At 33.9% G+C, this 70,679-nt stretch overlaps 7 protein-coding genes and 2 long non-coding RNA genes across 15 annotated transcripts in view; 3 read left to right on the top strand and 6 right to left on the bottom strand.

The window, feature by feature from the left end:
* LOC130990342 (DENN domain and WD repeat-containing protein SCD1) overlaps positions 1-5,480 on the top strand; it is a 19,380-nt gene extending 13,900 nt beyond the window's left edge. Inside the window, 10 exon segments of the mRNA XM_057914563.1 lie at positions 892-1,144; positions 1,228-1,427; positions 1,820-1,884; positions 2,114-2,237; positions 2,946-3,127; positions 3,261-3,332; positions 3,407-3,567; positions 3,654-3,695; positions 4,408-4,621; positions 5,257-5,480. Of these exon segments, the coding sequence (XP_057770546.1) occupies positions 892-1,144; positions 1,228-1,427; positions 1,820-1,884; positions 2,114-2,237; positions 2,946-3,127; positions 3,261-3,332; positions 3,407-3,567; positions 3,654-3,695; positions 4,408-4,621; positions 5,257-5,347 (1,404 nt within the window). The 3' untranslated portion in view covers positions 5,348-5,480.
* A 10,181-nt stretch (positions 5,481-15,661) lies between these two features.
* On the bottom strand, positions 15,662-18,359 carry LOC130990341 (organelle RRM domain-containing protein 2, mitochondrial-like). The gene is made up of 4 exons (XM_057914562.1): positions 17,940-18,359; positions 17,588-17,738; positions 16,236-16,304; positions 15,662-16,130 (listed from the first exon to the last, which is right to left on the bottom strand). The coding sequence occupies exons 1-4, from the start codon at positions 18,000-18,002 to the stop codon at positions 15,883-15,885; spliced, it is 531 nt and encodes a 176-aa protein (XP_057770545.1). The 5' UTR covers positions 18,003-18,359; the 3' UTR covers positions 15,662-15,882.
* A 4,712-nt stretch (positions 18,360-23,071) lies between these two features.
* Positions 23,072-26,181, top strand: LOC130990609 (protein FAR1-RELATED SEQUENCE 5-like). The gene is made up of 3 exons (XM_057914833.1): positions 23,072-23,084; positions 23,601-24,396; positions 25,158-26,181. Exons 1-3 carry the CDS (start codon positions 23,072-23,074, stop codon positions 26,179-26,181), a joined length of 1,833 nt encoding a protein of 610 aa, XP_057770816.1.
* Positions 26,182-27,043: 862 nt separating this feature from the next.
* On the bottom strand, positions 27,044-28,365 carry LOC130990340 (uncharacterized). Its single transcript, XM_057914560.1, has 4 exons — positions 28,106-28,365; positions 27,885-28,007; positions 27,653-27,796; positions 27,044-27,560 (listed from the first exon to the last, which is right to left on the bottom strand). Exons 1-4 carry the CDS (start codon positions 28,274-28,276, stop codon positions 27,381-27,383), a joined length of 618 nt encoding a protein of 205 aa, XP_057770543.1. The 5' UTR covers positions 28,277-28,365; the 3' UTR covers positions 27,044-27,380.
* Positions 28,366-28,468: 103 nt separating this feature from the next.
* On the bottom strand, positions 28,469-33,452 carry LOC130990339 (uncharacterized). 4 transcript variants are annotated; one of them, XM_057914557.1, is made up of 11 exons: positions 33,205-33,452; positions 32,474-32,554; positions 32,297-32,368; positions 32,143-32,202; positions 30,798-31,612; positions 30,082-30,684; positions 29,908-30,007; positions 29,708-29,752; positions 29,338-29,403; positions 28,991-29,256; positions 28,469-28,540 (listed from the first exon to the last, which is right to left on the bottom strand). In XM_057914557.1, exons 1-7 carry the CDS (start codon positions 33,236-33,238, stop codon positions 29,990-29,992), a joined length of 1,683 nt encoding a protein of 560 aa, XP_057770540.1. In that variant the 5' UTR covers positions 33,239-33,452; the 3' UTR covers positions 28,469-28,540; positions 28,991-29,256; positions 29,338-29,403; positions 29,708-29,752; positions 29,908-29,989. The 4 variants fall into 4 exon arrangements, with proteins under 4 accessions (XP_057770540.1, XP_057770539.1, XP_057770541.1 ...); XM_057914556.1 differs by lacking the exon at positions 28,469-28,540 and having other exon boundaries at positions 28,685-29,256; XM_057914558.1 differs by lacking the exons at positions 28,469-28,540; positions 32,143-32,202 and having other exon boundaries at positions 28,687-29,256; positions 33,205-33,450.
* Positions 33,453-36,601: 3,149 nt separating this feature from the next.
* LOC130990338 (uncharacterized) lies at positions 36,602-37,632 on the top strand. 2 transcript variants are annotated; one of them, XR_009090937.1, is made up of 2 exons: positions 36,602-37,153; positions 37,278-37,632. It is a non-coding gene; the product is annotated as an uncharacterized LOC130990338 (long non-coding RNA). The 2 variants fall into 2 exon arrangements; XR_009090936.1 differs by having other exon boundaries at positions 37,091-37,159.
* Positions 37,633-41,048: 3,416 nt separating this feature from the next.
* Positions 41,049-46,275, bottom strand: LOC130990337 (aspartyl protease APCB1). The gene is made up of 9 exons (XM_057914555.1): positions 45,549-46,275; positions 44,365-44,482; positions 43,256-43,485; positions 42,938-43,177; positions 42,546-42,699; positions 42,357-42,442; positions 41,810-41,924; positions 41,656-41,728; positions 41,049-41,416 (listed from the first exon to the last, which is right to left on the bottom strand). The coding sequence occupies exons 1-9, from the start codon at positions 46,139-46,141 to the stop codon at positions 41,301-41,303; spliced, it is 1,725 nt and encodes a 574-aa protein (XP_057770538.1). The 5' UTR covers positions 46,142-46,275; the 3' UTR covers positions 41,049-41,300.
* Positions 46,276-49,226: 2,951 nt separating this feature from the next.
* On the bottom strand, positions 49,227-62,813 carry LOC130990335 (serine/threonine-protein phosphatase 2A 65 kDa regulatory subunit A beta isoform-like). 3 transcript variants are annotated; one of them, XM_057914553.1, is made up of 14 exons: positions 62,660-62,813; positions 61,814-62,244; positions 60,617-60,863; positions 59,385-59,497; positions 58,725-58,804; positions 58,458-58,599; positions 58,141-58,221; positions 57,518-57,622; positions 55,366-55,548; positions 54,173-54,265; positions 53,707-53,846; positions 53,563-53,629; positions 52,434-52,581; positions 49,227-49,827 (listed from the first exon to the last, which is right to left on the bottom strand). In XM_057914553.1, exons 2-13 carry the CDS (start codon positions 62,204-62,206, stop codon positions 52,462-52,464), a joined length of 1,764 nt encoding a protein of 587 aa, XP_057770536.1. In that variant the 5' UTR covers positions 62,207-62,244; positions 62,660-62,813; the 3' UTR covers positions 49,227-49,827; positions 52,434-52,461. The 3 variants fall into 3 exon arrangements, with proteins under 3 accessions (XP_057770536.1, XP_057770535.1, XP_057770534.1); XM_057914552.1 differs by lacking the exon at positions 49,227-49,827 and adding an exon at positions 50,074-50,326; XM_057914551.1 differs by lacking the exon at positions 49,227-49,827 and having other exon boundaries at positions 52,343-52,581.
* LOC130990336 (uncharacterized) lies at positions 54,658-55,329 on the bottom strand. Its single transcript, XR_009090935.1, has 2 exons — positions 54,892-55,329; positions 54,658-54,791 (listed from the first exon to the last, which is right to left on the bottom strand). It is a non-coding gene; the product is annotated as an uncharacterized LOC130990336 (long non-coding RNA).
* Positions 62,814-70,679: the final 7,866 nt, after the last annotated feature.

Raw genomic sequence — 70,679 nt, 5'->3', positions numbered from 1 at the left:
CTCATTCTCTAGTTTTGTGATAGAAGTAAAGGGAAACACAAATACCAAACCAAGAGGAATTATAAGATAATCAAATGATAAACTACATCAGAAGAGGAACTCTCTCTGTTCAAACGGCAAACAACACCGCTGAGTTTCCAGCCAAAAAATCCCCGACCCTTCTCTCTGAAGGAGAAATACTTCTTTTATTTCCTAGCTTGACCTTCCAAGGAAAGCCAAGAGTAACTTCCAAGAGAAGCTTAAGGATAAAAAGGTTTGCTAAGCCCACACAGGAACTAGCAGCCCAAACTTAAACTGGACTAAAACATAATATGCTAACAACTTAGGAAATATTAAGCAAAGCGGCTAGACACTCGCTTTCGACCTTCTACGATAAACTTTATCCGCAACATTTTGCAGTGTTGAGTCTTCTCGAACATTCTTATGATTCATGTATCTTCAACTCTTTTGTCATTTTCCCTGTTTTTGGTCTGTAGAATGCCATCTCTGGCATTGGATACCAGCCCTAATGAGAACCACATCCACCACATTCTTGCAGAACGACGCCTTGGTCTATACTTTTGGCATGAGTGATACCAGAATGCCTTGGTCTGAGCATTTTAATACTAATAAATAAATTTTGCTAATACATCTTTGATCATATTGCTGGTTCAATAGTCGAATATATGTGTGCTCATTAGACGTTTAATATCAGGGTACTTTGTGGAAACTCCTATGTTTGAGTCCTGATTACTGAAGTCATATCCTTGTCTTCATAGTTGATGAACTTGCTTATCAAGTGCAAGTGGTTTTGATGTGCTCCTGGATCTGTTTTTATATTGCTCCCTTAATATTGCTCTACCTTGTAAATTTTGTTATGTTACATCTGCTATTTCGCATATGCTGTATCAGATTAAGATACGGGGATTCCTGTCACATATTCGACAAATTTGCATTGGATATTGGGGAATCTATGCTGGAAAAACTCAATCAGTATCCTCATTTGGTTTGCCTTCTCCACGTCCACAAGATGCTGGAGACAGCACTGAGCAATCATCAGAGGCATCTGGTGATGGAAGGAGCTGGGTTCAGAGCATGTTTAGCAGAGAGAAGGCCAGTTCTTTTAGTCGTGTCCGTAAGTGGACATCTGATGGTGGAAATTCAGGTACATTTCTCTTCTGTAGAATGTAGCAACTTATCCTAATCTTGTTTCTGTTCCGGGATCATGATGATTTTTTGTTAATTCAGCTACAAATGAGAATGGATCTCTTTACAAGCAAGATGTGCCTGCAGCAGGGCAGAAGAAGGTGCAGACCAGCTTGCGCATGCTAAGAGGTCACAGTGGTGCAGTCACTGCTCTACATTGTGTGACCAAAAGAGAAGTCTGGGACCTAGTTGGTGACCGTGAAGATGCTGGGTTCTTTATCAGTGGAAGCACAGACTGCACAGTAAGATAAAAATATTGTAGTTCAAAGTTTCTTCATTATTTTGGTGACAGCATGACTACACTACTCTTGTTTCCTTTACATGCATAATAATGTTTCATCTTTGAAAGCCAAAAGTTCTACTGACCACCACTTACCTATGTAAAGATTATATTTTTGAAAAAATTTAGAATTACAAATGCATGATTCAAACATTTTTCGGCAGGACCCTTGATTGGGATGCTCAAAGTTGTCTCATGTCATACCCCTTTTATGACTATTGCAATCCGTACTTCAAGCCACTCTGACGATGCCCAAATGCTAAAATATATAAACCTTTCTTACAGTTCAAAATTTCCCATGACCATGAAATTCCAAGTGTCTTGAAAGTGATCTAATATTTATGAAAAATGCAGGTAAAGATATGGGATCCTAGTCTTCGTGGTTCTGAGCTCAGGGCAACGTTGAAGGGACACACTAGGTATCTGCAGGACATGTCTTGTCATCTCTTCCCCTCTCTATCCTATGTTTCCTGTGTTTGTGATCTCTTTATGTGGTCATATGGGCTGGAATTATCGATATTCATATGCATCCAGAACATTCTTGTGGAGGTCATCTTACACTATGTAGGAAATTATGTGGTTGGATCTCTGTTACTAAAACATCTGAAAGCTTACGAGTTCATTCATACCTTGTTTCTATATCTACAGAACTGTCCGAGCCATAAGCTCTGATAGAGGGAAGGTGGTATCTGGTTCAGATGACCAATCTGTGTTTGTGTGGGATAAACAGACCACTCAGCTTTTAGAAGAGCTGAAGGGCCATGATTCACAGGTTTGTCTGGAGCATTAATGTTATGCTGCCTGATATATACTTGTTTCTGTATTTTGGTGTGTGTGTATACACACACACACACACACACACCAAAATACATATATACATATATAGGGTGTGGTTCTATTGAGAATTTTATTTTTCGTGAGAAATGAAAATAATGATCCAATCAATAAATTCTACGAATAAACCAATATAACTGATGAACAGATGTATCTATTTAATATGGTCAAAGTCTCGCCACCTCCAGGATTCGAACCCAGACCAAAGCATTCTAAATGAAACCTTTCTCTCTCTTTCTGTCTCTCTCTCTCTATATATATATATGTATAGATATATGTATGGTTATGGTTTTCGATCTACTTGGAAGTATCCAAAATATTAGTAAATGCTTACTTTATAGTTACTGAATTGCTGTTAATACGAAGGAAAATCTATGCTTAAAATAAGCGGACTACTGTAGCAGCTTTTAATTGAGATAAACCTTTAGTCCTGAGTTTTGTACAAGAAAGTAGAAGTTTTCACAATTTTGGAGATTCCTTCGTCATATATGTTCTCTTTTGCTGTACGAATTTCATTTAAGTATTTTCTTCTCCTCTTGAGTTTCTTGCTGTTAATTCATATCCGCATGTCTATTGGATTTATATGCATATTAATTCATTGCTATATTATCAAAATCATTGTCACTCTCATCATGCTTCTTTTCAGGTCAGCATTGTAAAGATGCTATCTGGTGAGCGTGTCCTCACAGCTGCACATGATGGCACTGTGAAGATGTGGGATGTAAGGACAGATACCTGTGTTGCAACGGTAGGCCGTTTTTCAAGTGCAGTTCTCTGCATGGAATATGATGACTCCAGCGGGATCTTGGCTGCTGGAGGCAGAGATGGGTAAACCCCTTAAACTTGTCTAGATTTTTGTTATATATGTAAGAAAATGATATATGTGCTGACCTCTGCCAATAGTTGGTAGTTTTCTCATTTCTTAGTCTTCTAGCCTGATTTTTCGCACATTCACATTAAGGGTTGCAAACATTTGGGACATTAGGGCTGGAAGACAGATGCACAAGCTGTTAGGTCATTCAAAATGGATTAGGTGAGTTTATTGGCCTTCGAGACATAATGGTACATCTAATTCTGGTGATTAAATATTCCATAATTATTGCACAGGTCTATAAGAATGGTTGGAGAAACTGTAATTACAGGTAGTGATGATTGGACTGCCCGAGTGTGGTCTGTGTCTCAAGGAACATGTGAAGCTGTTCTTGCTTGCCATGATGGTCCAGTTCTCTGTGTGGAATACTCTATAACTGATAAAGGGATTATTACAGGTTAAGATGAAGTTTATTTTGGCTTGAGCATGAATATGTGAGAAATTACAGTACTAATTATTTTTGTTCAACTTTCGTTTATTCAGGATCAAATGATGGACTTATTCGGTTTTGGGAAACAGATGATGGTAAGAGCTGTGATTTTAGTTTTATGGACACATATATGGAAAAGCATCGTATGTCAGAACTCATAACAGACATTTGATGCTTTCTCATTCCAAGCTTTCTAACAGTGTAGAGATATTTACCACCAGCTGATACTTAGTTTGCAGTTGTTTGGAAATTTAAAATGCAGTTTTGAACTCTCAATTCTAAGATCTGTTTGTTCTGAATTTGGTCTCCAATTTTCTCAAATCTTCATCTTATTTTCTGCACATAATTTGACATGTACTCAAATTATATGGAGTTCTTTTATTTTATACTATTTTATAGCGTCTAAATACACCAACTTTGAGGGTAATTTGGTTTTGCATATGAACTTTGAAAGGAGTCAAAAAATAAATGAACTTTAATGTTGTTGTAATTTTGCCACAAATTCAATTTTCGCTCAATTAAAGCTGACGTAGCAAGTCAAAATGTCGACGTCTACTCATCGGATACGTCTTTTAGCCGGCAAGTTTCAATTGGAACTTCCAACATGAAATGGTTGGTTGCTGCAGTCTTAATTAATGAATGGACGCTCAACTCAAAACTATTCACGAGTTCCTCCTGCTGTTTTTACTGAGTGACTGGAAAATATTTCTTATAGTAACATAAACTATTAACCCAATGTAACTATCCTTGCTGTTTCTGAATTGTTTCATTAAAATCCATGTGCGACTAATACTTTTTATTTTATAGGTGGCATAAGATGTGTCAAGAATGTTACTGTTCATAGTTCTCCCATACTATCTATCAATGCGGGTGAGCACTGGTTAGGGATAGGAGCAGCTGATAATTCGATGTCCCTTTTCCATCGACCTCAAGAGAGACTTAGTGGACTGACAAATTCAGGTTCAAAGATGTCTGGATGGCAACTCTACAGGACTCCACAAAAATCAGTTGCTATGGTTAGGTTTCTCCTCCCTACTTATGCTTAGTACCTTTATTAGTGTATCATGTGAAGTCATTGAGATCTTACTTCACTCCAATAATTTGATTAACATTCTTATGGTTATGCTATAAGTTACCAGACTCTAAATTGCATCTGTTGGAATTCATTAATTTGCTTGATAAAAACTAAAACTAATGATAAGCTATTCTGTAAGATCAGATTTTTCTGAAGAGATAATCGGTATTTATTTGGTTCTCCAATATTTGTGACTTCATCCTGGATTATATGCTCTTCTCTCTTGAGAAGTTATTTATCTACTGGAAATCTGTTGATATTAGAAAATGTATTCAATTTATAATTCCTCCATCTCTCTCTTGACAAAAGTCGGTGACGAGTAATTTTTGTGGTTGATGGCGTCCCACAATTAGTTGCTCATAGTGACATAATGTGTTGATCTTTCATATTTATATGTTTCTATATGAAATCTCAGTTTCAGGTCATTGCATTTGGACTACTGGATTTCCATTTAGTTAGTGAGACCTAAAATATTGCAATTTTCACGCGATAATTTGTTGCAGTGGTTATCTAACTGAAAATCGCAGACAATAATCCTGACTAGGTTAGTTCCTTATTTGTTCTTGGTGGTTACAGGTTAGATGTGTGGCTTCTGATCTTGAGAGGAAGAGAATCTGTAGCGGCGGACGTAACGGGATGCTTCGGTTGTGGGATGCAACTATTAACATCTGACTTTGTCTTTATTGTTATTATTATTGATTTTGTTTTGTTTGGTTTGTATTGCTTGTATCGATAGAACTCGTGACAGAGTATTTACACAGTATTTTGAAACAGTGCCATAGTGTTGCTTCTTTTAATGCTTTAAGCCGCTGTTCACAATCTTACTATAATAGTATTAAACATTAGATTTAGATCTGTGAAGACTGTACTTGTCATCTCATAAGAAACTCATTTGAAGGGGATGAAGGTTACGAAGCCAACTCATGAGTTTAGTACATTACTTTTCCCTCTCATACACTTCTGAGAATTGTTTCGGGACCAACACAGTTATATATATATATATATATATATATATATATATAATATATATATAGGGTCAAGTTAAACAGAGAATTATTGTATATTTCATTTTGAACAGATCAACATAACTAACGAACAGACGTATTTAGTAAAAAAAGAGAAAAACTCGCCACCAGCAGGATTCGAACCCGGGGCAAATTGCTGTTCATGCGGTACATTGATTTGTTCGTAAAAATTGTAAATCTGTTCGTTTTTATTTCACGAATTCTCTATTCTCTAAATATTTAGCATTCTCTGTTTAACTTTTCTATATATATATATATATATATATATATATATATATATATATATATACTATCCACTGATAAACAAGTTTAAATTTATTTGAACATGCATGATATAATCAACCGATACATAGAGCCAAAACATATTTTGGTACTAATAGATAGAGTTAGGCATGTGAAATTGTCACCTATCCAAACACAATCTCGTACACACAAAAAGTAAGTACATGCGCAGATACAATATCACAAAATCTACTAAAACAATAAAGAATAGCCAAGAATGATTATTCAGTTCGGTGATCAAACATTTATGTATGAGGGGTCTTACCCAAGGTAAATGATCCACTATATTTTAAAACAAAGAACTTACACAATAAGTGTTCGTTTGGTTCAAGTAGAGGAATGGGAAGGGAATGAAATCAAATAAATGAGTGGAATGGTAACAATAATCATTACTTTTATTGAGTGTTTGGTTTAACAATGAAAATGAATCATTAGTAAGGGATTTCCTTTCTTTTGTTTCCCTTCTATTTTGAGGGGTAAGAAATTGGATGTTTGGGTTACCCTCAAATAAGGTTAATGATTATCTCATTATTCAAACCAAACAACAAGTAATGGATTCAATTACTTGATTCTCTTTCCAACCTCTAAAAACACTCAACCAAACGTGGGCTAAGACTAAATCTTACTTAGCATATATATCTTCCCAAAATCTCATCAACAATGGACAATTGAGAGTAAGACAACAACTTACTCCATAGGTGTGAACACAACACATTTACCATCTAAACCATACGAAAATATCTTCCACCAACAGTTCGATGAAACCAACAATGAACAAGAAAGCACAATTCCAACCAATCGCTTAAGAACAGTATGAGAAAAGCGACTAACTAGATCACACACTCACACACTGTATAATCTGGAAATAAGCGCGAAAATATTCTCTCCAATATCAGTAGAATAACAATGAAAGCAACAACAGCAAATCATCTTCTTTATAGCTCTTAAATAATCAAACCCTAGCAAGAGTTCTAACTTGATCAATAAAGAAAGAGTCTATATGTAAAACTTATCCAATAATGCACCAAAAGATCAAGATATTTGAATCTATGCATATCCATAAGATAACTCTTGAAATAACAGCTAAAAATTCACAATGATAATTATCATATTGTTCCAGACATGAACAAGTACAGTGATAGTTATTGTACTAGCTTCAGGAAGTACATTTGCTGGTACTTTCGGAATGTCTACATAATGGCAATATAGTTGAGTATTATTCTATACTCTTAAATACATGGATTACCAATTAATGCTTTTATGATTGCATGCAACAATTAAAACTCATTTAAAAAATGTTTCAATTGCTTGCAATTAGAGATAAGACGTTGATGCAAATGGTGCTTCCAAGTTTCAACTTCGGTTATATTTTCTTTCACAGTCCAATCGAGGAGTGGGTGAAATCTACAAAACCTCATATTTGTTTTCAACCAAAATCTCATTCTTTTCTCAACCTCGTTCTTGTGAGTAAAGAATTTCACCCACTCAACCTACAAATTTGCAGGATATAACCTAGAGGATAAATTAGGATGGGCCTCCTAATTAGCTTAATTTTATCATGTTCGATCTATAAACACAGATTAAGTCAATCGATAATTAGGTCCACAACTTAAGTTTTTGATGTTCGGTCTGGTAACATGACTCAACTCCATCATCAATAATTAGGTCTAAAAGAAAAAAGGTCCACTAAAAAGTTATTGCTACACTGTCAAAAACTCATACTTAAGAGTGATGTGTGTGATTGCACTTGGTAAGGTTGTCATTAAAGGTCTCATTTTAAGCCATTTTTTTTATTATTTCACAAACCTTGTTTGTCCATTCACATTTGAAAAAGAGGTGCTCATGCATATCATGGTTACCATTTATAAAGGTGAGTGACGAGAATACTAATTCAATCCTCTCAACACCCAACTAAAAAATAACTTATATTTAATCAATTTGCAGTTATTGTCCAATTCATACACGAAAACCTTTATGAGCTCTTATGAGACCCACCATATATATCACGTCATTATCTAATCTATCGAGAATATTGATTCAAATGGTGATGGTTTGATAAATTAAAGTTATAAACATTCATATATTTATGTGTGATTATATTCAAATTGAAAAACTAGCATCCATAACAACAAATGTTTTTATTCTTTTATCTAGTTAGTGTAAAAAGAATAATCTCATTTGTCCAGTATAACCCAAAGTGTATTAGTATAATCTTGTAGTCAAGATAGACAAATATCGATTTATAATACAACCATACCGATGGTTTGTACAAAATCCGCTAGGTTATGATCAATTACTTATACTTTACGGTAAATAGATAATTTGATGATTTGTGCGACACCATACACCATATTATTATTATCTAGAGGCAAAGAATATAATATTAATTTTGCTTTTAATGAAAGATAATACCTTGTTACAACTATAAAGATACTCTTATCACAATACCCTTTAAGTATTTTTTTTAACAAATTCCACTCGAATTCATGTTGTCGACCACTGTTAAATGGTCGTCGTCGCCATCCATTCATCCATGTCACAACTACCAACCATCACAGCCAAATTAATCCTAAGCATGCGAAATTCGAAGATGCCGCGTTGATGCAAATGATGCACATTGAACAATTTCCCCATCATCTGTGTTGCATTTTCCCCATCATCCATGTCATATCTAAGTAAGAAAAACTCCATATAGTGTGCGTGAGTTGGTCTAACGGTAGATGGTTAATGCCCAAGACTTGAGATCCTTAATTCGAGTTCACCGTGGTGCGATTTTTAAAATTTCTTTATTTACTTGTGTAATTTATCAAAAAAAAAAAAAAAACTCCATGTGTTTATATTTTAAGGTTCATAATTCTTCGTTCTTGATTCTTGTTGTCTTTGGAATTTTATTTCATAACTTATGAATTCAATATAGTGATTGAACCACTTCTTATGACCACGATTTTGGTTACCTTGATACTAAAAAACATACTACTACAAATTCATATATTCATATAGTTATATTATTTTTTCACATATATTAACAAAAGTAAATATACAGTTATATGGCAAGTTTTGAACAAGCAACGATAAATTTTGGCCACTCATTTGAAAAATACAAAATCTGGCCATAATTTACGCGTTCTGCCCAAGCTACCCTTTTACCCATCGGTCACACCTATTTGTGTTGCATGAATGGAACTAGTGACCATATTAGTATCAATAGTGTCATATACTTGTTTTGATACACTACACGAATGGTACTGATATTAGTGTTAATAATGTCATATACTTGTGTTGATACATTGCCCCATCAGTCATGTGGCCATTTTGAACACTTTCCCGTACGGGTTAGATTCTCCGTTTAGGGTTTAGATTCCTCATTTAGAGTTTAAATTCTCCATTCAAGATTTACATTTTCCATTTAGGATTTAGATTTCTCATTTAGGGTTTAATAATCGAATGATACTTTTGGCACTAATATTACTATTTGTGCCAAAGGTACCAATTTATTTGGTTTTTTTTTTTTACTATTTGTGCCAAAAGTTTCGATTTACTTGTTTTTTTTTTTTTTTTTGCTTTCTGTTTGTACTTTTGGCACTAATATTGTCATTTGTACCAAAGTACCAATTTATTTGTTTTTTTTTTCTTTTTTTTTTTCTGTTGGTACTTTTGGCACTAATAGTGCCAAGTGTACCTAACCCGCGCTAACCAGAATTTGGTCCGTCTTAATTGCGGGCAAAACAATCCTAAAACATAAAAAATTACCAAAATTTGTGTTTTTAGATGGATGACCAAATATTGAGTTTCATTGCTTAATATGGTTATCTCAAAAATTGACTCTTAAGAAAATATAATTAATAATCTCTCCATTCAGAAAAGAACTTCCTAATTTTCTGAGCGTCCACAAAAGAACTTCCTACTTATTTTTGGATTATATCCCATCACTTACTTTTCATTTTTTCACCACTCTCAATACTAATTACAACACATTTTCATCACTCTCAATAATGTCAATAATTTTTTCTCCACTCTTAGTACAATTAATAACTTTAAAAAAAAAAAAAAAAAATAGCTACGCGAAAACTCATGAACTTTGGGTGGATTTCCAAACTTTCCATGAACTTTTGTTTTATTAAATATTCCCTGAATTTAATAGTCTGAACAATTTTTCCATGATTTTGAGGAAGCCCCAAATTGAGTGCTGTACATGGCACCATTTAAGTTATCTGAAAGTGACATGGCTTCGCCAGCGATGATAAGAAACGACGCCGTTTAAAGGTACGTAATACTACATTGTTTTGATCCCTTTCTTTTTTTAATAACCGATTTAGGTATAGATTTGGGCAAATTACCAAATCTCACAAATAGTTTGTCGATTAGGGTTTGAACTAGTGGTGAAATGAACTTCTCGGCATCTTCATCTTCAAACATATCTTCCATGGCTAGCTACATCCTTTTAATTCCCTGAATGTACATGCGGAATTCGTGTGGAGATGAAAACGTCAAGAACGCACCTCAATCCTGAGCGACGATTCTTGAGATGCTCCAACAAAGAGGTGATTGTAATGTTATTTTCTTTCGAATTTACTTCTGTTTTTTAGTTTTCCTTAAAGAAACAACCTTTTTGTTGCAGAAACAATGTTCGTTCTTTGAGTGGACAGTTTCAGAATTTCTTCAATTGTTGGATTGGGATTCTTGTGTACGGCCTTGGATGGGTAGCTCTTCTCCTCTTGGGATTTGTTGCACTGAACTCTCAGTTGCAACATATGAGTTGTCTATTTCTTCTCCAATGTAATGTCCTATTCTTTTACTTGCCTATAATGATTTAAAGAAAATCCACTTAAAATTGAATAATTGATGGAAATAACATAACAAACTTAAGTAGTATTGGGGTTTACCTTTTGTCTCTCCATTGCAATATCCTTGCCCCTGCCCCTACCTCTGCCACTGCCCTTGGGCCTGCCCCTTCCTCTTGATGCAACCTCTGTGGGGTCTCTGGTCTCTATAGGGTCTGTGGGGTCTATGGGCTCTCTAGGTTCAGGGAGTGGGTATTTTCTTGGTCTTCCAGGCTTTCTCTTCTCACCATCAGGCTTTTCTACTTCATCATTCTTACATCCTCTTGAATTATGCACAACCTGTAGACACCTTTGGCATGTCATCATTGTACCTGTCTTTCTCAGCCTCTGTGGATTTTTGGGGTCCTTCTCATCCTTGTCTCTTCTTCTCTTCTTCTTTCGTCTGCCGGACATGATCGATCCTCACCTGTGGAGGCTCAATTGGATATCCAGGAGCCTTTGGCCATAGCCTCTCACCATTGATTGGCTCAAGTGGGAATGAGTAGGCCTTCAAATAAGATTTTGTGCTCAAGTACTTATGCACATATGTGGCTGGATCCTCCTTCATGAAATGAATAGCAGAAACAACATGGATACAAGGTATACCCGTGATTTCCCAAGCCCTACAATTGCATGTCCTCTTGTTCAACCTAAAGTATACTCTCTAGATTGCTCGCAAGAGAACGAGGTCAATCGTAGAGTGACAAGTTGACCCAAGTCGTATTCCACGAGAAAGACTTAGCAGGGCTAATTATCTATGTGTTAAACACGTAAAAACAATAACACCTAAACATTCTAACCAATTTTCAAGTGGTCAAGTAGTGTATCAAAAACAACGACAAATAAATTCAAGATAATAAAATAATTAGAAATTCAAGGATTAAAGATTCTAGGGCGACATATCATCTTCTTGGGAAATCAATAAACAAGTGAAGATCATGCACAATTCATAAACTCACAAAATTCTCCTAACGTAGGTGTTCAAACCATAGTTTTCACATTCAAGCATGAGTCTACGCTAATTAAATCACATAAATTCATCAATTATTAGACTACACGTTTCCGATTAAGTCTAATTCCGATTCAACCACGGTCAAGCAACGAGTTCTTCTCTCGATCTCACACGTTGCAAACACAATCAAGCAGTGATCAATTGCTAAATCGAATATCAAACAATTGAATCGGATAAAGTGCATCGATACATCACAAGCAAATCAGTTAAACCCAATTGAATCTTCAACCCTAGATTATGGAAATTAGTTCATCATGCTGTAAAAATAAAAGAAAAGCAAAAGTAATCCATACAATGAAAGCAAAGATGAAAATTAAAGAAATTCTTGCTAAATAAAAGTGTAATCCGTTCCAAAAGCGTAGAGAAATCAAAATAAATGGAAAACTAAGGTTCTAGTAATGTTTGTGCTTCATCAAAGTGAAAGATAGAACTTAGAATGAAAGAGAGGTGGTTTTCTAACTCCTAAAGACTTCTATTCAAATCAAATTTTCGTCAATAACCGCTCCAGTCAGCCGCGGCTCACCCGTCATTCTGCCCTTAACATCTTCCTTAGTCAACAGCGGTTCACTGGTTAGTCGCGGCTCACTCCAATTTCTCCTTAATTCTATAGTTTAACTCTTTTCACCAAATTTCTTTCTTTCCAAGTGTCGAGTACCTAAATCATTAAAAACACAATAATAAGCTCAACTCGACAATTCAAAATGGAAATCACCCCAAATATACACACTTTCACAAGAGATCTAGAGCTAAAATGACTCGAAAAACGACTCAGAATACCACAAAACACCTCTCATGAAGAGAAACAATAAACCTATCATCTTTGTTAGAGATCTCAAATTTACCTCCTAGACCAGGGTGAGAAGTACAATACCCAAATTCGTCACTGCAAATGAAAAAAAAAATAGAAATTCAATGCAATGGACAATGAAATTCATAGATTCACACGCATGAAAACTTCATATTTCAGTCCCCTAGAGACTCAATTTTTCAGTGAGTTGGGCGGGAAAAACTATGGGAAGTGAGATACTTGTCCCCCATTTCGCAAAGTCTCGTCTAATCTCGTCGTCAATATCTCCTCGTACGTCTTCTTTGCAATATCTCGTCGTCTACCTAGGTTAATTTCTCACCAAACAATTGCAATCAAGCGAGAATGGTGAAATGTAATTTAGGGCTGTGAAATTTGTTTAGGATTAAATCTGATTTAACCCTAACAATCAAACGATGTCGTTTGATGCGTAATTGAGTCAAAACTACGTTTTTTAATAGGGTTAATTGCCCATAAAATACTGAACTTTCGTCCAATTCTGATTTTACACACAAACTTTGAACTATAGCGTGATAATTATTAAACTTTAGATTTTATCTAATTTTGCTACTAATCCAAATTCTGGTCAAATATCAGGCTAATATGGCGTGCCAATATTTGACCTGACTGACGTCTCTATTGTTTATTTCTTATTAATAAAAAAAGAACACAAAGCAAATAACTCAAATTGTCAATAATTTAATATATCAAATCAAATAATAGTACTTTTTTAATTCTCAAGTTTAAATCATTTTTTTCTAATTCACTATTACACAACAAATTTCTCCAATATATAAAATAGAAGCCATTCAAATAGTATAAATATATATAGTTTATAAAAAAAATTAATCTTTAGATAATGAAATTCAATAAACTTTATTACTTAGCTAAATAAATTTTTATATATTAAGTATTGATAATTAAAATATTCTTTGGCTGACACACCTAAACGATTATTGATCAAGAATATTGCAAGACAAAGAAATCAACAATATTATAGTTAGTGAAAATAAAAATAGAAAATCATAAAATAAAATAAAAAACATAACAAAAAAGAAACAACATAACATCAAAAGACAAAGAAAATAGAAGGACTAATTAAGGATTAAAATAAATTAGAGGGATCGAACATGCGACATCTTAAATTTTGCTCTAATCATTCACCACTTTGTCCAATAGTAGCATTTGTAATATAATTTGAACACAATTACTCTTATAACATAAAATAACAATTATTAGAAGACATTAAAGTTGAAATAAAAATTATAAATATAAACAAATGACTAATATCATATATTGGCTACATGTTTTGGCTATTTATTAAATTAGAAAAATAAATAAATTACTATAATTGTGGATGAATTGTTGGAGCTTTTGTTGTGTGTGAGATGAAATTGTGAATAAATTATGTTATCGTGTACTGAAGAATCAGGTTTTGTGTAAACTTCGTGCACTTGATAATAATGGATAATAACAGGTTTTGTGTACTACTTCTTGTTCTCATTTACAGGTTTCGTGTACTATACATGTACTGAAGAACCAGGTTTTGTGTACAACTTCGTGCACTTATAACAATTACATGTTTTGTGTACTACTTCGTGTTCTCATTTACATGTTTCATGTACTGTATCGTGTATTGAAGAACATGTTCAAGTGTGCACGGTATCGTACACGACTATGATCTTTTGTACACGGTACTAGACACAAAATCAAATAACATACTTTTAAATGATTCGGCATCGATATCGATGTTAACTGTAGTAGCCCCACCGTATTTATACTATTGTTAATTATATAATTAAGTTCATATATTAGATTTTGCTATAGATATTCATTAAATAGAGGATTTTAGCAAGTATAATGAAAACAAATATAATATAATTTTGAGCATTTTTATTTTATTTTATAAAAAGTATTCAGTTTTTCGATTTTTTCATTTTTTTTTCGGATTAATTTGATTTTTCGGTTTGGTTCGGTTCGGTTTTAATTTTAAAAATTTGGTTAATTCAGTTCGATTTATTCGGTTAATTCGGTTTGGTTCGATTTTTTTTCAAATCTGAATATAAGTTTGGTTTTAGCAAAAAAAAAAAAACCAAATAACCGAATGCATACCCCTACCTTCGTGTACTCAAGAACATTCGACCTAAGAATTTCTTGTCCTACTGTAACTACAATCTAAATGTAGTTCCAACTGAAAAATGTTAAAATATACACTATAGTAACAATAAATCAATAAAAAAACTATGTTTATCGTATTAAAATAATATCGTGTACGATTTCGTGTATTACTTTGTGTACTAAAAAACTATGATATATACATCATCCACCTCCAAATATTAAAGCATGCAATATATTAACAAATAAACAACTAGAAAACTACGTTTGAGGCATAAACGTGCATTCGTGTACATATTTGTGTATCATTCCGTGTACTCAAGAACATGCCTTTTTTTTTTCAATTTTGTTTAGGTGCCTTAACTGAAATGAAATGAAGCTGAATCATCCATAATCAATTATATATTCACACTCTACCTCTCCATATATCATTTCAAAATTTCTCTCTCTAAAATATAATTTTTTGAATTTTCAAATTACTAATGAGGATGTATGGCTTTTGATTATAGTTAGTAAGTTTGTACTTAGTAATGGCTTATGATAAATGATTATAGTTAATGTAGCAGTACATTTTAAGGAATAAAGAATTTATTGCTATAAATGATTAAAGAAAAAAAATCAATAAAAATAGAATAAACTTGTAAAATTAACAAAATAATAATAATAATTAAATGCATGCATGTCAGCCAAAATTCAAGTAGGTGGACATGTCTTTAAGGGTTGTAGTCATTGTTTTTTTGTTTTTTTTTAACAACACATTACTTTATGTCACTATCAATGGGCAAAATAGTATTTTCATTGCAAAATGGCTAGTTTTGATATGTTTTTATACTTGTGGCTTTTTTGAAATGTATATTTATATTTTAGGCTACTCATATATATTAACACAAAAAATAACTAAAGAGAAGGGGGAACTGGACAAATATCTAGAAACAATGTAACAAACTAGCCTGTGACTTTTTCATCATGCCATTGCCAGATGCAGATATAAATATATCTCCAGCTATTGCATATTGTACTAGTATACAATTCACTTCGACTGGCCACAGATTCTGCAGTCCAAATGTCTCAATAAATAGTCCAGTTTCTCCAAAAGCTATTATATTTCAGTCAATTACAAAATATCTTCCAAAGAATTTGGATAGAAGTCAATAGCCACTCCATCCAACCGTCCTGTTTGTAGTGTAACCGGTTTCAGTAGATTGCATGTCTCGCCGAGGAGGAGGGGGTTGTTGAGGAGCTTCCCTTGGTTTGGCCGGGTCGACAAAAATTACCCAACCATCAAGGAACTTGGCATTCATTCCCTCCCTTGCCTTCTCAGCTTCTTCCACAGTATCATAAGTTACAAAACCGAACCCCCTTGATTTCCCAGAGCCTCTGTCAATGATAATTTTTGCTGCAAGATTAACACAAGAATTTGAAAGACTAAATCAACAGGATAGAAGATTAATTTATATCCAAGACACGCAGTGTGCCTAAGAATAAGGTGTGAGCTGTTTACCCTCACGAAGATTTCCAAAAGGTGCAAATGCCTTGTATAGGTTATCATCACTTGTCGTTCTTGAAAGACCTGTTTCATGAGAATTAAAGAACCGAAGGTCAATGTAAACATAATCTTCAGAGACAAACTGTTGAAACCAAGACCTTCTTTTTCTGAAAAACCTCATGTGTCAAGTATGTTAGTATTCAAAATATGTTCTTCAAAGGTGAATCATTAGTAGTAGGCGATAACAAGAACATTAAATGTCTCAACTATGACATTCAAAGTACTTCATTCAAGCTATATGATTTAGGGATTCTAAAAGCTACTTGTGTTAAACTCTAAAAAGAAAACAATAGGTCCTAGTCCTTCATGCAATACTCACATCCCAAAAGGCGTGAGAGCAAATTCTGACCAGTAAATTTGAGTTCTATTTATACAACATTTTTGGGTTATATCTACTGACAAGGTCATGGTAAGATTACTTCTGGGATCCATCGAGATAAAACTGTTTCAATTTAGTCATTTTAAAAAAAGATTGATCTAAAACATTTTCTTTCAACATCCCATTCTTTCACACATTCCAAAATTAAAAAATACTACTCCCTACGTCCCATTACAAATGTCTCATTCTTTTTTGGCAACATATTCTCTCTATACCTAATATTTAAATAATTTCCATCAATCCACTTTATCTACTTATTACACATTTCTTAATCTCCGTGTCCAAAAATAATGGGACATTTATAATAGGACGGAAGGAGCATAAGTTTTGCTCTCACATTCATATGAGAGATACAACAACAATGGACTTATAGTTGGGGGTTATGTCATATCATAACGAGTGAGATATGCCATGTTGGTTAAATTAAATGCACCAATACAGCAGTGTTGGACATGAAGAAGTCGATAGTAACACATATATGTACATTTCACTTAGTTTCAGGAAGCCTCACAGAGGGAATTATGTATCTTTATAGATCAAACATAAAAGCGCTTGTGCATCCATATAAGTACATAAAATATATCTACTATTCACTTTAACATTTGAAGGTCTCCAATTATCAGTATTCAAATATCTTCATCCATTTGAAGATCTCCAATTATCAGTATTCAAATATCTTCATTCACTATGTGATCGGCGATTGCAATCACATTTCCAGTATTTGCATATAATTTGTGATATGGCAAAAATTAGGAAGGATAACACTCGGCAAGGTTATAACATACTTCGATTCAAATACACAAATCCATTGCCATTGACATTAGACGAAGATTTGACACGAATTGAGAAACAAAATAGAATCAAACGAAACAGCAGTGATAGAACTGAAAAACGCGTATTACAATTAAAAGAAAATGAAGAGGCATACCGCTGATGAAGAGCTTAGGAGAGGTGAGCGTCGGAAGCGTGGAACTGAAGCGAATCGAACAGAACTGCGAGTGTATATTGAGCGACGGCGTGGATGATCCGTTAAAAATGCGATGGAAAGCTGAAGCGAAGGCCATAAGGTTTTGAATTTCTTAGAAATGGGAAACCGTGTACAAGGTTAGAGTGGGAAGAGATATTAAACCCTAGCAAAACCCCTGTTCTGTTGAGCTGGTTCAGTAAGAATGAGAATTGAGGAATTAAAAAGAGTATTCTAGACACCACCGATTCAATAGGCGCGCGACCGTCGATTCGAAAGTAGCTCAATCAGCTCAAGAAGGAGAGGATCTAAGCACCAGCTCAATCTGATCTAGAGGGTTCAGAATCCATCGATTCGAAAGTAGAAAATCGATTCGCATGTAGAGAAACAAAAAAGTATCAACATATGAAATATAATAGGTATTTCTATGGATTGTGGGAGATGGGAAGGCTGACTGGTGGCTTGTCGCTGCCACTTCGCTGGGAGTCGAGATCGAAAGAGAGAGAGCCGACGGTTGAGGCGGCTTATCGTCGTCTCTCCGGCGAGCTTCCGCGGCGGCGGATTTCTGAGGGAGAAGAGGCGGATTCTCGGTGAAAACTGAGAGAGAGGCAGCAGTCGCGGAGTCGAGGGAGGTGAGGCCGAAGGCTGCCTTCCCCAGAGGAGAGGCCGGCGGCGTCTGTTGTGTGTGTCTGTGTGTGTCGCGAGAATAGAGAGAGAGACTTCCGGTTGTGTGTGTGTGCGTGTGATCTGTGAAGAAGAAGGGTTAGGGCTCCTGGGTTTGGGCCTGGGAGTTGGGCCGGGTCTTAATTAGATTGGGCTGCGATTTTTTTAAAAAGCTTAGGCCATTTCCAAATCTTAGCTGGGCCCTTATTTATTTAAAACTTTGGGCTGATTTTATTTATTTTAACATGGACTCAATTTTAATTAATAGTTCGGCCTTCAGTTATTTAAATTTTGGGCTGCCTTCTATTAATTTCTTTGGGCTATACTAATTTAATTAATTTGACTATCATTAGTTTGATTAATTATTTTAAAGAATAATTTGCGTAATAATAATACATTATTATTATGTGCATATGTTAAGTGTAATTACTTATTATATGATTAAGCTTGAAATAAATTTTGCATATGCATTTTTGCAAATAAAAGTACTCATGATTTAAATTGGTTTTCATTAAATCCAATTACCCAAGAAAATCGAGTAAGGATATTGTTGGTATCCTTAGCTCAACAATTTAGTTTTCAATTATTTATCTATTAAATTTTGAAAACTCGGCGTGATGAATCATAGTAGTTAAGTGCACCCACTAAGACTTTAAGTTAGCTTCACGAAACCTATTAAGAATAGAATTTTTGTAGGCTTTGAGGACCAAGGGGATTAGCGCTGCTTTCTCAAGATGAGTGTATGTGATTATGATCTTCAGGCTTTGCCTAACCAGGTGGGCTTACTTTCCAAATGTATAAAGTATGATTGAGTTATTAAGCTCTAAATGTTTCAATGAAATGCAAATTATTTATTCAATAAAATGCAAATTGTTTATCCAATAAAATGTTTATGTGCACTCTGCTCTGTTTAAGGCTCGCCACAACGAATCAATTGAGGTTCTCTTATGGCCTAACACGTTATTTGAGAATTGTGTACACTCGTTAGCTGACCTGGTGGGTTGATCTCCATCGGGCACTAACTAAGAGGCGTTATAAGGGTGCTTGCTGGATGTGTTCCGAAGCATGTAATGTAAGGCCTGCCTGGGTAGCGTCCCGAGGTCAATTCAACTTGCCTGAGTTACGTCCTCAGGGCAAGTGCAATGGGAGAAATGGATCCATCGGTGGCTAAAAAGTCCGGGATCACAGCGAGTAATGGAAAGGGAGTGTGACATGTGCGCACAAATGAAAGAAATTATTTTAACATGCTTAGAAGTTCTTTCAATTTAAAACCTTCTAAGTCATGTCAAATATGATTGGATAAACTGCTCTTACGAAAATATGAAATGTTTATGAAAATGCTTGCCCACTGAGTACATTAGTACTTAGCCCAAAAATACTTTCAAATGTTTTCAGGTTGGCTGGCTGGTGCTGACGGGACTGAGCTGAGGCTATAGTTCAATTTCTATATAGACTTCCGCTGTAGTAATAACTCTTATACACCTTTTGTTTTCTCAACTTAAGATGACTTCATGTCAAGCTTCAATTTAAAATTTCTAGTTTTATGTTAATGAACGTCGGTTATCAGAAATATGAAACAAAACTAGTGATCCAAAGGGGCCTAGCCCGACTCGTTATCTTATTATTCGGGTTTTAACAAGGTTGTTCCTTGTTTATTTCTATGAATTAATTGCACCTTGATTATATTTCTTCATTCAAGAATTAGGGTGTGACACGAAGATTTGACACGAATTGAGAAACAAAATAGAATCAAACGAAACAGCAGTGATAGAACTGAAAAACGCGTATTACAATTAAAAGAAAATGAAGAGGCATACCGCTGATGAAGAGCTTAGGAGAGGTGAGCGTCGGAAGCGTGGAACTGAAGCGAATCGAACAGAACTGCGAGCGTATATTGAGCGACGGCGTGAATGATCCGTTAAAAATGCGACGAAAAGCTGAAGCGAAGGCCATAAGGTTAGGGCCGTATAAAATAAATAGTATAACATATAAAGCCACAAGTATAAAACTATAACAAAAATAGCCAATTTGACATGAAAAGACAATTGTATCCTCTATGGGGCCCTCCTCTCTCTCTTCTCTTTTATTCTCTTCTCTTCTCTTCTCTCTCTCTCTCTCTCTCTCTCTCTCTCTCTATATATATATATATATATATATATATATATATATATATATAGGGTTAGCTTCTATAGAAAAGCCCCCTTAGAGTAAGAAGTAAGAAGTATTTTAATTCATTGATTTAATCACAATTAACGGTTCAGATCTCGTTCGAATAATAATTTTTGTAATTAATAACATCCATCTAAATTAGTTTTTTATGCGAAAAGGTTATAGTCGTCCATTCGATTTCTACCAAAATATAGAATTGTAATCAAATCCCAGGATTTTCTCACTTTCCTTGTAGATGATGATTGGAAGCGATTTCTATGAACTGAAATTACATATTTTTGCAATCATTTTTGCTTGTTCACATTTGTTTCATCCTCCGAACTTGTACAAAATAAAAATTAGGGCGACATCTTGCAGAAGGTGAGGCTGCATCTGAACTTGTTCGAGAAGGTAACTATATTGGTTCGTACTTTATGGGGTTCTTGATTTATCCTATTTGTGTGTTTCTTTCTAGTTTTCTGTTCGGAACTATTCAGTGTTCATGTGATTCCATATTGTTTATGTATAGTTCGTGCTTTTTTGTTTTTTAATTTTTTTTTATGGATTTCTTAATTTTTTTTTGGATTTATTATGTGTAGTTCCTGGGTTTGTTCGAGAAATAAAAACTGGGGTTTTTCATTTTTTTTAACATTTTATTGGGTTATTCATTTTTTTTCATGGATTGTTAAGAAAGTTCAATGTATTTTAATTTCTATGTTCGTTTTATGATCGAACGTAAGAAAATAAATAGGTACCCAACTTGCGTAGTCTGTATTTTAGAATCGAACACTTTTTATTATGTGTTTCTCCACAATTTAAACTTGCATTCCTGCGAACTTATGGTCCTTTTTTATGAACATTTTATTATTTTTTTGTGACTTTGTGGTTCCTGATATTGGTCCACCATGTTCAATAGTTGTTGTGTTTTGTAGTGTTTTCGTCTCTCCTTGGATTCTGACTTTTTTTCGTCCAACTATAAAACAATATTGTTTGGACTTTTTTAGTTGTTTTGTGTGGTTCCAGAATGTGTGTAATTATTTATAACCCTAGATGCAAAATATAAGGATAAACTTTTAATATTATCTTAATGATGGTGTGTTGATGTGTTGAATTTAATTCATTTTAATTCATAAAATTACTGAATTGGCTGCAGATTTTATCTATAATGTTCATCGGAAATATATAACACGTTCATCTCAGATTGATTGTTGTGTTCATCTAATATAATTTGATATCGAAATTGAAGCAAGTATGAATAATTGTATTATTTTGTTTTAGGTTTGGTTATTGGTTAGGAGATTCGATGAGCCACAACAGTACAAGCCCTTTGGTGCATAGTGCAAGGTGATCTGAAGATTGGGAGTGTTAGAGAGATGAATGTGAAGTGCATATTTGTTATTTAGAATTTGTATTGCACTTATTAATGTAATTTAGTGAACACTATACTTTTTTTATGAATAAATACTAAGAGAATGTTGCACAGTTTTGTGTGTGTGTGTGTGTGTGTATTTTGTTGTAGTATGATAGCTAGAATAGCAAAGGTGATGAATATGAAAAGAAAATTGGTAGATCTATTGTGTTGTATCATTCTAAATATTCTAAGTTGTAGATTCATCAAATTGTGAAATTAAGTTCAACGTAAATATATAATATGTTCATTAATTAAGTTCGTTAAATAGTGTGATATAGTTCAATAAAAATCAGATAACATTCATTATATAATTTTGAAGAACGTGTTAAAAAATATAACGAACAAAGTGAGTTGTTCGTTACTTTGTGATACAAACATTTCTGACGAACATATTAAAAAATATAACAAACAATGGAGTTGTTCGTTACTTTATGATACACGTTCAATAAATCAAATAACGTTCATTATATAATTTTGTGAAGAATTCAATTTAGGAGAAGAAGAAACGTAAAGTTAATAATATAAAAAACGTATTTTCAATAAAATCTTCCTAAAATATTTTGATTTGGTTAAGAATAATAATGATAGTTTAATCAAAAAGAAAATTTGCGTGAATAAATCTTGAAAAAGGATTATAAAATCTTAATCTACCAAAAATAGTTCAATCAATATATACATATATATAGGAGCTACGGTTATATCAAAATTGGAGATTACAAAAATGTCCTTTTTAATAGAATGGACGTATGGTATAAGATTAGATGATGGCCGTTTGATTTTGTTAAATAAAGGGTTAGGATTGCTTCTCACTTCTCAAAATATTTAGGCTTCTCAATAGAACTTCTCCATATATATATAGATATATATATATAGGGGAGGGCTATAATAAAAACAGCTTTAAGTGTATAAAATATGGATGAATCTGGTCCACTAGATATTGATTGATCTAATGGCTTGAAATTAGCCTAATTTAATCTATCAATATTCACGCCAATATAGTTAAAGGTTAAGTATGTAATTGCACAATTTATTCTATAATTATTCACGCCTAATGACCGTATCAAATATTTTTTTTTCACATCAAATCTTTATTTCCAACTATCAAATCTTTATTCACGCCATTTATTTAACACACGAGATGGGCATAAATCTTAATTCATTATCAAACGTAAAACACAGAGACGCCAAAATTCTGGGTTCATCAGTCTATTTCTTCAAACTAAGTCATGGATAACCCAGGTATGTATGTTCTTTATTATTTCTCTCTTTTACGAATTTTCTGTGATTATGTCTTGTGTATGAAACATAACTTGTTACGAATTGTTTATGGGTTATGTTGGGTAGTATTTAGTACGATTTTTGTTTGTGTTTGTTACGAATTATTGTTTGTCGTAGTATATTATATATGAAGTATGAGTATGAAGAATTTGTTACGAATTTTATTGTTTGTTTTCGATTGTATTTCAATATTCTGGTTTGGTTATTCTATTTTTGTGTTAATATGCTAAAATGGTTCATAATATACCTTGAGTTGTTTGGCAGTTCGTAACGCTATTTTTAAGCAATTCTATTGTTCGGCAATTCTTATCCCGTAAATGTGTATAATTCTTATCGCACGATCTTTTTAATTATGTTATGCATTTTTATACTACGAATTTGGTACGAATTTGATTAGTTACGTTACCCGTTAGTGTATCATAACAGGTTACCTCATTAGTAGTATTTTGATATCGTTTTGATCAACTATTATTTCAGATTCAGAGCAAGAAGGCGAAATAGAATGTGACGCCAAATCATACCTTCCTGTTTGCGATTCCAGAAAGAAGCCTTACATGGGTCAACAATTCACGTCTGTAAATGACGCATATCAGTTTTATAAAAAATATGGATCTGCGTCGGGATTTGGAACTCGGTTGGGCTCAGCCAAAAAAGGGAAACATGGTCAAATATTGTATAGATATTTTATCTGTACAAGGGAGGGCTATAAACCGGAGTCCCAAAAAGATGTAACTGAATCAAGCACACGAAAAACCAAGAGGCGACGGAAGCCGTCTACCAGAAACAGTTGTAAGGCTACTATTAAGGTCAACTTACGAGACGAAGACGGTAAATACGTTGTAACTCGGTTTGACGAATCACACAACCATGAGCTTGTAAGTGAGGAATGTCGTCCTTTTATGAAGCAAAATCGTAAAATTGATCAGTCACACCAAATGATTATGTTGAGGTGTGCCAAGGCTAACATTGGATCGATGAGGGCATTCCGTATTTTTAAAGAGTTGGTTGGAGGTTATGATGATGTTGGTTGTACGAGCAAGGACTTTAAAAACTTATCATACGACATTAATTCTCATGCCGATGGGTTTGATGCACAGCTACTTCTCGATAGGTTCATCAGCAAACGTGATTGTGACGATGGTTTCAAGTGCGAATACTTGACCGATGAGTTTGATAAGGTGAAGAGTTTATTTTGGTGTGACTCTATTGGCGTGCAAAACTACTCCGTGTTTGGTGATGCTGTATCATTTGATGCTACATACTCAACAAACAGGTATGTTAAACTCATAATTCAAATAATTATTGTTTTTGGGGAGGACTTTTGGCAAAATATGATAGTGAACAAAAACGTAGTGTTACGAATTATATTTTTTTTTGTTAAGAATTATAATCAAGTTTTATTTAAAATAAAGTGATTTAGAGTTCTACGATTTTTTTTGTGTTTTTGTACATAATAAATTCAGTGATACGTTTTTTTTAGTGACAATTGATATGATATATTATAAGAACCACCGGTGTTACGAATTATGGTTTGTGTGTTACGAATTATATTATTAGCGAGAAATGGAATGATAGATTTTAAGAATTAAAATTATAGTTGTTAGTTGTGAGGACCTATGGCAATTATGTAGTCATCCTAAAATAGAATGAGTATATATTAACAGTACGATATGAATTTTTCAATATACATTCCATGAGGAGATTTATAACTATAATTTATATACTGTATACATGTATGACATGATATTCACCCCTTTTACTGGCAAGGACAACCACGGTGGATGTGTTACGTTTGCAGCTGGTTTACTAAATAAGGAGGATGTGAGTGCATATTCTTGGATACTTCAACAATTTGTTGAGTGCATGGGACACGCCCCCAGAATGTTGATAACCGATCAAGACCCAGCTCTGAAAATTGCAATCGAAAACGTTATGCCCAACACACGACACAGATTTTGTATGTGGCATATAATGATGAAATCTGTGAGCTCAAAAGCTGCCAATATCATTGCTGGAGAATGCTGATTTGACTAGCAAGATTCACGACGTGGTGTGGTCAGATTTTGAGAAAAAGTGGGCCGAAGTCTTAGATGAGTATGAGTTGGAAGATCACACGTGGTTTCAAGATATGTTCTCGAAGCGTACATATTGGATACCAGCATATTTCCGCGAACTAAGCATGAGTGGTTTGTTTAGAACCACATCGTTGTCGGAAAGTGAGAATAGCTTTTTTCGCAAATATTTTAATCATACTTCAAACCTGGCAGCTTTCTACATCCACTTTGAAAGTGCAATGGACGCCCAACGACAAACTTTCAAACAATTGTGTATGGTTGATCAGACGACAGTGCCGCAGTTGAAGACAAACTCTCCATTGGAACGGCACACCGCCGTTATCTACACTAGGAATAAATTCCTAGAAGTTCAGATTGAGATTATGGAGGGTGTTAACCGTTGCTGCATAAAGACTATGGACACTGACGATGAAGAGCATAGGTACGCTATAGATGATAGATCAAATGGTGTATTTCATGTTGTTCATATTATGTCTGAAGACACCATTACATGTTCCTGTAAGCATTTCGTCAAGTCGGGCCTTCCGTGCAGGCACATGTTCGCTGTAATGCGTAACATGGGGCTGAAAGCCATCCCATCCAAGTACATTGTCCATAAATGGCTTAAGGTTGCTAGTGCAGGCGTTTTATCGTGTCTGAACACGAAATCACGCAATAAGTCATTATTGGCTGAGGCATTCCGATGTATTGGTATTGCTGATGGGAATGATGCTTTAACTGATTCCCTCTTTGAACAATTAAGACTTTGGGCAGACACCCATTCTAAGGATGTACCTGAGCCATCGACAGCAGCCGGGAAGGAAAGAATGTTTGAAATATTCTATGGGTCCAAGCTCCCCACTGTAGTTAATGTTCATCCACCCGACGCTGTTAGAACAAAGGGCAGTGGTAAGAGGTTGAAGTCAAGATTTGAGGTAGAGGCTGAGAAAGCAAAGAAACCCAAAAGAATGTGCAAGAAGTGTGGTCGCCAGTGCTCGACATGATTCGCGCAATTGTGGCAAGGTTGTTGAAGAAGATAGTGAAGATGAGTGATTGTTCTAGGACAAAGAAACAATGTCAATTTGTTTTGAAATTTCAATTTCTCAATTTGTCATGCACTTTCAAGTTTGTTTAGTGTTTATTTTATATTTCAAAGTCATGGAATATGACTAACACATTGTGGTTTTGTGAACAATTCATTTCATAATATTACTCAATAATTAAATGGCATTATGATAAATTCATTTCTTATGTTTAGATGCATGGCTTAAATATAAGTGTATTGTTAATATATACTCATTATATTTTATGACGACTGAATAATTTTCATACGTCCTCACAACTAACAACTATAATTTTAATTCTTAAAATCTATCATTCCAATTCTCGCTAATAAAATTCTATAGAATAACAAATCATTTAATTTTGAAGTAAATTTGATTATAATTCGTAACACAAAAACCATAATTCGTAACACCGATGGTTCTTATAATATATCATATAAATTATCACTAAAAAACTAAAAATGTAATTCGTATAAGTGACTTTATTATGTACTTAAACACAAAAAATCTTATACTACGAAATCAATTTATTTTAAATAAAGCGTGATTATAATTCTTAACACAAAAAATATAATTCGTAACACCACGATTTATGCCATTATCGTATTTGGCCAACAGTCCTCCTCAAACAACACAATAAAATAAATAAAACTCGTAACACAACATTTGTTACAAAATAATTATTTTTATTAAATAAAACAAAAACATGTGTTTAATTCTTAATCCGATTACGTGTAATTCGTAACATGAATTTTCAAAACAACACTCCGCATATATTATAAAACATGAATACCTTGCAATATGAAAAACTGAAAAAACGTGGAATTAATCCAATCAACATCATAATAAATGTTCGAAAGTGTCCCAAAAAGAAGGTCTAACGTATAAATCAAACTGAATTATCCAGAAAGTATCAACCAACACAAAAACCAATAAATTATTTCAGTTGACGAACTTCATCCTAACAAAGTAGCATCGATATTTATTGCGGGGTTATTAAAGACCTCGTCGTAGTACGCATTAGCTCCCACTTCAATCGTATTTTTGACACTGTTTTTTTCCCAACCAAGAAGGGCTGCACAATACCTCATACGCAAGAGGTTAAGTTGCTTCTTTAGTTTCGGTGCCAGGCTGCAACCCTATAAGGCTGGAGACTCACCCATAAACGTCTCCATGTGTCGCATCATATATACGCCTGAGTCATTTATGTTCTTCGAGTCCCCCCATTTCAACGGTGGTATCATCATCTTTGCGCGTTTGGCAATGGTGCTCTTGTGCACATGACCCAAAGAGCCAAAGTAGTCTCCAAGCATTTGCTTCTGTTAAATAAATAAACATTATAAAATTTAAAAAGTATTAAACCACAAAACACGCATAAGCATGAAAACAGATGGAACACATTGTTACTTACCACATCATCAACTGCTGACATATATTTTTCAGTTCGGCAATGACTTTGCGCCTCATTCCGACTGTCTAACACGTACACCTTCTCTTTTTTAAGGTCCAAGCACACCACAAAAAAATTCATAACTCTAAACACAGGGAAAAAGAACTGCAAGGAATAATGCATGACAACACTTTAGTAATGCGATTTTTATGATTCAAAAATGTAATACAAGTGCACAACATTTAAATCATACCAAATCTATGGCTGCTACAGATAATGGCTGCGGCCTAGTTAGTTCATCCGATAGAAGCCTAAAAAATATTTCTCGGCATCTATTGAAGGTCCAACTACTTGGTGGTTGCACAATCGATTCCGACTAAAAATTAATAACATAACAACACGTGAAATATTTTCAACAGACAAATGAGAAAAGTACAAATTTTGCGTTTAATTTTAAACATAAATATATCTTACGCAAATTTCAACGGACGCAAAGAATCGTGTTGGCGATGTATCTGCCTTGAGCTCCTCATTGCTATTCAAATACATTGCCCAAGCATTAATGACTTCAGGACCTACCACATTGTCTCTGCATAGTGTTGCAATGTGCATTCTCTGAAGCATTTTGTTTCCGTAATGGAACATCACCTCGAGGCTGAAATTAATACCAAAATGCAATGTATTTACCTTTAGATAACATCAAAATAAATTAATTCCAAATCTTCTGAATATATTAATTTACTTATCCACTTCACGGTTATAGAATCCGAAAAGGGCGAGAGCCTTCTCTTTCTTATTCAGCCGTCTTGTTGTATTCACACTCTTCTCGATAAACGGAGACAAGTTATAATTTGTTTTCTTAAGAAGCCCCTTGTCTCTGCATCGCGTTCTCACAGGCTCCGCAATAACCTAAATAAACTCGCAATAAAGGTTACGGTACATTATAAAATATTATCATAAAAATATTACGAAAGAAAGTTCACAATATACATACATATAATTCGTACCATATACACATACAGTTCGTTTCGTACCAAATTTCAATATAATTCTGTAAGACATGCTAATAAACACAAAATAATTCTTAAATGCCATATAATTCGTATAAATTGTTTCTATAATTCATTGTGTAACATTTTAAAAGAACAATCAATTCCTAATGAATCAACATCAAATTTAAACAATATTCTAAACACTAACAAGACAGATAATTATCATGCAAGAGGACTAGATAAAGGCGGCTTTCAATACCAAATGATTTCATCCAACTAATATATTTCAAAATACTTCTCGCATAATAGTCATATCCACAACAACATGCAACATGTCTCCATAAAGTTCGTCAAAAAAAACACGTACGTTTTGCACCAAAGGTTGCAAGACCAATCGATTTCCTGGTTCTGCACCAACGCACGCACCCTTCACCTGAATGACATGTTATAAATTTACAACCATATCGAATTTGTTTACATCCTACCACTACGAAGTCTTTTTACCAAAGTTGTAGGATTCTCAAACAACATGTTATCCTCCCCATTCTTTTTTGCACGTCCGGCGATGTTTGTCCTCACACCGCGGCAAGGCACCATACCCTTTCCTGGTTGCACTTCACCAACAATTCCAGCCTATTTCATTTTAGTATCAAAATATCATCAATTACAATGCATACGGTAATAAAATAGCTACATATTATACTAAATATTTACCGAGCTTCCTTCAAATCCACACTGGGTAGTTGCAGATACAGATAATGGATTTTGTACTTCCGCACTCTACCACAATCAAGACCAAACAAATAAATATTAACCTTAATAAACGACATATAGTATACATGCAATGTACATAAGAGGTACAGAGAATTTTATTTTCAGTTAATATCAGCATGTCTATGAAAAAAATATGCATTTGCCACACACTTTCATAGATTTTACAAATATCCAAATTTTACTTAATATTCGTAAGAGAAATACTTATAATTCCTGAATTTTGTATATTAATTGCCAAACAAAAAAATGTCATTATAAGAGTATTTCAAGAATTCAGTACACCAAAAATGCTTATATATATATATTTTACCTCAGTTGAATTAGGAATATGTCCATCACCTGCCACTTCGTCCACCTGTAAATGCACCAAAAATATAGACCAATAAGTAAATTTTACTTAATATTCATAAGATAAATACTTATAATTCCTGAATTTTGTATATTAATTCCCAAACAAAAAAATGTAATTATAAAAGTATTTCAAAAATTAAGTACACCAAAGATGCTTACCTCATTCGAATTAGGAATATGTCCATCACCTGCCACTTCGTCCACTTGTAAATGCACCAAAAATATAGACCAATAAGTAAATCTACAATATGTCCATCACCTGCAAAACGACTCAACCTTAATAACATTTCAATTCAAAAAAAATTACACAATATACACAATGATTTGATTTACCCGACAAACAGTAGATTGTTCTCCAGTTACTCCCGGAACCGTTGAGTCATCCCTCATGTATTGTGTTAGTCCAAGGCTGAACGAAGGACCATCAGCACTAACCGTATTTTGGGCACAAGTCTTTTTAATTATCTCCTCGCACGATCTCTCCACTTCGGGATCAGACCAGAATTCATCATCAATGTCAATTGTCTTCTTTGGCGATTCGATCACCTCATCAACATTCTCATCTGGAATCTTCACCCTGTCAACCGGAAAAGATGTGAGCAGATACGGTGGTGATATTAGATGAGTTCTTGTCTCCTCTAACTTCATCTTGAAGTCCTCATCCACTAAGAGTTCATCCTTAGCCGAATTGATCATTTGGAAGATTTCATCTCTTGTCCTCAAATACAACTCCAACTTCTTGCCCAACTTAGCCGAGGCAGACAGTAACGGCTCCTCCACAATTATAGGATCCAACACGATTCCATCTCCAAACGAACTGGATGCAATCTCATTCGATTCCCTGTCACGCAATTTCTTTGAATCCCAATTCATAAATAATGGAAATTTCCTGCAAATCTTATTGTTTGCCCAACGGACCCTATCTACATAAAACACCTGCCATCAAAATTTAACACATTTTAAAAATCATATCACACATAAGGAATTAGTTAAATTCTTGTCAATCGATTAATGCAACAAGTAACATTAACATGTAACCACATACTCACCGTCAGGAATAATGTGGGTCCAACGTAATACTGTGCCGTATTAATCTCCCAGTCCTTCTTGTTCCTAATCAACGAATCAATTACATACTCACACCAATTCCAATCTCTAACTGTGTCCAGATCTTCAAGGCAACCAATTATTCTTGGAAATACGCACCCATTAGCTGTGCTTTCGATAAGGCAGTGCGCAACCATCAACATGAAATGTATTTTGAACCACCTCCCTCCATCTTCACATGAAAGCATGACATCTTTAAGCTCGTTTATCTTAATGTTCCTCGGATTTGTGTTTGGAAAGAATGCCCTCCATTGCTCCAACAACGGAGTAGTATCATCCCTATTTAGCAGTGGCATCTCCTTCCCCCCGTTGGGGAACCCAAATACCCTATAAACATCATCTGCAGTGACTGGTATTTTGGTTCCGCACGAAAGCTGAATCTCACACCTCTTATAGTTGAATCGATCTAACAACCAGTAGTTAAGCTTCCCCGGCATATCCTTAACTAATAGTTCCAACAGATGATCGAAACCCATCTGCGCAACAGCAAAGTGTTGAAGATCACTCATCTCCCTGACAGCCTTATACATGACACATGGGGTGCTTCTTGTGAAAAGAGACGGGTAGTCCTCAGCAGGCCGAACTTGCAACTGTTTGTAGTTCTCTAAGGAAGCCTGGCGTTTTTCTTTACGAATTTTTTTCGCCATGGCAACAGGCGACAGTGGCGCATCAGACACTACGATATTATCGGGCTGCTGGATTGGTATATCACCTGACGAGCCCCCGATTTCATTTGCTTTCCTCTTACGAGCATTGGCTGCAACACGTAACCACATAATTCATAAGACCCTAAAATATACTTCTTAACACAAACATAATTCGTAACACATATTATTATAATTCTCAAACGGTATTATACTACTAAGACACATTAAAACAGATTGTACTACATAATTCGTAAGACCCTAAAATATAATTCTTAACATAAACATAATTCGTAACACATGTTACTATAATTCTCAAACGGTATTATACTACTAAAACACATTACAACAGATTGAACTACATAATTCGTAAGACATAAATAATTTTTTTTATTAATTGAAATTATTTCAATACCTCAAACATCAACATCATACTACACACTCATTACATTAAAATATAAAAAGGAAATACAGAACCTGCAATTATATTATTATCAGAATATCAGAACCATGCTATTGTTTCCATAATCAATAAATCTCTCGAAACTAAGCTATAAATCATGAACACAACTGTCAACATTACAGTTCTCTAAATAATTAAATGTAAACACAGAAAATTAACAAAAAAATTAAAGATTAATACCTGCAAATACAGCCCTTTTTAATTCAACCATTAAAGGATCGTTCTTATGTTTTGTACGAACTGTGAAACAATTTTTTAAAAGTTAAGTTTACTTGTTGAGTATACAAATTTAATAATCTATTTAACTTACTCTCTACACATTTATTATACATACCTTCAAAATTCGTTACATCAGCTTCGGATCCAGAACTTTGCAACACACCTTTTCCCTTGTTCTTCGTATGAACTACATAGAAATTGCAAATTATAATGGACAGAAACATAACCATATATCATTTAAAATAAATAAAATATAGTTTCAATTATTATTAAAAAACAGTACATAATACACCTTTAGTTGCTTGGCAGTTCGTAACTCCAGTTTTGGGATTCTCATGGATTTGTTTGTCTTTACTCACTTCTTTGCTTTTGCCTGCAAATACATTCAATTATAATTCTGAGCTTCAACCCTTACGTTGTCCAGATCTTAGTCCCAAAAATTATTCATTGATACACCCGTTCAGTTCAGACCATATCGTAACACTAGATCTTGAAATAATATAAAATATATGAAACTACACGCGGTTCATTCAACAATAACATATACACACCATAAAATTCCACTTTTGGTACATTAGATACTAAAATCTGAAAAGAACCAATAAAAGAAGTTAATATAATATTTCACCCATACATACAAATTCGTACAATGACTTGTTCACAACAACCAATAATCCCTCCCCCCCTCCCCCAAAAAAAAAAACCACCCCCACGAACCAATACCCAAAACATACCATTGAGTAGGACTACACATACACAAATTCAAGGCATAAAAAATAACCAATGCACACATGCAACAGGAGAAGCATACCCCACAATAATTTAAAGACACAAAGGACAATTATAAAGAATAAAACTTTCGAAAAGAAACCCACAATCGAACACAAAAAGGGTTCTCAAAATTGACAACTCCCAAATCCTTAAAAAGATGACAAATTTCTCAATTTGAATTAAATTTTTGAAAGAATCGAAACTAAGAGAGGGTTAAAACCGATCCAACAATTGAACCCAACGTTTACGAACCTCGCGCTGCCGTTGCATTCTTCGTCCTCGCCATTGTCCCGCCGTCGCTGGAATCAGAAACTACAATCGAACCCTACTTCTTCCGCCGTTTGTGAGTGAAGAAGATGGAAGAGTTATTTCGTAGGTTATAATTGAAGAGAGAGAGAGAGAGACTGAAAATCTGCATCAAATACTTTGCAATTCATACTCAACATAATTAGTAGTATTATTTTATTTAATTTTTCGGTTCTATGGAATTATGTTATTGGTGCTATTTTATTTTGCATTAAATTCATATCAAACCTTCTAAATTCTCGACCAAAATGATTGTTCTGATGGAAAACCAAATCTTTCAATATCCCGCCTCGATCGGAACAAATTGAAAGATACGAATAGTCAACCTCAATTTTGATGACATATTTACCCTTTATACAATATAAGTTACGAATTATTAACTAAACTTGAACGAACCATAAGAAGGCCGAACTTATAATCTGGTCCGTTAATTTCTTCCAGATGAAGGGCTCGATCTTGTCCATAGTTTATACACTTAGGATTGTTTTCATTGTAGCCTCACCATATATATATATATATATAGGGGAGGGCTACAGTAAAAACACTTCTTAAAATATAAATATAAACGTTTTTTAATGTACGAATTTTATCCAACAGGGTTACGAATTCATCCAACATGGTTACGAATTGTGAAAAATAAATTTTTGCTACCTTTGGGATTCGAACCCAGGACCACGAATTCATCCAAAAGGGTTACGAATCAACCGTAGATCTTGATGATCTAAGGGCTGAAAATCATTTATATTTTATACACTTAAGAGTGTTTTTATTCTAGCCCTCCCCTATATATATATATATATATATATATATATATATATATATATAGGGTGTGGTTCTAGAGAGAACTACATTATTTGTAAGAACGGGAGAACCATCAAATCTAATGCATTCACTATAAAAATTAATGCATCCGCTGTTAAAATTAATGCACTCAAAAAAATAAAAAAAAAAATGCTCCCTCCAGGATTCGAACCCAGGATCTGCATTCATCCAACAAGATGATGCATCCACCGTAGATCTTGATGATCGAATGGCTGAAAATGGTTCTCCGGTCTTCTTTTATTTATGGTTCTTTCCTGAACCTCTCCCTATATATATACTCCCTCCGTCCCACTAATGAAGACACACTTTCCTTATTGGGCTGTCCCAATAATAAAGACACACTTCTAAATATGGAAAGAATTAGGGCTTAATTATAACTAATTACTTGAACCTTAATTATGGTATAAATTAGTAGAAAATCCTAATCTAGTTCACCCGCCTCCCTCATTTTTCTTCACCCCCACCGCCCATCTCCTCCCCTTTCTCAGCGGAGTCGCCGCCGGCGAACCACGACCACCGCCGAGCACCCCTCGCCCCTCCGGTGAGCCTCCGATCGCTCGCGCACACACTGACGGGGGCAGAGGGCCGAGCCCTAACCCCGCCGAACAGCAGCGTCGCCTTTCCCACGCCCTTCCTCTGCCACCCAGATCCGCCAAACCACCACCGCCCTGAGCCGCCGAACCACCACCACGCGGCTCCGGTCTCCTTCTTTCAAAAACCCAGATCCGCCAAACCACCACCCTCAATTTCTAAGTTCGATTTGAGAGAGGAAGAGAGTGGTGGATCTGATTTTGGGGCGGCGGAGGCGTCGCTCGAGATACGTGCGCGTCTGAAACCGCCTCTCGTCCCCCTCTTTTCTCCTTCTCCGGCCGCCGTAGCGGTGAGGCCACCACTCTCCTTCTGAAACCCTCCATCTCCGCCGCCATTCTCATGGTTCAAATTTGGGAATCGGAGAGAACAAAATCGGCAGATTTTCATGGATTCGAAATTTCTGGTTGTGTTGTTTCGATTTTTATGATTCGATTTTTTGGTTGTGTTGTTTCAATTTCTGGATTCAATGTTCATGGTTCAAATTTTTGAATTTCTGAATTGCTGGATTCGATTCAATTTTCATTGTTCTAATTTGGGAATAGGAATGTGAGGAATGAGAATGGCAGATTTCGATTTTGCTTTTGTTGTTTCGACGATGGTCGGCGGTGGTGGTCGCCGGCGATTCCGCCGGAGGAGAAAAGATAGTAAAAGATGAGAGCCCAAATGGTGGTGGTTTGCGGTGGTGGTAGGAGAAGATGAGAGCCACATAATCAAATACACTAATGAATTGGGTCATACCACTTTATTTCCTAATCTACCTTACCTTAATCTCCGTGCCCAAATGAAGTGTGTCTTCATTATTGGGACGGAGGGAGTATATATATATATATATATATATATATATATATATATGGTCCAAATTTGGACCACACAATGGGGGCACATGGCGCGCTAGGAGTGCACCACATGACAGCAGCCTCCCAAAGGCGTCCAAAGCCTTCCAAGGCCAAAAACACGGAGGGGTAAAATGGTCATTTCGATTTATTTATTTTAAACCAAAAATTCATTTTTTTTTCGCGGCCGTCGTCAAAATTTTGCATATGATTGTACACCAATATGCATAAATATAAACTCAAATATGCATGACGCTGGATAGAAATATGCATGAGAAAATATCAGTATGCAAACCATTTGGTGTCTCTCGCTGTCGAAAGATGCTATGCATATTTGTGTGTAATGTTATGCATATTTATATTTTTCTTTATGCATATTCGTGTTGAACTATATACATAATACTATGTGACATCGTCAGGTAGCTCTCACCGCTGGTCACTTGACGGGTCACACACTGATACTTTCTCATGCATAATTCTATCCAGCGTCATGCATATTTGTGTTTACCTTTATGCATATTAGTGTTAAATTATATACATAATTTTGACGACGGCCCCAGAAAAAAAATGAATTTTCTGTAAAAAGAATAAAAATAAATAAATAAATTAAAATGACCATTTTACCCCTCCGCATTTTTGGCATGGAAGGCCTTGGAAGGCGCTGCCACGTGGCGCACTCCTAATACGCCACGTGGCCCTCATTTGTGGAGGACCGCTAAGAACTATATACTATTATAAGGGAGTGGATCTACATGATCCACTCTCTCTCTCTCTCTCTCTCTATATATATATATATATATATAGGGAGAGGTTCAAGAAAGAATCATAAATAAAAAAAGAACGGATAATCATTTTCAGCCATTCGATTATCAAGATCTACGGTGGATGTATCATCTTGTTGGATGAATGCAGATCCTGGGTTCGAATTCTGAAGGGAGCAATTTTTTTTATTTTTTTGAGTGCATTAATTTTAACAGCGAATGTATTAAATTTTTACGGTGAATGCATTAGATTTGATGGTTCTGTTCTCACAAATAATGTAGTTCTCTCTAGAACCACACCATATATATATATATAGGGGATGGATCTATAAAGAATAACCTCTAAGTAAAGAATAGAGAATAATCCTAAGCCTTAAGATCTACCTAATCTGACGGTAGATATAATTTCGAATAAATAGAAAAAAGTAAAAAAAAAAATACAGAAATAATGAGATTTTGAATACGGAAGGACATTTTTGGGTATTTACCACGAATGTAAATCAAGTAGTTCCGAAAATTACTCTTCCATTTTCTCTCTGTTTCAACTTCTCTAGTCTAGGGTTTTCCGAACAATAAAATCTTTGATTTCAGAAATTCTCCAGTGAGAATGTCGCCATTTGAAGCAGCCGGACAGCATCACATCTCATACCTTCATATTTCCTTCGGTCAGATTGTTGCTGACCATAAACCACCACCGCCGCCCTTTCGCCTTGCCTCACCGCCGCCGTCGCACAAGTATTGGGTCTGGGCCAACGCTGCTACTCCTTCGGCCGAGGACTGAGAGTTGATGCCGCTCTGTCGTCGGTCCTCCCTCTTCCCTCTTCCATTCTCCCTCGACTCCGACAACGACTCTGACTCCGACCATTAATTATGTGGTCTTCTCTCTGTGTATATGTAGTTTCTTTCTTACATTTTTTGCATTTATCTATTATATCTGACATCATTCTAATGATATGGATGTTTCATCTTTATCTTGGAGGTTGACAATTTGGTGAATTTGATTGCAATGCAGAATTTAATTGCAACGTGGTGTTTAAGATGTGATTTTGCATGAAGAAAAAGGAAATATGACTTGTGTATATTCTGAAATTAATGAAACCAACAAGATCAAATGCAGATGTAGCGATCAAATTGCTCTCAAAGAAGATCGCGAATATATGATTGGAACTATCTCACCAATGGGTAAGCACTCTGAAGACGTTTTGCAGGCATGCAAAAAGGCAAAAGTTGGACATGATATAGCTATTCATACAAACTCAAAGAGTAGAACGGATTAAAGTTTATAATCATGTGTTGTCGTGTTAGATACAAGGTTATAAATTGAATATTCGTTATAAATTCAGTATATTGTGTAGTTTATTCTTAAATTTTCTATGTATATTCATTAACTTTTGTAGTTTATTCAAATAAATCTTATCTTTATTATGTGTGGTCATGTCATATTTGTTTATTATTCACAATTTATGAGTATCATATAAATTATTCAACAAACTTTATTCCTTATTCACATAAATATGATTTTTATTCGATAAATCTTGAACAAAATTCAGATACGATTATTCATGAAAAATGCTACTTTATTCAACAAAATAGTTTCCTTATTCACAATTTATGAGTATCATATAAATTATTCAACAAACTTTATTCCTTATTCACATAAATATGATTTTTATTCGATAAATCTTGAACAAAATTTAGATACGATTATTCATGAAAAATGCTAATTTATTCAACAAAATAGTTTCCTTATTCACAATTTATGAGTATCATATAAATTATTCAGCAAACTATTATTCTTATTCAGATAAATATGATTTTTATTCGAAAACGATATATTCATGAATAATGTTACTTTATTCAACTAATATTTTTCTTATTCATAATTTATGAGTAACCGTTACGTTATTCATCAAATTAGTATCTCTATTCACAAAAATTTAATTCTTATTTTGGTACGTGTTGAACAATATTCAAATACAATATAATTATTTATTATCATCACACAAAGAACCAAATTAATATGTACGGAGTACATGTTTTGAAATAATAAAAAAAATAAAATGCTACATGAGTTACTAAAAAATGTCGTGATTGCACATTAGTTAAATAATACAAATATAATGAATAAATACAAAAATTCATTACATATCTAATTATTTGTTTTTGAAATAATATCATAATTGCACATTATTTAATCTAAAAAAGAAATAAAATTAATGAACATTTAAATAAAATATTTGATTTTTTTAATGATATTTGTCTACAATTGCAAGATATGTTCACTGCATTTAAAAAATAATTTTTGAAATACAAAAACAAATACTACGATCAAATGAACCCAGCCAAAAAAGAAAGAAAAATGGATTACTAAATTAACCTTTTTCAATTAAAAAATAACTTAATATCCAAAAAAACATGATCCGTTAGATTGATTTATTTTAATGCTCAAGATTCATTCTTCATTCTCTTTACATTTAGCTTTCTTTATTGATCCATTCCCTATATATATATATATATATATATATATATATATATTCTACTACCTCAAAAATTGTTATTGACATCATTATTCTATAATTTACATAAAAAATCGATATTGATTTGTCCTTTTATATGTTCATTTAAAGTTACAGGAGAAACGATTTAATCAAGCTTTGATGTTTATATAATTTGTAAAGTTAATAATGTCAATAACAATTTTGAAGTATTGGAATCAAAATAAATGTATATATTAAAAAAATAAAAAAAACTTGCGTATACCTGAGTATACCGTACATTTGGGTCAAATCTGACCCGGTTCAAGACACATGTTATATACTAAACTAGCGCAATTTTTTCACTTCTACACAGATAGCGCAAGTGGTTTGATACGTTTCAACGTCTCACTAAGGTCGCGGGTTTGATTCTTGTAGGTGTAAATTTTCTATTTTTTCATGCTTTACAACTCATTCATTTTCTTTTCGTTTTTTTTTCTTTTTTTTTTTTTAGGTTTTCTTCCTCTTTTTTTTGGTGAAATTTTTACCTTTCGGGTTTTTTTTTTTTTGTTTTTCGCATTTTTTTTTCTTCTTTTTCTTTTTGTTTGCTTTCTTTTCATTTTTTTCATCTTTTTTTAAATTGTATTTTTTATTTCATTTTTTTTATAAATAACGCTATTTTTCTTACTAAATTACGCTATATGATTAATAATTGATACTATATTTATATTTAAGTAACACTTATAATTTAGTTAAACACTACATGCATTAATAATTGATACTATATTTATATTTAAATAACACTTTTAATTTAGTTAAATGGCAATGTTTTTATTATTAAACCACACTTTTATTATATCTAAATGGCACTATTCTTTTTAGTAAATTACACTTTTAATATATTTAAATGACATTATTTTTCTTAGTAAATAACATTATATGAAAAATGACACTAACACCATCATGTTATATAAATAATACTATCATATTACTTTATGATAGTGTTAGTGTCATTTTCATATAAATAAATAACATCATCATGTCATATATATAAAAAAAAAGTGTTACTTTATGATAGTGTTAGTGTCGTTTCCATATAGTGTTATTGTTATTTTGATATAGTGCTAATGTCATTTTCATATAGTGTTAATGTCATTTTCATATAGTGTTAGTGTCATTTGCAACAAAGAAAAATGTTACTTCATGATAATGTTAGTGTTATTTTCATATAGTGTTAGCGTCATTTTCATATAGTGTTATTTATATAACATGATAGTGTCATTTGTATAACAAAATAGTGTTAGTGTCATTTTCATATAGTGTTAATGTCATTCCGAGATAGTGTTAATGTCATTTCCATATAATGTTAGTATCATTTCAAGAGAGTGTTATTTATAAAATATGATATGATGTCATTTATTGAACACAATATTATTAGTGTCAATTTCATATAGTGTTAGTGTCATCTGTACCAATGAAGTTATTTCTATATAATGTTAGTGTCATTTCGCAATAGTGTTATTTATATAACATGATCGTGTCATTTATAATACCAAATAGCGTTAGTGTCATTTTCATATGGTGTTAATGTCATTTAGAAAAAGTGTTAGTGTTATTTTGAAATAGTGTCATTTCCACAAAATAGTGTTAGTGTCGTTTCCATATAGTGTTAGTGTCATTTACTAAAAAAAATAATATCATTATACATAATTAAAAGTGCCATTCAAATATAAATATACTAGCATCATTTATTAATGTAGATAGTGTAATTTACTAAGAAAAATAGTATAATTAAATGACACCTTTAATATATTAAAAAATAAAATAAAAACTGAAAAAAAGAAAAAATTAAAAAACTGAAAAGAAAAAAAAGAAAAACTGAAAAGAATAACAAAAAAGAAAGAAACTGAAAATTATACTTTCAAAGAAAAATAAATAAAATTTCGCCAAAGAAAAATAAAAAAGAAAAACTGAATTTTTGGAAACCGACACTGATAAAAAAATAATATAGCAACTCCATCATCTGTTAATAAAGAGAAAATAGCGCCTCTGCTTCCAGAGGGTTTCGAAGTTCACAACCTCCAAGTGTGAAGAGGAGGTTCAAACCAACTGAGCTATCTGTTATAATGTTACATAAAATGCGAATTTTGTATATATTATGGAGTTCCAACCGAGTCAGATCTGACCCCTATTGTACGGTACACCTGGGTGTAAACAAGACTAGCTCTTAAAAAAATACTATATGGTGTTCGTGGTAAATATGTAGTATATCATTCCTCTAGCTAGTATAAGCAATTATTGAGTAGAAGTTTATAGGAAACGCAACAATTGAAAGGAGGTGAAAGAAATTTTTAAATACAACAAATCTGGCTGCACAAAGACCTATTCTACTACTCAAAATGCAAAAACTTCCACCTCTCAACCCTTTTTTACCCCAAATGATGCTTCCCAAATGTCTCAAAATATGTTACACAAAGAAAACAGAGTAGAAAATAATATATCTACAGAGGGCAGAGAGGCCCTTGATGCTGCTAGTGTTTCGTCATAATCCAAGGAGAGGGTTAGGAAAAAGAATTGCTTGTCTCAAATCTTCGTGGCCTGGCACAATCTGATCGAACCCACCCAATTTTATCGTTCACATTGTCATACACAAATAGCAGACCTTGTAGCGATATATCTGAGTGAATTCCCCATCAGCAAAAACAAATAAATGAGGTTATGATGGATGGAGAGAAAGAAAGCCTCAAGTTACTGTAACATTGAATGCACTAGTTATTTAAGCATGTATGGGATGTTGCTGTCAATTTTTTCGAAAAAATCTAAGATAGTGAGTGAGTTCACTTTGATCTGCAAAAGGCCATACATGAAGCAAAACATGCAAATCTGGAGAAGCATTTCCTATTTAATTTTCCATACCTCCAAGTATAAAATTGGACCCGTCGTGTACTTTTCTTCCATTAAGGATGCCCAAGCAGACATTACCCTTGCTCTGCAGCAGTGCAAGTACTGTTTTATGTTGATTCTGTAGTGGTGAATCTAGTAGAAGAAACATGTAAAGATAAATACTTACATTGATCACCAAGTAGCCCTCAGGAGGTATTTGAAGCTTTCTGGAAAGGATCCACCATTTGCTTCTAAAATGAAGGTTTAGAGGTTTGAATAACGTTTTGACATCCTTCACGGATCTACAAAGATCAATTAGTAAAGCTTGTCTCAGTCGGGACTTATTAGGGAAAGGTATATGATGTAATTCATGGATCTAAAATAATTTTAATTGGATATCAAACCATGACAGCACTAAATCAAAATGCATCAAGATGAACAACATGAAAATGCTTCCCAGGATACTTATAAGCATCAGGAGCTTCAAAGAGAGCTGTGTGTGCACGCGCACATACACAACAGAACTATTTTTGTTTCCAGGTAAGGCTCAATGAACTTGCCGACATATCAATGAACTTGCCGACATATTTGATTTTTATACAGGTGATAGAATGTCACTTAACCAATATGAATTCCCTTGTGATTCTTGATGTGAAGAACTATGAAACAGTAAAATGGGTCTCCAGCTGCTGACGGCATATCATCGTTTGCTAGAAAACCAAAAAATATTGTACCTTAAAGGGGATTTCGAACGCCAACAAATGGGTAACGAAGTATCTGATGTGTCAAGGACAAGGCTTTCGCCGGAAATGTCGTTAAGCTGAAATCAAACATTACTCAACAGATAAATGGATATGAATTATGATAAATTATTTCCTGTCAATTTCTAAAGCCATTTAGCAAGACACTCTAAAAAAGCTTACTAAAGCAACAAGATTGTTGTACGCTTCTTCTGGGAAGTATGAATAGGAGCTGCCAGTATCAAAAATTATATTTCTTTGTCTGCCCTTAACATCACCCAACTCAATTTGTCTGCTTCCATAGTTTACTTTCACAATTTCTGTCTGATAAGAGTTCCTGGACATAGATTAAAATAGTCCTTGTTAATGAAGGGGAACAAATCAGAGAGAACATTTTTAGCACCATCAAAAGATAATACCAACTTTGCATTCTTAGAGCTCTGAAGGCCAATAATAAACTATGACTAGTTAACAGAACTTGCACTTTCTCATTTTCTGTGAAATGTTTGATCGCTAAATATGGTGACATCTTAAGGATTAGATAGAAAATTTCCTTGAAACTTATCTGCACTCACGAATCAAAGCTCTGAAGCATAGGTACCCATGCCATTTGCGATTGAGGCACAATGTCATCACCAAAGAACAAGTAACCGCCACTGCCAGTGTCAGTAGCAAGGCAGTGTCCAATGACATTTTTAATGATTCCTTGACTTGCCAACTGAGAAGGCAGACTGATTTTCGCTCTGCTAAGACTGAGAATTCCATCTGTCTTTCCCAATGCGTTCAAAAGTAAACCTTGCTGGTCATATGCGCAACTGACATGCAACCACAGATCATAAATTGAGAGTTTGTAATATTGTAAACTGTGTTCACATAGAACTAAAAAATGTTACCCGAAAACAACTTTTGACTTGGCCAAAGAACCATTTGCAATGTTTAGAAAAACCTCATCCCTGGCAAGCACTCCCATGGAGGAGCTGTTATCGGCATATTCTATTTCATAATCGCACTGGAGGCAAGAGTCACAGTGATTGCTCATTTGGTTTTTTCGAATTTCAAGGCAGTAAGAATCCTTAGGCAGAATAATCTTATCTTTCACTGGCTTGTAGAAAGGATGAGCTCCCTGCAAAGCATTCATCACTATGTCCCATTATACAATGTTATGAAATTGAGTTGGAAGACAACTACTTCTCTCATACAACAACAGTCACTGAACCATCCCATCCACATTTTCCTACGTAAAGTTTGTGATAATAGATAGTGACACATACAGGACCTTTTTCCACACAAATGTTTAATATAGGATGCAAGGAATGGCCAGACATCAAACAAGCTAAACAAAGTTTCTCCACGAAATTTGGATTTCAAACATTTGTAATTAAATGCATATGTTCCTGTGCAATCACCTAATTTAATTTTCAAGAAAAAATTGTTTTACCATGTCATGAAATTATATTCTTCCATATTATGCTGATAACTGAAGCCTAGCGGTACTGTCAGTAAAATTACTTGTTATGAGGTAGTAATAGTTTATACTAAAGAGAAAGAGGCTAAAAACATATTTCCAATCGAATTTATTTTACCAATTCTTTTACATATTTCGAAAAGTAATAATGCTATTCATGTGGCAATTATAGTTGCACCAAATAACATGAGAAAGAGAGTGTAAGATGAATATAAAAGAGAACTGTAAAACCACGAATCTCGTACATGTAGGCAATGAAACTTATGTACAATACAAAAGAGACGAACACAAAATATCTCTGCTCATCTACCATCCAAGACTAATTTCAGGAAAAACCATTCAAATGATACAGATAGTCGTATTCATATACAACACTTCAAAAACACTCACAAGGTATACCAGGTATTGAATAATAAACACAGTAAGCATAAAGCAGACTTTCCTAATATACGAAGTTGATTAGCAATCTATCCATAGAAATCAACAACAGACCTTGGTCGCTCATTATCCTATACTAATGGAAACAAGCAGAAGTACCTTGGCACAACTAGTGCACGGAGCATCGCATTGAATCCATGTTAAGTCACTCCCAGTATCTATATCAAGAAAGTAAGGTCTCGGAGGATTCCCAAAATGCAAGTATGTATAATACATCCTGCAATGAAATAAAGCATGCAATCTATCATTTTATTGCATCTTACATAAACCTAAATGATAAGTAATTGAAGACCTTGAAGACCTGCATGAGAAACAGGCAGTAAATCCAAAAGGTAAAACATCTTAACTTCACAAAGATATGAGAACTTGCCACTGTTGATGGTTACTTATTTTGTGCTCATTAATGAGCAATGCCTCTTTAATCGCCAAGCCAATATGTATGACAAGCTAGGAACTTCACAATAAGCTGAGACTAGCAAAGCCATGGTAGACTTCAAGGCAGTAGCATTCAAGATAGCATAAATTTTTATGTTGATCCAGCTCATATATGTATATATCGAGCAAAATTTATAAAATTACACAGTTACACTTCATTTCAGACCATTCTTACTAAAACCTTATCCCGGTCCAAATTTAGCTGTAATAACAGCACTCGAAAGTACGCTCCAGCTAAGGTTTTAGCTTACATTCTCAGTTAAATCTACTCCAGATGGTTCACTACTAATCTAGTACTCCCTCTATCCCTCAAACATCTTCCTAACCTATTTTTGGAAACAATTCCACTAACTATTACCCTTACAAGTTACAATCTCCACTTTTTGTGGGACCCATTCTCCACTCATTAAATACACAACAAACTTTTATTAAAACCCGTGTCACCCTCCCTTATGAAGATGTTTGAGGGACGGAGGGAGTGTATTAGTTCCGAATTCTGGTCTCTTGTAGTTGAACTAACAGTAAAGCCTTAAATTCTGCATTGTGCACGCCATTAACTTAGTTCACCTACTATAGATATTCAATTTATGCACCACTTATCCTTCAATATTGCAGAAGAGTAATTTTGCTATTGAAAAACAAAAAAAGCACACAAATTTTTTAAAATCAAACTCAAAGACCCTACAATTGAATCAAACCAAAATCATAAAATACTGTGTCAAAGTAGATTGATGACACATTAAACTACATTTCAGCAAATAACTGGCAAACCAGAAAAAGAAAAAGTACAAGTCTCACTATAATTAATCAAAAAACAATGAACAAACATAATAAACAACCAGACTTACCCTTCGAGATAAATGTTACCTCCCACAGGTATAACACTAGCAGAGTCAATCTTGGAAGCAGCAGACACTGATTTCTTGCTAATCTTCCGAGCACGCATCGCACTATCAACTTCCTTCAAAGCCCTAATTCTTCCCAATTTCAGCTCGACATCTGGTAAATCACCGTTGCCTCCATAAGGCTTCCGATACAACGGCAAAATAAATGTACTCCGCGACTTGTTTTTCTGATTATCGTCATCATCATCATCATCATAATTCTCAACATGATCGCGCAACCGAAAGAATTCTTCTTGAGAGACTGAGCTCCAAACGTACAAGGCGATCAAAGCGATGCCTAGAATCGGCAGAATAGTCCTTGGGCTGCGGTGGCTGAAACTCCTCAACGAAGACAGAGATTGACGACTACTCTGAGGCGGCGGGGACGGAGACGGATCGTTTGGTGGATGAAGTGATTGTGAAGTTGAGGAAATTTGATTATCGGAGAGAGTGTAGGCAGTGATGGTTTTACCCAAAGAAGGGTTGTCGGGCGGGGGCAGAGTGATTATGACTATGCCTGTGAGCTGAGGGGAGGGCTCATTAGTGTCGTCCGCCATCGCCAGTCTGTCTCTCTCTTCAGTTACAAAGAGAGAGAGAGAGAGAGAAGGGAAGGATGAAGGTTGAAGATGGAGGAGGGAAGACTAATAGCTGCCACTATTTTCAAAGTCAATTTACACGACAGTCGTAAAATAAGCTAAGCTACGTGTTATTTTTGTTTTGTTTATATATTCCATTTGGAATTTTCCATTCACGAAAGAAAGGAGTGATATAATTTTTTTAAGAGTTAATTAGGCGAAAAATTATGAACTTTGGGTGAATTTTCAAATTTTTCATAAATTCTTTTTATTAAATATTTCTTGAATTTAATCATCTGAATAATTTTTCCTGCGGTGAAGATCCGGGCTGAGTTGGTGCCTATGTGGCCTTAAATGAAACTACGTCATTTTGAAACATTATATTAAAAAGGGTTAATTGCCTATAAAATACTGAACTTTCATCCAATTCTGATTTTGCACACAAACTTTGAACTATAGCGTCATAATTACTAAACTTTTGGTTTTATCTGGTTTTGCTACTAATTCAAATTCCGGTCAAATACCAAACTAATACTATATAATATGGCGTGCCAATTTTGACGTGACATATTTATTCTTGTATGACAATTAGTTGGCTAAATAATATTATTTTATTTAATTTCTTATCAATAAAAAAAGAACACAAAGCAAATAACTCAAATTGTCAATAATTTAATATATCAAATCAAATAATAGTATTTTTTAGTTGAATTAATTAATTGAATAAATTCAATAACAGTAAGGGGATTCTTCGAATAGATCGATGTGCATATGAGAGTTGCTTTTACAATTATAGTAATTTTTTTTATTTCGAGTCACTAATTTATTATTATATACTAGCATTTCTACTCCGTGTAATAAAAAAAATTATTTTAACTGAATATATTCGAATTGAATATTAAAAATTTTAAAAATAAAGAAAATGCATATATGTGTGTGTGCAGGTTTTAGTGGTCTAAAAACAAGATTATAATTCACAAACAATAGACAACATGATTCAATCATTTGATCAGTACACCATATTCCCACTCAAGCAACATTATCTTAGAAGAAACCAATTTCATCTTCCAAACAGAAAAATATTGATTTACTTGTTATTTCTTTGTACATGCATTTTTATAGATTTTGATTTGCTTGGATTATCTTTTTCTTTTTTTCGTACATGCACTTGTATTTTTTAAAAACAAATAAACTGCACCTTTATATTATGCACTTTTATAAATTTTAATTTGTATTGTACTATTTCTTGAAAATGTAATATATGTATAAAGATAAACCATTTGAATGTGAATTTAATTGAAGATGACAAATATATTATTTTTATGATTATTTGTACATTTGATAATGAAGATCTAGGTATTTCAAATTTTATATTTTCGTACATGTACATTTTATATTTTTGTACATGCACTTTTATAAATTTTAATTTTCATTGTATTATTCTTTTTAAAAATAAAACTATAAAAAGATAAACCATCTGAATGCACATGAAAGAAAATAGATATCGTGCAATAAAAAAACCTGAATTTAATTGAAGGTGACAAATATATTATTTTTATTATTATTTGTGCATTTGATAATGAATATGAGAATATCTATGTATTTCAAATATTTTATGAACAAATAAAGGCATACCTTAGACAACATGCAACAACTTCAAAATGATTTTCTTTGACTTAGAATAAAAGTATATACAAATAAAAAAATGATGTAATTAAAACTAAATCTGTTGAATCCATTCAGATGATCTGAATGTCATAATTAAATAAATTGAACTTTCCTATAATTAAGGATATTACCGATTTCTTAAACAAATAAAATTACCTAACTAGCCTAATTACTAAACGTCAGCGACATTTCACACGTTCAAAATTAATGAATCTTGTGCGCTCATCTCCCTTAATCAAACGGTAAATAGAGGTTCTTAATTTGTAAAATATTATAGGTTTTTATTTGAACTCTTTCATATATATATATATATATATATATATATATATATATCCCCTATATATATATATATATATATATAGGGAGAGGTTCAGGAAAGAACCATAAATAAAAAAAGAACGGAGAACCATTTTCAGCCATTCGATCATCAAGATCTACGGTGGATGCATCTTCTTGTTGGATGAATGCAGATCCTGGGTTCGAATCCTGAAGGGAGCAATTTTTTTTATTTTTTTGAGTGCATTAATTTTAACAGTGAATGCATTAATTTTTACAGTGCATGCATTACATTTGATGGTTCTCCCGTTCTCACAAATAATGTAGTTCTCTCTAGAACCACACCATATATATATATATATATATATATATATATATATATATATAATGCTCAAGATTCATTCTTCATTCTCTTTACATTTAGCTTTCTTTATTGATCCATTCCCTATATATGTATATATATATATATATAGGGTGTGTTTGCTTTTTATCCCTCTAAATAGAGAGATAACAAAAATTTATGTCTTTAAATGTTTGCTTTCTTATCCCACATTTACATAAACACCATTTTTCCTTCCTTATTTTCACTTCAAGGATGAATAATATTATCCAAACCCATTTTACAGTATATGTCACATCCAAGAGTAATTATTCTCCAACCATTTACACTAAACTCAAACCCAAAAGAATATTCTTTAAATATTCTCTTTCTACTTACTTTTTATACTTCTTCAATCATACCTATGTACTTTTTTAAAATTATACATTTGCCCCAATTTTTTAATTAATAATTTCATATTAAAATAAATATTATACGGGAATTAATTTTATTATTATTATTATTATTATTATTAAATAAGCAAAAAAAAACTAAACTTTAAAATAAATATTTATTAAAATGCATTAAATATTACTAAACTTTATTATTATTATGTTGTGTAATTTTAATTATGTTGTTTTTATGTCATGTGGTATTTATATTATTAATATTATTTTAAATATTCTTGTATTATACATTTTAATATGTCATGTAATTAAAAATTAATCTATTTTATTGTTATTCTCAACCAAATTGTTATTATTATTTTTATAACTTTCATTCTAATCATTTAAAGCTACGAAATTAACAAAACAAAATAAATTAACTTTCATTCCTCAAAACAAAAAGCTACGAAATTAACAAAACAAAAGAATTATTGAGAGCCCATTGTAGGAGCCCAATAAATTTAGATACACAACCCTAAATTATAATTAAGTGCATAGTACTACAAAATTGAAAAATTCGTCTTCTTCATTTTGAGAAAACACAGAGCATCTTCGTCAGAACGTATTCTTCACCACTGGCATGCAACACTCAATTCGACGGATTCTCAATATCTAGCAAGAAGAGGGGTTAGTTTGCAATTCCTAAAATTCTATAAAGTGTTTTGGTGTAGTGAATATGTCACACCAAATTTGGTGTAATACTATTCATATAGTGGCCCCAAACTCATTTTGGGTTTGAGTTTAGTGTACCATTGGAGAGATTTTAGTACACCAAAATGGGATTTGGTGTACCATTGGAGATGGTCTAAGTATTCCAAGTCGGATTCTTCGTCTGGGAAGCATATCTCTTTGCAGTCTTCACCTTCACCCTCGTTGATGTTGAAGCTCAGAATATCGGGTTCCTTGATTATACGTCGGAAATGCAGCTCCTATTGTCTAGTCCTTGGCCCTAATCTGCGCTGTTATTTTCCTTTTCGTCAAATTGAATGATCAATTTTAAAATTTTGGGGATATTCATGCTTCCAGTAAATCTCAATATATATGTTCATTTAGAAATTGTGTTAAGTTCATTTAGAAATTGTAAACTATTAATTTATGTTCTCGGTTAATCGCTTTTATTTTCGTTTCTGCTATGAAATCTGATTTTTTTGGTTTTTTTTTTAACATAAAATATTTTGAACATGCTTTAAACAATTACGAACACCTAAATAAAGTATTTGAATTTTTCTTACTAACATAAAGCATTTCGAACATGCATAAAAAAATTACGAACACCTAAATAAACTATTTGAATGTTTCTTACTAACATAAAATATTTAAAAATAATTGCAAACTCCATGGGAGACAATTCAACTAGAGATGAAATAGTATAAATATCTTAATAAATGCTGAAATCGTCTATGGTGATAATTTTGTGCAGTTCGAAGAGCAATTGGAATGAAATCACATATATGTAATCTGGAAGATTGGAATGAAATATCAATAGTTGTTCAGTCATGATGAATTCAAAATTAACATACAGATAAAAAAAAAGGTATTAGTAATTGAAAAAAACGAACAAACATAAATAGTTAACGAACAGCATGTTTCGCAAAATGGTAAGCGATAAACTGCTTTAAAGAATGGCTTTTTATACGACGAACTTAAAAAGTCCGATTCTTATGGAATCATTCTGTGTAATATAAAACAGATAGAACAAGATTCAAAAAACAATTAATCGAATCTATATACACAACTTTTTAAAACTGAAATAACATAAATACATGAAAAGTAAAAAACATTACATGGGTCCTCCATGGAAAACAACATGAAGCTTTTCAAAAGAACAAGTTTTTTTTGGATGGAGAAGACGTTATTGGTGTAAAAATTTCTAAAGTTCTAAGGCATGTTTGTTTGTCAGGAAAGTAATGTGAATTGGGATTGTTATTCCCAGGAAAATGATTCCGTGGAAAATGAATCCTAATAGATTCATTTTCCAGTGTTTGGAAATACCAAAAATATTTATTAGTATTCTGGATTTGTATCATTAAATAAATATAATTAATCAATATATATAAGAATTAAATTGTAATTTAATCTTTATAATAAATTTCTCTATAATTTTTTTAGTAACAACAAAGTACATTATTAAGGTTAATTATATGATTTATAATTCTAAAATTAAATTCAAATTTTCTTACATAATAATAATAATAATAATAATAATAATAATAATAATAATAATAATAATAATAATAATAATAATAAAGTGTGATTCATAGCTCTAAAATTTAATCATGATTTGTTTATAATAATAATAATAATAATAATAATAATAATAATAATAATAATAATAATAATAATAATAATAATAATAATGTACATAAAGTATGATTTTTGCAGTTTTAAAAAATTAAATTAAGATTTTCTTAATAAAGTATGATCATAGTTCTAAGAATTAAATTATAATTTGCTTAAAATATTATTATTATTATTATTATTATTATTATTATTATTATTATTATTATTATTATTATTATTAATTTGATTCATAGTTATGAGAATTAAATTATTATTTGCTTAAAATAAATTATGAACTAATTAATCAATTGAATGATAATAATAATAATAATAATAATAATAATAATAATAATAATAATAATAATAATAATATAAAGTTGATACATAGTTACGAGAATTACATTATAATTTGCTTAAAATAAATTCTGAACTAATTAAATAATAATAATAATAATAATAATAATAATAATAATAATATAAAGTTGATACATAGTTACGATAATTACATTATAATTTGCTTAAAATAAATTATGAACTAATTAAATAATAATAATAATAATAATAATAATATTAAATTCCAACTAAATAAAAATTATAATTCACATTTTATTATAAAATAATACAAATAAATAAGAATCCTGAGAATGAGGAAAAAGAATACCTAAGAAAAGCTAGGGAATAAGAATCCTGGAAAGTTGCACTACTTTCCTTGTTTTCAGGATTCTTATTACTTTCCTTGACTCATAAAAATTTAACCAAACACAGGAATTTAATATTTTGGAATCAGATTACTTTCTCAGGCCAGAATCCGTGCCAAACAAACATGCCCTAAGTGATTAATCTCAGACGTGTTGCAGCGAAAGTCAAAAGATATGAAAGAATCAAATCTTACCAAAACAAAAAATAAATGCATATTTGTTTATCTTAATTCACTGAAGCTATGAATTACGAATTACAAAACTAGCCTTTTCGGTTGTATTTATAGAAAATATACAGATAAAATCGGACCATTGGATTGTTAAAATAAAGGCTCCAGATTAATTCTCTTTTCTCTAAATATTTGTCATTCTTTATTGAACCTTTCTCTCTCTCTCTCTATATATATAAATATAAATCATTGGGTGCGCTCATTCGAGTAGAAACATGCAAATGTGTGGTGATTTCTATACCCAGCATAAATAAAAATAAACCAAATGAAGAATGAAAAACGTTTATTAGGAATGGAAATATATTCAAAAATTCCCAGTAAATACTGGGAAATAAAGATCCGATTCTATACACTTACTTCAGTAATAGAAAAGAGTTGTTTTCCTTTAAGTGGACATCATGACTTGATCTATTGCCCGCAAGGCCTGGTTCGCGAAAAACCTTACATCCACGTCTGGGTCATTCGTGAGTTCAACCAAGCAAGGGCGGATAGTGTTCTCCACAACCTGCATTCAAAAATTTACACTTAGCTCTATAACACCACGCTGCAACTTTGAACAAACGATTCAATCTTTCGACTCCAGCCACACTGACAGTAATTAACTAGAGATTCAAGCTCACGACAAAAACAAGGTGTCAAGCATGTCCAAGCTGAAGCCTGCCTAAGAGCAATAAAACTACCTCCAGAATCCAGATGCTAGTGAAAATAATTCATGCTATCAGAATCACATGCAGAATGGAACTTTGCAATGTCGATTCAGATATCAGAGCAAGAATTTGGTTTAAGATAGATACTTGGATGCTCAATTTAGTTTGCTGAGAAGTCAATTGCTACAGCTCGGGTTGCTTTGACCATCCACGTACAATTTTTTATTTTCTTTTTCTTTTTCCTTATAAGCAGTTCTCAAGCTTTTGCATTGACTTAGCATGCATAAAACAACAGTAGGAATTTAACTATGCTTGCCCATAATTTCTGGCATTTAAACTAATATATCATGAAACCATCAGCGATGCGTAAATCATTTGTGAGGACAAACTACAGTATTACTATGCAAAGACAATGAATAAAAATCCCACATGGAACAAGATAGCGCTCAAGCAAGCTGGTGAACTTATGTGTGGAGAGAGAGAGAGAGAGAGTGGTCGACTATTAGAGAGCAGCAGCGCAGCTTTAGTTTCGTTGATATTCTTATTTATTTAGATCCGTTATTTCATTATATCGACTCTGTTAAGTTCAGTTATTTTGTGGCCCCCGTATGCATGGGCTTTTGAGTCTGGTTTTGAGTCAAGAGTTAGTATTTGAGATTCAAACACGTCCTTTGCAGTAGCCAGTAGAAGGTTTCTGGGACAGCATTCACTATAGGGCCTCATTTTTTAGGAGAGTTTATTTCAGCTTTATTCATTGTTTTCACACAAACCACCTTAATTCTATCAGAACATCCCATTAATTATTGCAGAGTAAATCAAAACACAGCAAACCCACTCACCGAATGATCAACCACAGAGATTAGAGACTGCAGCACCTTTGCCACAGTAAACTTGATATTTGGTACCCTGATAAAATAGACAATCAGGCTTGTAGAAAGAAAACATGCAAGTTACCAGATCAATGTTTTCAAATTGGAGAGTACCTGTCTTTTGCTGCAGTTACAATCACAGGCAGAAGTTTAGAACAAGTTATTTCTGATCCCAATACTGGAGCAACAAGAGATATTGCACTTAGGATGGTCATTCGATAAAGATAATGAGGGTCGTTGATCATTTCTAGCACCTGCCAAGAAATCACAGCTTACTAAACCATAAAAATATTAGAAAGCAATTGAGTATTTGAAAACACACAACACGATATCAAAACTCACGACAGAGGGAATTTAAATAAGTTTTATCATTACTAAATTTAAAACTTCAGACATAATTGGTCCAGGAAGAATTTAATGCATTTCCATCCACAAATCGATTCTCATTAATGACTTAGAAGCTCCAGAGAAGTAGTTCATTTTCAACTCACATGTCCCGTTCTTATCACTTTAGAACTATATCAAGCACTGATCTTCACATCAACAAACTAGAAGGTTATGATATGAGTGTCAAGCAAACCTGAGGAATTATGTGGTGCATTGCCCATTCAGGGCCAAATTCTTCTGCAAGACGCTTCACATTGTTTGCAGCTGCTTCTCGAATGGAATAAACCTGAATTTTCATGGTAAAATGATTAGCCAACTTTGCTCATATTTAACAACTATAAACACTCAAGTGCAGTTTGCTCATGCAAACAGACGGAGTAAATCATTTCTAGATACAAGTCAAAACATATAGAAGTCAGCTAGATTCTGACACCTTATAGCTATAAGCATAAACAAGGATGAGTGGCAAATACTACCGAATAGAAAGCCTCAGTCGGCATAGTTCAAGAAGCTAGGTAAAGGAACAACTTTTCCTCTACTTCCGTGGGTCAAGGACTTTTTCCTCATCTCCTTGGAAGGGTAACAATTCATTATTCATGCTATATCCCTCGTTATAACATATATCTTCTTACCATCACAAACCTATAGTTTTCTTTGTCCCTCTCTCTCTCTCTTCTGTTTTTGGGACTTACATATGTTTTGTGATCTTCAAGACTTTGAATTGCATCACTTGTGTTCTTTGCTCAGGCAGATGGAAAGACTTCAACTGATAGATGATAAGGATATTGTTCGGAGGTGAATCTTGGATCCATCTGCAAATTTCTCTTACAAATCCTCTTCAAAGAATCAAATCAATCTTTCCTAAAATTACTTATTTTATCTTCTTTAAAGGGATCTGGAAGGTTCTCATACCTAAAAAAGTTCAGGTTTTTTTCATGGTTATTGCCTTATTCGCATGAGGTAAGTTACTGACATGTGATTTTGTTACAGAGAAGCCGCACACATTCTTCTTTCCCCAATTGATGTGCTTACACAGGAATCAGTTTGAAGACCTGGACCATGTCTTTCTATAGTGTCCTTCCTTAGATTATCATATAGAGTGCTGAACAAATCAGATATACAGTGGATACTGTCGTGTTCAGTCAATGATCTAATTCCATCCAATCTGGCAATTTCATATGTTAAAAGGGTAGCTGTTATGGGCGGTTCTTGTTCAAGCCCTCAATTGATCATTGTATCAAGAAGGGAATAGATGAATATTAGAGAATAAAAAGAATCCTTAGGTAACAAACATTGATAATTGAGTCATACTGGGTAATCAGACAAGATCTATAAAAAATCCAGCTACCAAGTTTATCATTGCATGCAATAGGTAACATCACAAACCTTGTCCTTCAACCATTGCATGCAAAGGGCACCAAGTTTATCATCAAAAAATTGGACCCCTAACTGACTTGCCAACAAAGGTATGTATTCTATTATTGCAAGCCTCACTCTCCAGTGTTTATCCTCTGCAAGCTCCACAATAGCAGGCAGCAGGGACTGAGATAGCAAATCGATACCAATCACCTGCATAGCATATAAAATTCAGACAAGTTTCAGATACTATGATAGAGGCAAGGGTTTGGCGAGGGAAATAAACAATGAATTATTAAAATAGAAAAGAAACAAGTGACCTTGATCAACCTATTTCTGTTTGCAAAACATCATTGTAGATGGCTGATTTCCTTTTTTATATCTTATTATGAATTGTTTACCCCTTCTAGTCCTTGATTTCCATTGATACTACCTGTATTCCCAAAAGTACTACTCATGGTTGGCATGGGGCTATGGTGGAGGATTACTTTAGATTCAATGGTACTTGGTATTTGGGATTTACCAGCTGGGCAAGAAAGAGAAAGGGGAAAAAAAAGAAAAAACCTATTGGTTGTAAATGAGGTATGGCAGTCAAATTTAGTATTGAGGGATCAGTTGTCGTCTTATAGGCTCTAGTGGCTCAAGGTTTTACTCAATTGCATGAAGATAACTACTTCAACATTTTTTCTCTTGTATCAAAACACAAATCTGTTTGATTAATCATTTCTATCACAGCAATACATAATTGACACTTGGCATCATTCTCCTTGTAGTATACATGGAAGATATTATTACAGGAAGTGATATCTCTGAAGTCTTTCCTTCAACGTCAGTTTCATACGGAAGTTTTTGGAACATTAAATTGTTTGTTGGAATTGAAGTGACAAGAAGCAAGGAAGGCATTCTATTATCATAGAGGAAATATGTGCTCGTCATATTAGCTGAGACTGGAATGTAAGGAGCTAAGCCATGCAGTGTTCTAATGCTCATCAATCTACAACTCGCGGAAGATGGAGAATCATTTGAAGATCCAAAAAAAAAGAAGACGGATTGGAAAACTTAACTATGTTATGATCCTGATTCCTGACATTGCCTATTCTTTCAGTATTATTGACTAGTAAGCCAGTTTATTTATCATCAATCGGAAGCTTTTGAACAATTTTGTTGCTATTTAAAGCCCCTAGATGATATTGTATAAGAATATGGACATAATGACATTGATGTTCTTCCGATGCAGGTTAGACAGCTTCTAAAATCGATAGAAGATCTCGATCATGATACTGCATTATTTGTTGGTGAAATTTGTCTTGGAAAAGTAAGAAGGAAGATGTTGGGTTCCATTCTAGTGGGCTAGTGGCTAGTGCAGAATCTGAATATAAAGCCTCGGCATGGTATGTGGGACAATATGGATAAATCAACTCTTAAATAAAGCTGGTATTACAGCCTAAATACTGGCGAAGTTATGATGTGATAATCAAGCAACTCTCCATATTGCTCATACCCATATTTCACAGAAGAACTAAGCACATTGAGATTAATTGCCGTTTTGTTCTTGAGAAGATACAGAAAAAGGAAAAGAAGTTTTTTCTAGAGTGGCAGAACTGGAGAACTTGGAAAATACTTCACAAAAGCTTTATTGGGTGTCGGGTTGATTGTATGTATAACAAGCTGCACTCGATTAGTATCTATGCACCAGCTTGAGATGGATGTTTAGACACTAAAGGCTGTATCTAATAGTATCAGTCTCAAGGTATATTCCAAGCAGCAGCAGTTTATCAAAGTGCTTGTATTATTGTTATTTCTTATTCCCGTCTCTTGGAAGGGCTGTAAGATAGTATTCAGTTCAGTTTCACAAAGAAACGTTATGTTTTAAAATTTCATTGTTTCTTGTGGTTGTTCTTCTCTTCAATTCCAGTTACACATTTGGTTTCTTAGCCCTTCAGTATCATAACTATAGGTCCTAATTATAGGCTAAATTTGACAGGACAAATTCCTAATTTAAAGAACTAATATCTTGTAGATATCATAACTGTAAACATCCAACAAGACATGATAAAGTCCATTCTTTAAGTTAAGAATTTTCCAACATATCCCATCCAGTAGAGGATTGATACTGAATCTTGAAATGGAAAATTTGCAATTAAAAGTTCATGAGCAATAAAATATAGTATTAGCACATAACCTGGTTCACTTGATCAAGCTTGCTGATAATATTCAAACGCACATCAGGAAACTCATCTTTCAAAAGGGATAGAAATATTGGAAGAAGTTGGTCTATCGTCCCATCCTGGTATTAACAACATAAAAACAACACATGATGATCTCTTAAATGCTAGACTAGATTATGTAAACAGAAAAACTTTGACCATCAGATAGTTTATTAAAAGAAAGGGGCCAAAAGCAGGATACATCTTTTTTTTCCTTTTTCTTTTTCTTTTTTGTGTTGGTAATCAGCTGTATCCTGCATGTGATACTCTGTAACCATATTTACCCTTTTAGTTTTGTTCAAGTTCCAGATAATCCAGAGCCCTATCTGATTGGTCTCCTCTCAGTATATACAAGGCAAATGAGGCATCCAATACAGCATAGGTACAATTTTATCAATATTTGTAATGACATTCGTACATTACAGAAACTAGAATTTTAAAAAAAAATTACATGCTTTGAGTCTCATCTAGTAGAGAATCAGTGAGGCTTTTCAGATTTTCTGGTGTTCAATAGCTCAAATGCCAAAAGCAATTGAAATGCATCTTCAATGACATTATGATCCACATCAAAACCCATCTTGTTAAAAGCAAGTATTACCTTCCCTAAAACAGGTGCCATTCCCATTATAACAGAAGCCAGAGCAGAACGCACATGCTGGGAAGAATCATTTGACAGTTCCTGAGGTAGACAACATCACCAGTTGCATTCCTTAAGGTGTCATGATAAGAGATAGAAATATAGGATCTATCCTGAAGTAACAACTCTAAATGGATGCAAACCGAAGCCTAATACAGACACATGGATGTCAAACATGAAAGCACAAGAACCAAATAGACATGAGTCATTATCGCACACATGTTTAGATCCAAATACAGTAATAAGCACACACACACAGAGTGAAGAGAGCCAGTTACTTTGACGCAAGGGAGAATATGCTGGATCGAAATCTCTGGGTTAACAATCGCACAGAACTTAGTTACTTTCCCTGCAGCAGCTATACGTACTTCAGCCTCATTATCGCGAAGCAGCCGAACAAAAGCAGGCACCAGTTCGGTCCTTAATGAATATCAGAATAATTTTTGCCACAGTGAGGATAGCATTTTAAAATGAAAAAAACTAAAATAATATTCAGAACCATATAGTTGGCATTAGCTTCTTGATTGAATCACAAGCATCAATACCTGGTAGCTTCTTGCCCAACTGCTTCACAAAGGTCATATAGTTGATTAGCGACCATGTACCTAACACGCCATGACTTATCCTGTTTACGCAGATCAGATTCAGTGGATCTCACTCGTTAGTAAATTTTTAAAATGAAATATTGATTATGGACTTTCCATTGAATATTATATCCATGAGAAAACAATTCCATAATACAAGAATGTCGTTCGCCAGAAAAATTATTCATTGTTTTGCAGCCACTTTGAGCTAATAACCACATTACAATAGGTAATTTTTTAGTCAATATTAATTTAGTGAAACGTTTTATTTCGCACGACATATTTAAAAACATAAAAAGAGACACCTAGAGCATCCATTATTGATTATTACATAGATAAAACGGCATGCCCTGTAGCAAGGACCATCCTGTCTATACAATTAGGCCCGACAACATAGAGCCAGATCCCAAAATTCACTTGCTACACTAGCTATTCATGCGGAAAAGGTGGACATGCTGTTTAGCAATAAGCCCTTAAGCCATACGTGTCAGTCAACAAGCAAAAGATGCATAAGGATACACAGAAGGAAAACAAATGATATTCCTCCATGTGTTACTATTGTTTATTTGGGAATGGTATCCTTCCAAGTTCCAAAGGATGCAAAATTTAGAGGAACATTACCTGAGAGAAATTAATTATGTCAGGGAGAATTTGGGAGGCACAATCTTGGGGACCCAACAGTTTTCCTATAGATACACAACCCTCAACAGCCAATAGTCGAACAGAATCCTGATCTGAAGTAAGACATTCAAATTAGTATACCTTCCATTCAATAATTATGTTAAAAAAAAATAAGCAGTGAAGAAGAGTGAGTTAGATTTACTGGAACAAACTCATTCGATTACAAGGCACTGCCAACAAACATAGATATATGTCCTGAATAAAAAATCGGTTTTAGTCCATTTCAACAATTTAAGACATGTATACCAATAAATTATTACATTAATATAATATTTTGAATAATTTAGATTAGCAGACCCATTGCTTTACCCAATCACATCAAGCTAAAACAAGATAGTTACAGGAATTGTGGTAAGCAAAACTTAAGAGAAAGATTATGCGACTTTTCCAGTTTTCCTTAATCACTTATCCAGTCTTCATTAGTACCTTAATTCAGAAAAGCCCAACCAATGTTTGCCTTGTCATTACAAGGGAAAATCCAGATGTTTCTGTTCAGAGAAGGATTGATTGTGGGGAATTGGTCTTTGAATTAACTAGAACTTCTCTTCTCATCAAAGTTTTTTTTTTTTTTTTGAAGCACCTTCACATCAAAGTTATATCAAAATAATCTCGTGATCAATTAAGATCTTTATCTCTTCAGTTTCCTGAGGCATTACACAGATCTTTTGTTTCTAGGGAAAGCTAAATAACATGAGAAGAAAGGGGTTAGTAACATAAAGTTATGAACTGCTTCCTTCAATAAACAATAGTAGTCATTCTTTTCACAGGCAAACCACACATGCCAAATGGTTCCTTTATTTTGTTGCCTTAAACTCACAATAGAAATGAAACCCTATACAAGCTTTCCAGATATCAAAGTTCTATGAAAGTTCCATATTTACTCAGTAACATTTCCTGGAAAAGTACTCCACTGTTTTCTTTCATTCTTTTCCCTTACATAATGTAGGTGCTTAGTTTTTTTGTTTCTTCTTCCTTTTTTTTGTTCTTTTTTGCTTTCTCCTCCCAGATCTAAACATGAAAATTCTTAGGCATTAAAGATGATATTTATTAAATGAATTGCCAAAAACCATGCATGCAGAAAACATTGCATTCCAGTATAGTAACATAAACACTGAAAACAACTAGCACATAAAATACTATAAAGAGTCAAACCACACTGTAAGATATCATACCATCCTGAGTGAGATCTCCAAACATTGACATGATATTAGTCTTCAAATGGGAAGGTTCAACTGTAGCAGCAAACTTTCCAAGATTTGTTGCAGCCGCTCTTCTCACCATGGGCATGTCATCTTGACATAATTGGCCATAAATGGTTCTGAGCTCATTTTTTATGTTCTCTGGGGCACTAGGGTAAGCTATGTGAAACAATCCGCACGAAGAAACTCGAGCTGTAAACCATTCACCCACTGCCAGTCTCTACATAATATCATAATGAACAAATATACATAAATATAGAGCAGTCTCTCAATTTCTTACAGAAAAAATCACACATCAGATAAAAAGGAGCATGGTAGATTTATTTTAAAAGGAAAAATGAGAATGAATTTTAAAAAGCATATATATGCATCCAACTACTTTCAAACTATACTCTCACCAAGAATATTCTGTAAACTCAAAAGGGTAAATGTAACTAAATATCCAACATGAATTTGCACAGAAGAAAGAAAGTGTAATTAGTTTCACATTCATGTCAGTTTCTTGCAAAGACATGTTAAACGTGCTTCTTCAAAACAGGCATTATGTAGGAAGCATGGCTGCTACATCACACATATTGTGAATAGACCATGAAAGGCATGGTCTTTATAGAACTCACTGGTTAAACATACAATCAAAAAACTTCTACTTCACATGTAAGGAGAATTAGGGTATGTCCGCCTGCAATTCCAACTCTCAGATGATGGAACATAAGAGAAGAAGAAAAAAGGAAAGAACAACATTATGAATAGCATTGCATGTAATTCATATTTACCTACACCACAGAGGATCAAGTAAAATAGGTTTGTTGATAAAACCAGAGCATTTTGATCCCTATTTTTGTAAATGGGTGCATGGTGTACCAATTCTAACATGAAGTAAAAGTTTAAAAATCAAGCCTTCATATTCACAACGACCTAGTTAGTTCTTCTTTTTTTTTGTGAAAACCAGTAACGATTCAGAATCTCAGCAAGTGAAAAAAGAACAATTTATTGTGGGGGCTGAACAGTATAACATTTGCAGTCGTCAAGACTACATAGTAATAGCTCAGTTATACCATTCAACCACGGACTAAACATTATCATGTGGCAACAAGAAACTTCACTTATTATGGAATTTTGTACGACTTAGTTATGTAAAACAGTTAAAAAAAGGCCAAGTTTCTCTGTTACCTTCACTAGAGGTACAAAAAACTCCACCAAGTCTGATTCCCTCATCTGGGAACCAATCTGACAGAGAGACGCAACGGCCTTTTCCCTAACGGAAGACTCTTCAACACTGCAAAGACCTTCTAATGGTGCAAGCAACACACTAGCGTGCTCAACTCCACCAACATATGGAATAAGATTCCCCACAGCCTCAGCCATTGCAAGAAGTACTTCATCATCATCATCATTATTCTCAATCATAAACGGGATCAGCTCCTTCCGGGTCCTCTCCTCCCCAAGTGCCCGAGCAATTGTGGAAAGCCGGCGGATAGAATTCAATCTTAGCTGAATGTCCTCATTCTTAAGCTCATCGATCAGAACAACAATTGGGTACAGAGGCTCACCAGCTGCCGCCATGGGATTTCAGAATACCGGAACCTTGAATTGAAATTTTTCTGATCACCATAAATCACACATTAGAAAAAAGAAAAAGGAAATGTTTCTGACAAAATGTCAAAATTTTCACATTTGAATGCACTTGGCTTATAACCTAGATTTTAGTCGTAACTCAACAAAATGAATCAATTCTATTCGTAATTAGCCAATTCACCATCCCAAGAAACAGGAAACTACTATAACGAAATCTGCATCAAATGGTTGTGTCTAAATTGATTATCAGAAAACTCTTCAATAATTTCGGTTTCTGCATTGATGATTGATTATTATTTGATCGTACACAGATCCATAATTAAAAAATTAAAATAACGAGATTAATCAAGGGCTTGTGAATGCGATTAAATACAAAAATAATTAAAAAGAGCAGTAATTTGAGTCGGGGAAAATGAGAGAAGCGCAGACGGATCGGCGTACCTGAGTTGTAAATTGGAGGTGTGATCACAGTAATCACAAGTGGAATGTTTTGTTCAAGGTAGGAGGCGTGTGTTTTAATTCTATATTTATATTCAATTTTTTCTACTTTTCTTTATTGTAAGGGTAATTAAAATTTTGCTTATTAAGAGCATCTGCATCGCTTACACGATGCGGCATACTCGTGTAAGGCCGCTATCGTGTAAGCCGATGCAGTCGCGAGTTACACGAGGGCTATATGTTCTAACGTGTAGTCCGATAGTCTATTGATCTCAGGCGCGTGCGCCATTAAAAAAAAATAGAAAATTCGAATTTTGAATTTGAATTGTGAAGGCAGCTTTGACTGCCTCGGTTCTCGTGCCATTTTGACCGTTCGATTTTTTTTTTCTTTTTTTCTTCTCTTTATATTCTCTTTTCCTCCTTCTTTTTCCTCACTTTCTTCACTCAACAATTCTCCTCTTTCACTCTTTCAATCTACACCTTTCAATATTTCCTTCTTTTTTCTTCCGACAATGGCGGAATCCGACCACAATTCTTCGTCTGATTCATCCGACGGTGTAACTCACGTGATCATGGAGGAAATAGAGTTGCAGAAACAATTGCTTGATCACATCTATGCCCATTCGGCGCCGGAGCCGGGACGTGTGAAACGCTACAGTCTTACGTCCACCGTGATCGTGAGAATGCTCATCTACGTCTTATGCAAGACTACTTCAACGACAATCCGACGTGCGGACCTACATTTTTCCGACGGCATTTTCGAATGCAGAAGGAGTTGTTCTTGCGCATCGTCGAGGCTGTTCAAGGTGAAGATACTTACTTCCAGATGAACACTGATGGCGTGGCACGACGCATATACTCGCGGTGATCAAGGGGAGCCAACCTTGATCTTGGAGGCCGTTGCATCTCACGATCTGTGGATTTGGCATGCCTTCTTCGGTGTCGCTGGTTTGAACAACGACATCAACGTTCTCAACCAGTCGCCTCTATTCGCTGACGTGTTGGAAGAAACGGTGCCGCCCGTGCTCTTTCAGGTGAACCATCGCTACTACCAGATGGGCTACTACTTGTGCGACGGCATATATCCGGAGTGGCGTTGTTTCGTCAAGAGTCCACCGATGGCGACCAATCAGAAGGAGGCGAGGTTCAAGAAGATGCAAGAATCGGCACGAAAGGATGTCGAACGTGCCTTTGGAGTCTTTCAAGCTCGGTAGGGAATCATTCGCAGTCCGGCGCGTAATTGGTACGTGGAGCACCTCAGGGACATCATGTTGTGTTGCATCATTCTCCACAATATGATTGTGGAGCACGAAGGTGAAGGAGCAACCAATTGAAGAGATGACGATGCAGGACACGGGGCGTCTAGCAGTGACTCAACGGAGAGTGGTCGAGCAACCTCGGTTTCCTTCAAGGAATATGTGCAAAGAGATACTATTCTCCGAGATAGGCAGTTGCACGCCGCGCTCCAACGTGATTTGATGGAGCATGTTTGGGCACGTTTCAGACCTCTAGGGCCGGAATAGTTATTTTTAGGATTTCAAAATTAATGCAATTTAAATTTGAAGTAAATTGTGTTATTTAAATTTATGCAATTAAACTTAAATGAAAAATGGAAAAATCAAAACTAAAAAAATCATGTAGGCTATCATGTAACCCCAATGCGGCCTCTTTACACAATGTGGTCCCCCCTCCTCAAGTAAGCTATCATGTAGGCTATCATGTAACCCCAAATACATAAATTTTTAATTATTCTCATTTTTTGTACGCAAATTTTAGTTACTTTTATATTTTACATCATTGTTAATTGTTAGAGTTGTGTTAACTCTATTTAAATATTGTCATTTTTATAGACACTCGGTTGTTCGTTGATATCATCAGATATATCACTTGAGTTACCTTCTGCACCAGAATATTCTCAGAAGATGTTTTTTCGAATAAACACAAGGAATTATATTCTAAGTATATTTCATGTTGGATAAGCACACGAATTTAGCACAGTGTTTTACGTGTGATGGACTTCTTTCATTAAAGGATCAATATCAAGATTATCATGGACGAGTTCTACTTGAAGAAGGAGTCTATGATTCTACATCTATAAAAGACGAAGTCTTAATTTCTAGAAATCAAGTTCGAAAGTTTTTATTTTATTTTGCTACTACATTATTTTTCGTGGGTTTGAGAGAGATTATACATCTGGTTTGTGCGTATGATCTGCTACATGATTTCTTCGTAAGTTTCCAGGCCGAGCTTTGCTTGTACGTGGGTCTGGCACTTTGTTTTCTCGTGTTGGCTTGAGCAAGGTACATTTGTTGATTACTTTCATTGTTCGAAGTATTGTGTTGTAAGGGATTAGGTGTGTCCGTCGGGGTTCACATCTAGAAGGTTAGTGTATCTAACTTTCAATATTTCACCATTGTTGAGGTTTTGGGAAGTTATAGAGGCGTAGGAAGTTTGAGTCTTTTTGTAAGTCTTGTTGTAACTTAATCTCACATAGTGGAACGTTTTCCCTGGGCGAGGCCCATCAGACGTAGGTGTTCTATCACCGAACTGGGTTACCAATTCGTGTGTTCGTGTTTATTTCTGTTTCTGGTTATTGTTGTGTTCCAGTATATCACTCGATATTATCCTTGATATTTGCGAGATTTTATGTTTATTTGGGTAGGCGAGTATTTCAATTGGTATCAGAGGAGGTTACCAGCTTTATAGGTTTTGTTCTTGGGTTATTACTTCATGCCTTAAGGTTTTTGTTCGTACTCGATGGCTATCCAGAGAGAAGGTAGATCCATTGTTAGACCACCATTACTTGCTGGTACAAACTATGCTTATTCGAAAGGGTTAATTGCCTGTAAATACACAAACTATACTCAGATTTTGGTTTTTAACCAATACTTTTTTTTTGGCGAATTAATACATAATCTTTGGTTTTTTTGGAATTTAGCCCGAAAATTTTTTCCGGTCATATTTAATCCGACGTGGACGTCGGAATTTTCCTAGGTGGACTTTTTTTGATACAACTTCTATGACATGGCAATTTTAATTTAAATTGTATTATTTTAAAGCACATTTTTCTCCTTCTTTTCGAATTCTTCTTTTTTCTTTCCTTTTCTTTTCTTCTTCTTTTTTAATTACCGTAGCTTTCTTCTTCTCTTCAAAGCCAACTCATCTGCAAGAGCTTGAATTTTTCAAAATTTTCATGTATTTGATTGCAACCATGTTGCCGATTTATACTTGCCCACACTAAATCATAAGTAATTTTGTGATTGGGTCTTTAAAATTTCTTATGAATGGATCTTCAAAATTCTCTAAGAATTTGGATTCATAGTGAATAGGTCTTTGTTTGAAATTTTATTGTTTTAAGTTTCGTGAAATTCATTGTAAATGGGTATTTGAAATTTCTACATAATAATGTGGAATAGCTCATCTTGATTTGTGTGGAATAGCTCATAGTGAATGGGTATTGAAAATTTCTACTGTATCGCTGAAAATTTCTACAAAATAACGTTGATTTGGAATGTGGTTAATATGCGGAATAGCAGTAATTGATGTTGTGTGACAAACCTCTTATAATTTGTCAAATTTAATGAGAATTTAGCAGCAATATACTGTAATCTAATTGTCTGAAGCGGTGGCTGCCATTCTGTAAAGAGCAGCTGCAGGAAATAGCTGCAAATCAGTGGGTTATGGTTCCTACATAGTATTTGTACATATTAAGTCCTACAACCAAGAAATAACTACAATGTATCGCCAATATTTCTGATTCTTGGCCACTGATATGAATAATAAAGTGTAAAGAAACTTGCGCCCATTTAGGTAAAGATCAATATTACCATCAATATAGGTTAGTTTGTAATACTATTTGGACAAAAAACACAGGACCATGAGGTAATTTATTGGAAAAAGTTGAAACAAAGTGAAAACTAAAAGTATCAATGATCCAAAATATCAAAATTTCTTCTCAAAACTTCTACTCAATAGCAATATATATCCACCAAAAGTAAGACACCAATATTTCTGTAAACACAATTACTGCCAAAAGAATGCAGTCTTTAATATGCACAACACAGAGCCATTGTTTGCTTCACATCAAAATGCAGTCTATAATCTACACAACCTTCTAAACACAAGAAAATATGATCACAAAAGAATGCAGTCTTTAATCTGCACAAATTAGAGCCATTGTTTGCTTTACATCAAAATGAACTAAATCCACTTAAATTTGACTTTCTTGTGTTGGAATGTCAGTTATTGAGCCAGATACACCATGTGTACCACTTTTGTCACCACGTGGAGCCATCTTAACCATGGGAGTTTTCCTTTGACTTGGCATCTGTAATGTAACCAATGCATTAAGATTATGATCACAAAATTTAGTGTGTCATTCTAATATAAAGAATACAGTTTCTTACTCTAACGTAGATGTTCCCAATCTCATTAGAGGTAAGTGCACCATAACATTTACTTCTGACAGTTGACTTAGTTGTGTTCTTCGGTTTGTTGGAATGTGATGCTATCGAGGCCTCAACTTGCCCTGATTTAGGAGGTCTCCCTCTTTTGCCCTGATAAGTAATTACAATGCTTTAGTATGAATTTAACTAAGAAAATAAAAAGGAAAATGAAGAAGCAATTACTGGGATTTTACCTTTTTTTTATGTTGCTTTGGAACAAGTTCATTTTTGCATGTTCTAATGTTGTGTCCTGTCTGCATGCACCTTTGACAAGTCATGGTAACACCAATATTTTTTATCCTTGAAGAATTTTTAAGATCTTTTTCATCTTGATCCCTTTTTCTTTTCTTCTTAGGTCTTCCAGGCATCTTCCTAATTGGTGGTGGCTTTACTGGATCCCCTGCTACCTCAGGCCACATTCTTTTACCCCTTAATGGTTCTAAGCCATGCTTATAAGCCTCCAAATACTTATTCATAGAGTAATAATCATGAACAAATGATAATGGATCTCGCTTCATGAAGTAAATGGCAGATATAGCATGTAGACATGGTATCCCAGTTAAATCTCACTCCCTACATGTACATGACTTGCTGCCTATATGAACCACAAATTTGTCTTCATGTTGATGCACCTCAAATTTCCCTCCCAATGCCGGATGTGATATGCAATGTCTGCTCTCAAATTTAAGTTTCTCCATCTTTTTCCAAATATTTGGACATATACATCATCTTCAAGTTCCAAGTCATTATCACTTAAAGAGTCATCTGTTTCACATTCAGATGGCATATAATCTATGTCGTCTTCTGAGTTTTCATCTGAATCCTCTCCTGTAACCCTAGTTTCCACATCCAGCTTACCTTTTTCAAAGTTCAATGTTGTCAAATAGCTCAAGTTTGGACAACCATGTATAGGATTGATGAATTTGTCTATAGATTTAGCATCTCCAACATTCACACCACAATCCACGTATATAGATAGAATCCTACACTTAAGACTTAAATGTGTAAGCATCTGCATTACATCATTGTCATCTTTTAAGATATGATAAACGTCAAATCCTGGGAATTTAAAGAATAAATTATCCCAATACACATAGCCCAACTTTTGTACTTCATTTTCAAGGTCAAGATACCCAAATCTATCTTCATCAAAACCATGTCTTTCTACTAAACTTCCTCCCAAATAAATTGTATGTTCTTCCATCCTAGAAATGCATCCCCCATGGTGTATATATAAGGAAAATGTTTCACTGCAATATAAATTAAGCGAGTTGCAATTAGTTAAATAACTTAACCACAATCAACAATTTAATAAAGAAGCCACCAATAGGCGAAGAGTTACTCTACTTTAGGCCAGCAATCTCAACAGTTTAATTTGTATAAACCATGAACCCTAATTAAATTAGGAGATACTATAAACACTAATTAAGCATAAAAAGGCGACAATCCTAAGTAAACCCTTTACTGCGCTGTGATATACCCCTTAAATCGTGAGAAAAGGTAAAAAAACACACAAAAGAGACAAAATTTTGCATTAAGAAAAACAAAGAGGACCTACCTGTCGGCCATACTCTAACCAAAACCATCCAAATACTGACAGAATAAGAACACTCGCGGTATATTCTTTTGAGCAAGAAAAGAAAAAAAAAGTTTGTAGTTAAAATGATAGATTACTCTCTCTTAAAAGAAAAGAACAAGAATCGCCAATGTTAAATAGTAGTTCCTTTCAAAGAGAACAAGAAAAAATGCTTTTAGAAAAATGAAAATTAAGATAAGAAAAAAGAAGATACGTTTTTAGAGAAGAAAAGGAAAGGAAAGAAAAAAGAATAAGAAAAGTAGGCTACGGTCCTTAAAAAAGAAGAAAATGAGAAGGAAAGAAAAAAAGAAGAATTAGAAAAGAAGGAGAGAAAGGTGCTTTAAAATAATACAATTTAAATTAAAATTTCCATGTCATAGAAGTTGTATCAAAAAAAGTCCACGTAGGAAAATTCCGACGTCCACGTCGGATTAAATTTGACCGGAAATATTTTTCGGGCTAAATTCCAAAAAAACCAAAGATTATGTATTAATTGGCCAAAAAAAAGTGTTGGTTAAAAACCAAAATCTGAGTATAGTTTGTGTATTTACCGGCAATTAACCCTATTGGAAAATACACATGGACTCATTTATTCGCTCTGTGGATGAGAAAGCTTGGACTGCAGTTGAGATTGGTTGGACGACTCCCAAAGATGATGACGGAGTTGCTAAACCTATAAGCAAGTGGACTACTGAAGATCTGAATTAATGCATCCAATACCAACCAAAAAGTCCTTAATTCTATCCAAACTGCAGTTATTATGAACGTGTTTACTCTTATTTTCACGTGTGTTTCCGCTAAGGAGGCCTGGGATGTTCTTCAAAATACATATGAAGGGAACTCAAAAGTGAAAGGGCAACGTCTTCAACAATTGGCGACCAGGTTCGAGGAATTAAAGATGGGATGAAGATGAAACTATTAGTGAGTTCCACGCTAAATTACTTGCCATAGCTAATGAGAGTTTCTCATTGGGAGAGAAGATGTCAGAAGAAAAACTTGTTCGCAAAGTTATGCGATCTCTTCCAAAAAGATTTGATTATAAAATCACTGCCATTGAAGCAAGATACATCTCAACCATGAAATTGGAAGAACTAATTGGTTCATTGAGAACGTTTGAAATGGGCTCGAGATCTGAAAAGTTAAGGACATAGAAAAGCATTGCATTTGTTGCTGACTCTGGAAAACAAAAGTCTCTCATTGTTCCTGGTATTCAAGAAGACATGATTGATTCTTTCATCTTGTTCACCAAAAACTTTGAAAAGTTTTTCAATATGTACAAGAACGAGCAGACTTCATCCTCGAAATTAGGTATTTAATGTCATGAGTGTCATGGATTTGGACATGCTCAATCTGAATGCGCTAACACTTTGAAGAAACTCAAGGAACAGACCAAATCCTACATTGTGTCTCTAAGTGATGACGAGACTAATGCTAGTGGAAGTATTTCATATGAAGAACATGTAGCTCTTTTGGCCCGTATTGAGAAATTGTGTGAACAATATCTCGCTATTGATCCACCGATGCTAAGTACAGAGAGTGATATGGATGCTGATATAGAAGGTGATATAGTTGCACTTACTGCCAGAAAAGATGAGATACAGGCTTTGGCAACTGACTCAGCAATCGATGCAGAAGATACTAACAGTGATACAGACAGATCTGCTGAAGATTATCTAGCCAAAAATTATGAAACTATGCATAAGAAGTGTGTGGATGTACTGGAGTTAAACAGATCATTATCGTCCCAACTTTCAGATGTTACTAACGAACGTGATAAATTGAAATCGATGGTTGACAAGCTCCAAACTGATATCAACATTCAACACCAAGCCATGACTCTTAAAGTTAAGGAGTTGGAACATCATCAAAAGCTTGTGAAGATGATGAATACAGGTACGGAGAAACTTGAAGAGATATTGGAAACTAGTCAAAATTCCGAAAATAAGGCTGAATTGGATTTCAAAATAATAATTGGATTTCTAAATAGCAAATTCAAAAACCT

This window comes from Salvia miltiorrhiza, chromosome 6 (assembly GCF_028751815.1).
Source record: "Salvia miltiorrhiza cultivar Shanhuang (shh) chromosome 6, IMPLAD_Smil_shh, whole genome shotgun sequence".
Taxonomy (NCBI): domain Eukaryota; kingdom Viridiplantae; phylum Streptophyta; class Magnoliopsida; order Lamiales; family Lamiaceae; genus Salvia; species Salvia miltiorrhiza.
The sequence above is the reverse complement of the archived record's forward strand: the minus strand, read 5'-3'. Positions and strand labels throughout refer to the sequence as shown.

What these genes read in the sequence shown, in the direction of transcription:
- LOC130990341 (XM_057914562.1), bottom strand. Translation starts at nt 18,002, where the DNA reads ATGCGAATCGATTTTCTACTTTCGAATCGATGGATTCTGAACCCTCTA. An exon ending in CTCTAGATCAGATTGAGCTG is followed by an intron (nt 17,739 to 17,939) that starts GTGCTTAGATCC and finishes TCCCATTTCTAA; the next exon opens with GAAATTCAAAACCTTATGGC. An exon ending in TTTTGGAAATCTTCGTGAGG is followed by an intron (nt 16,131 to 16,235) that starts GTAAACAGCTCA and finishes TTAATCTTGCAG; the next exon opens with CAAAAATTATCATTGACAGA.
- LOC130990609 (XM_057914833.1), top strand. An exon ending in GCTACATACTCAACAAACAG is followed by an intron (nt 24,397 to 25,157) that starts GTATGTTAAACT and finishes TGATTTGACTAG; the next exon opens with CAAGATTCACGACGTGGTGT.
- LOC130990340 (XM_057914560.1), bottom strand. Translation starts at nt 28,276, where the DNA reads ATGTTCCATTACGGAAACAAAATGCTTCAGAGAATGCACATTGCAACA. An exon ending in CTGTAGCAGCCATAGATTTG is followed by an intron (nt 27,797 to 27,884) that starts GTATGATTTAAA and finishes TATTCCTTGCAG; the next exon opens with TTCTTTTTCCCTGTGTTTAG. An exon ending in TGTCAGCAGTTGATGATGTG is followed by an intron (nt 27,561 to 27,652) that starts GTAAGTAACAAT and finishes TTTATTTAACAG; the next exon opens with AAGCAAATGCTTGGAGACTA.
- LOC130990339 (XM_057914557.1), bottom strand. Translation starts at nt 33,238, where the DNA reads ATGGCGAGGACGAAGAATGCAACGGCAGCGCGAG. An exon ending in AAAAAGGGCTGTATTTGCAG is followed by an intron (nt 31,613 to 32,142) that starts GTATTAATCTTT and finishes TACGTGTTGCAG; the next exon opens with CCAATGCTCGTAAGAGGAAA. An exon ending in GACCCACATTATTCCTGACG is followed by an intron (nt 30,685 to 30,797) that starts GTGAGTATGTGG and finishes TTTTGATGGCAG; the next exon opens with GTGTTTTATGTAGATAGGGT.
- LOC130990337 (XM_057914555.1), bottom strand. Translation starts at nt 46,141, where the DNA reads ATGGCGGACGACACTAATGAGCCCTCCCCTCAGCTCACAGGCATAGTC. An exon ending in CGTGCACTAGTTGTGCCAAG is followed by an intron (nt 43,486 to 44,364) that starts GTACTTCTGCTT and finishes AATGCTTTGCAG; the next exon opens with GGAGCTCATCCTTTCTACAA. An exon ending in ACAACAATCTTGTTGCTTTA is followed by an intron (nt 42,443 to 42,545) that starts GTAAGCTTTTTT and finishes GTTTGATTTCAG; the next exon opens with CTTAACGACATTTCCGGCGA.
- LOC130990335 (XM_057914553.1), bottom strand. Translation starts at nt 62,206, where the DNA reads ATGGCGGCAGCTGGTGAGCCTCTGTACCCAATTGTTGTTCTGATCGAT. An exon ending in TGGAGATCTCACTCAGGATG is followed by an intron (nt 59,498 to 60,616) that starts GTATGATATCTT and finishes GTCTTACTTCAG; the next exon opens with ATCAGGATTCTGTTCGACTA. An exon ending in GTAACTGCAGCAAAAGACAG is followed by an intron (nt 53,630 to 53,706) that starts GTACTCTCCAAT and finishes CTATTTTATCAG; the next exon opens with GGTACCAAATATCAAGTTTA.